The sequence below is a fragment of the Oryctolagus cuniculus genome, chromosome 17 (assembly GCF_051225735.1).
Source record: "Oryctolagus cuniculus isolate XC-2025 breed Fujian yellow rabbit chromosome 17, ASM5122573v1, whole genome shotgun sequence".
Classification (NCBI taxonomy): Eukaryota; Metazoa; Chordata; class Mammalia; order Lagomorpha; family Leporidae; genus Oryctolagus; species Oryctolagus cuniculus.
The window spans coordinates 19,385,775-19,454,727 of NC_142883.1; the positions used below are offsets into that span (position 1 = coordinate 19,385,775).

The 68,953-nt window shown below is 58.3% G+C and overlaps 1 protein-coding gene and 1 long non-coding RNA gene across 3 annotated transcripts; one reads left to right on the top strand and one right to left on the bottom strand.

Moving 5' to 3' along the window:
- Positions 1 to 16,280: 16,280 nt before the first annotated feature.
- On the top strand, positions 16,281 to 32,610 carry MEOX1 (mesenchyme homeobox 1). Of its 2 annotated transcripts, none has more exons than XM_002719424.6 (3): positions 16,281 to 17,172; positions 28,518 to 28,690; positions 30,652 to 32,610. In XM_002719424.6, the coding sequence occupies exons 1-3, from the start codon at positions 16,704 to 16,706 to the stop codon at positions 30,772 to 30,774; spliced, it is 765 nt and encodes a 254-aa protein (XP_002719470.3). In that variant the 5' UTR covers positions 16,281 to 16,703; the 3' UTR covers positions 30,775 to 32,610. The 2 variants fall into 2 exon arrangements, with proteins under 2 accessions (XP_002719470.3, XP_089174124.1); XM_089317998.1 differs by lacking the exon at positions 16,281 to 17,172 and adding an exon at positions 27,618 to 27,955.
- On the bottom strand, positions 23,923 to 27,611 carry LOC149121122 (uncharacterized). Its single transcript, XR_016224118.1, has 2 exons — positions 27,345 to 27,611; positions 23,923 to 24,512 (listed from the first exon to the last, which is right to left on the bottom strand). It is a non-coding gene; the product is annotated as an uncharacterized LOC149121122 (long non-coding RNA).
- Positions 32,611 to 68,953: the final 36,343 nt, after the last annotated feature.

Consider the following 68,953-nt stretch of genomic DNA (forward strand, 5'->3'; position numbering starts at 1 on the left):
GATTCAGGGGCTTTTTAACCCTTAGCTATAACACAGGTGTCACCTGCCTGCGGCCGAGGGGCGGGGCAGGGCAGGGAGGCATCCGGGCATTTCCGAGCCCGGACCGTGGAGAAATGAGCTCCAGTCCTTTGAAGTGTGGCCCCTCGTGGCCCCGGCCACACCCTCGGAGTAAATCACAGCCCGACACCCCCTGTTTTTTCCTGGAGAGACAGTTTGGGGGTTTTGGATTTTTTTCCCCCTCAAAGGATGCCGGGGAATGTGACACTGTTGCCCACCCACCCACGAGATCAAAAGAAAGAGGCCCGTTCTGGGGTCGAGGCGCGCAGCTTGGGCCGCCTCCCTCAGGCCTGGGATCTCGGGGAGGCGTTGAGGGACGCCTTGCGGCTCGGTCTCCCAGTCTGTGCAATGGGTCGAAGGTTCTCCTCTCCGGCAGTCTCACGGAGCTGCTGGGGGCTGCCCGCCGGCCCCACGTGTACCACACACAGGCTGTAGAAGCCCGCGAGACACCCGGAGCCCAGGAGACATCGCCTGGTCCCACGTGGGGCTGGGCGCTCCCGGGCCGTCAGCAAGAGCTGAGTCCTGCGGCCAAGGACAGGGCCTATGTGGCGCATGCGTGAGACAGCGAAGCCTCGCCCCGCACACCCCCCCACACCCCACCCCCAGGCGAGGAGGGCAGCCGGTGTGCGGGCGGGCAACACTGCCTTGCGCACGGGGCTCTTCATGCAGAGAGAAGGGCTCGGCCTGTCCGGGAGGGGGTCGCACACTGGCAAGGGGCCTCCGGAATGCAGCGACTCCCCGCCAGACCTGCAGGCACAGAGCAAATCGAAAAGGTAGGCCCCTCCCTCCATCCAAAACCAGCTGTTAAGAATTTGTTTTCATTGTTTTTGAAAGGCTGAACGAGGGGGAGATCTTCCGTCCACTGGTTCACTCCCCAAATGCCTGCAACAGCCAGGGCTGGGCCAGGCCAAAGCCAGGAGGAGCCCGGGACTCCAGCCTGGCGACCCTGAGGGTGGCAAGGACCCACGTGTTGAGTCATCAAGTGCAGCACCGGCCGGAAGCTGGATCAGAGGCGGAGGAGCTGGGACTTGAACCAGGCTCTCTGATACGGGACGTGGACGTCCCAGGTAGTAGCTTAGTGGCCGGCGCACACACCCACCCCCGCCTAATTTTCAACCAATCTCAGGGTGGGTTTTATTCCCCATAATGAGATGCCTGTGGCACGGCGCTGGGCCCCGCTGCAAGGACCCAGGCAGGGGTCTCTCCCGTCTGTCTCTCCAGCGGGCAGCCAGTGAAAATAAATTTTAAAAAATACATTTTTGGGGCCGGCGCTGTGGCTCACTTGGTTAATCCTCTGCCTGTGGCGCCGGCATCCCATATGGGCGCCGGGTTCTAGTCCCGGTTGCCCCACTTCCGATCCAGCTCTCCACTATGGCCTGGGAAAGCAGTAGAAGATGGCCCAAGTGCTTGGGCCCCTGCACCCACGTGGGAGACCTGGAAGAAGCTCTTGGCTCCTGGCTTTGGATAGGCCATGCTCCGACTGTTGCAACCATTTTGGGAATGAACCAGTGGATGGAAGACTTCTCTCTCTCTCTGCCTCTCTCTGTAACTCTGTATTTCAAATAAATAAAATAAATCTTAAAAAAAAAAAAAAAAAAAAAACCCTACACTGCTTTTTGTTTTATGGGCTTCCTCTCATCAGAACTGCCCCAGGGACCCCACAACCACCTGGTGGCCACCAGTGGAATTGCATGCCTGGTGTCCACCAGGAGGCCTCCCTCAGTAGGCCAGTCCAGGAGAGGATCTATGTCTTCAGCTCCAAAATTTTATCTCCCCTATTCCATATTCCTCCATCTGAAGCTGCCTTCTCCACCCCAGCTGCCTCCCCAAACACAGAGCAGAGGGCCTTCACACCTTGGGGGGATCTGTGGGACCCCCTGCAGAGGAGGCCCCTGGGGACAGGGAGGAATGGGCCAGAGAGGCGGTAGGGGAAGGGCACCCCCAACAGAGGGGACAGAGTTGAGCGAGGCCTTACAAGGAAGGAACACAGGAGGTACTGTGCCCCGATCGCCTCCTCCACTATCCCAGGGAACCCCGCTCGGGGCCCAGGACAGCAGACAGGTGCTCAGGGAATGGCTGGCCCGGCCAGAGCCATGGAGGGCAGAGCCCAGCGGGTCGGTGTGGACCACAGAGGATCTGAGCCGGGGGGCCGGGCAGACTTCTAGGTCACCCCAGAAGAGTGACGTGTGTTCAGCGGGTGTCCGTGAGCCCTGCAAGGAGCCTGCCTGGTCCCCAGGGGGCACGGCCAGCAGGGGCGGGGCCGTCCCACCGAGGTGGCTACTCCACGCTGGCGGGGACAGGGGAGCGGAGATTTACGATGGCCGTGGCCTTCCTGGCTTAATGGGCAGGAGTTGAGCTATTTCATCCCATCAGGCAGTTCTGTCTGGAAATAGCCACAGACCTTCACTCCCCGATGGCTCTCAGTCAGGAGGGGGCGACCTGTCCATCTCCTCAATCAAGTTAATGCCCAGGGCGCGGCAGCTGCTTCCCTCCCGCCCTCGCCCCCAGCTGCCCACTTCTCTGCAGCAACGGCTCAGCGCCAGGACAGGGAGAGGCGCAGGGCCTGGCCTGCTGTGACCCCGCCGGCCACGGCTGCGTAAACCGTCAGGGGGCCGCGGACTGGCCCAAGTCCCTCTCTGCCCCTCTCTCTCCTTCCCTCCCCCACCCCCGCCCCCACTTGGTGTGGGACCCTTGGCCAAGACCTCCCGAGGGCCCGTGCGTGAGCGGGACGTCCCTGGCCCGAGTCCCTGAGCTCTCTGCGTCCTCTCCACGGCTTCCCAGGTGTCCAGGGCTTGCTTCTCTGGGGCTCACGGGGAGGCAGTGGATGGAGCCAAAGTGGAAGTCCCCCCTGGGGACAGGCTGGGTGACCCAACGGCAGAACCCTGGCCACACACAGCGTGGGACCCTGGGCCCCGGTCATGGCCACTGGTTGGTGACAGCTCTGGCAAACACAGTTGTCACTGTACCTTCTCACTGTGCACTCGCCAGACCCTCCTGCCTGGGGGCCTGCCTGGCCCCTGGCCCACTCCTCGTCCTCCCTGGGGCTCCTATCACGCAGTTGCTGAACCTCCGCGAAGAAGCAGCATCCCATATGGGTGCTGGTTCGAGACCCAGCTGCTCCTCTTCTGATCCAGCTCTCTGCTATGGCCTGGGAAAGCAGTAGAAGATGGCCCACGTCCTGGGCCCCTGCACCTGCATGGGAGACCTAGAAGAAGCTCCTGGCTCCTGGTTTCGGATCGGTGCAGCTCCAGCCGTTGTGGCCATCTGGGGAGTAAACCAGCGGATGGAAGACCTCTCTCCCTGTCTCTACCTCTCTCTGTAACTTTGCCTTTCAAATAAATAAAAATAAATATATATATATATAAAAAAACGGAATACGGGCAACAGAGAGACAGCAGCCCTTCTCCGGGAGCCTGTGGCTGGTCCTGGAGCCCTCCCTGGAAGGCTATCACCTGCCCAACCCCAACCCCCAGAACGGGCAGAAGATCAAGCAAGACAACAAAAATGAACACGTTTCATTTCCATTACAAAGCTCAGGTCTCCCAGGGCCCCCCAGGTAACCCTCAGCTGCCCTCTGTGAGAGCTGGGGCTCATCTTACCTTTTAAAGGCGCCATCTCAGACCCCAGTGACATGGGTAGTTCAGCTATAGCTACCAACGCAGGTGTTGGACCTACAGGTTGAGACGCCCATGTCCCAAATGGGAGGGACTGAGTTCGAATCCCTGATCTGGCTCTTAACTCCTGCCTCTAATTTCCTGCTGCTAGGAAGGAGTCAGCAGTGATGGCCCAAACATTTGGGTCCCTGCCACCCTCGTGGGAGACCTACACTGGGAGCCGGCTCCTAGCTTCCTCCTGGCCCAGCCCCAGCCATCGCAGGCGTTTAAGGAATGAGCCAAGGGACGGGCGCAGGTACACACACTCTCTCTCCCTCTCTGTTGAAGACACCAGATATACGCCGGGTTTTTCCTGGGTAATCCTCACAAGGACCTTGCTCACAGGTAAGGCTCTGGGGCTCCTTGGCTTTCCCAAGATCATGCAGCTAAAAGAGGCACGGTCAAGCACGGTCAAGCTGGAGCCCAGGCGAGGCCTCGCCCTCTTGCGGAGCGAGCTTGGGGCTGGCTTCTGGGAGTCCACGCGCAGAGAGGTGCAGGGCACGGCGTCGTTCTGGGATCGGCCAGCAGAGGGCGCCTGCGCCCCGCCGAGGCCACGGACTGCGGCTCTGCGTCCCTGGGCCAGGGCGTCCCGGGCAGACGCGGGGGTGCGGCCCGCGGACCTGGACCGGGCGCTCTCGGCTTAGACGCTGCGGTGTGTGCGGCCCGCGGATCACCTCTCGAATGCTGCCCAGGAGCCTGTGGGCAGAGGCGGGGCCAGACACGGCCGGATCCGGAGACTGGGAACCCCCTTAGGAGGCGCCTGTTCGGGGCCCTGCTGCTGCGCTGGGCAACCGGCCACGGGAGGCTGCGGCTTTCTCGGGACCGGTTTCCCGCATGACCCCAAGAGCCAGGGCGGCCGCTCTGCAGGCACCGTGGTCTCTGGTTGGCCCCAAAGGAACGCGCTCTCCTGGCTGTTGCTGCGGGAGAGAAATCAGTGCAAATACTAGCGGTGAGCGAGGCCCCGGATCACCACGGCGGCGCAGGCGGGAGCCAGGGTTCCCGTTGGGGCTGGCGGTGGAGCTCGTGGGGCCTCTGTCCCCTTCCAGCTCCCCAAGCCCTGGGGTCTTTCCTCCCTGGCCCTCTTTTCTTTTCCCTCAGGAGGGAAAAGAAGGGAAAACAGGGCTTTGTCCCCAGTGGGGTGAACTGGGGGATCTGAGGTGAGGCGCCCCCGCCCCCACCTCGGGGGCAGAGCGGGGCCGTTGGAGGTCAACAGGGCCCCAGCCTCGCCTGGTCCAGGAGGCTTACCCGGTGCTGGCTCCTGCAGCACAGGGCACGTGGCCAGCTGGGGGCCCGACGGGACTGGGGAGCGGCTGCTCCAGTCCCTCCTTGGGCACAGGAAAGACCCCTGTGTCACCCCCGGGCTCCCTGTCAGACTCTGGGACAGCCCCTGTATGGACTGCCGAGGACCACCCCAACCGCCGATGGGAGGCGGGGCCTCTAGCCCACCCCAGACTAGCCCGCAACACGATTCCCACAGCCTTCCGCCATACGTGGCCCGCCCGCGGCATGGGGTGAGGGTCCCTGTCGCAGGAGCGGGGACATCGGGGAGCGCCGCCGAGTGCTCACAGCCCCCTCCCGCACTGGGAGGCACGGTCTGCAGGGCCAGCCCTAGAGCTGCTTTTCTGGCTCCTGAGTCAGGGGGAAAGGAGGAAGAAGGGCAGGGGACGCAACAGGAGAGGGAGCCCCTCAGCGCCAGCTGCGTCCCCGGGGAGGGCTGCCCTCAGCCCTTCCTCTGCCCTTGGCTTTGACTGCTCCGGAGCTCAGGGGCCTGCCGGGCTGCCCAGCCCCGGCACGGGGGCGCCCTCAGCCCTCGGATTTACCAGAGCCCGCCCCTAGAGGGCCTCACAGCTGTCCTTCGAGGCGAAGTCCTGGAGCCCCAGCTCGCGGCGCTGCTGCACAGCTCCTGGGGACAGCACGGATGCAGGTGCGCGCTGCTCCAGGCTCCCACAGGCTCCTGCAAGCCCCCAGCCTCCCGCCCCCACCCTGGCCTGCAGCGGGGCCTTGCTCTCCCTCCCCCACATCCCCCAACAGCCTCCTTGCCTGCCTCTGATCCCGCCCAGCCCTCTGCAGCTGCTGGGACACGCTCTATCCTTGTTTTCTTCCAGAATGTCCCCTGTGAGCCAGAAGGCTTGGTCCCTGTTCCCTGGGGCCCTGACTTTAGGATGCACCGGGCACATTCGTGCCTTGTTGTTTCCCATTCCCTGCGTGCACGCACATGCACACACACACGCACACACACACATGCACACATGCGCCCTGCCACCTGCTCACATTCTCCTCCCCTGGCTCCTGAGCCTCCTTCCCCCTGCCAGCGCCTATCAGGAGACCCCCCCCAGAACAGCAGTGCCCACACCCCGTCCACCCCACACCTCTCCCCTGGCCGTTTCCTGCAGAGCTCCTGGGCCAGACCTTTCCTGACCCCCCCTCCCCAGGTGGCTGCTCCGTCTGCGAGTGGGTGGACCCTGCCATTGCCGCCAGCCTTCCGGAAGTCCCCGACTCCCACAGTGCGTGGGGAATAAAGTTGGTTCCGAAAGGATTCGTGTACTTTGGAGAAACCAACTGCTTGGGAAATTCTGCTGCAAAGGAGGCGGCCAGCCGCTCCGCCTGCGTGCAGACTTCAGCCTGGGCTGGTGCATTCCACGCACGCCGCGTCCCCACGCGGTCTCAGCAGCGGCCGGGAGTCTGCCGGAGTCCGGTCCACTCCCTTCCCCTCTCTGGATGTTGCAGTCCTCCGGGTCTGGCTCCACGACCCACTGTCCCCGGGTGCTGGGCTGCGTCGCTGTGGTCGCCGTCTTTGCTGACAGATGCCCAGCCAGGCAAGGGTTCGGGGAGTGTTCAACCCCAGGCCTGCAAAATGCCAGCTCCCAGGTCCATCGAGACGCCCTACTGCATCTCGAATTGCACACAGTAGGTCTAAAAAAAAATCTACCTGGTGAAGCCGCTTGGAAACAGGGGTCCCGAGGTTAGGCTGGAAGTGCAGTGTCAGGGTGGCCGGGGCGGTGCACACGCAGGCCCCATGGCTCTGAGCCTTTGTGCTCCCCAGGGTGCCAGGCCACGCGCCCACGACGGCTGACTGGAGAGGCTGGGGTGCACTCCTGCCTGTGGCCCTGGTTGGGCGGTCTGGGGCCTGGCGAGGAGGCCGCTGGGTGCCAGTCCAGCCAGTTCCCCACCGGTCCCGTTTTCATCTCAGTGGCGGGCGTGGCGGCCCCAGGGCCTGGGCTGAGCACCCACAGCTGGGGGGGGGGGCTCTGCTCAGGCCCCTCAAGAAGCAGCAGCTTGGGAGCCCTGAGGATGCCCCCGCCCCAGGCGGAGACCCCTTCTTGGGGCCCCGGTCCAGCAGCAGGGGCGGCGCTAACAATGCGGTGTCTGACAGTTAGGGACTTGCGTGGGGACTTCAGGTACAGCTGGGGTGGCCCTGTGCCCAGGGCCTGTGAGATGGGAAGAGTTGCGGTTAGCATGACTCTGCCTGTCACCTGATGGGTAAATGAGCACATGTTAAAAAACAGAAGAATAAATCAATAGGCAGAATTTTAAAAAGTACTTCACTGGGGCCGGCGCTGTGGTGTAGTGGGTTAAAGCCCTGGCCTGCAGCACCGGCATCCCATATGGGTGCCAGTTCTGGTCCAGGCTGCTTCTCTTCTGATCCAGCTCTCTGCTATGGCCTGGGAAAGCAGTGGAAGATGGCCCAAGTGCTTGGGCCCCTGCACCCATGTGGGAGACCCGGAAGGAGCTCCTGGCTCCTGGCTTCAGATCAGCTCCGCTTTGGCCATTGCAGTCATCTGGGGAATGAACCAGCGGAATGGAAGACCTCTGTCTCTGTCTTTACCTCTCTCTGTAACTCTTTCAAAGAAATAAAAATAATTCATTAAATAAAAAAGCACTTAATTATTGCTTTACAGTGGATAGAGCCCTGACACTCATATTTAATTTGAGTTTCAGCTGTTGTCCCTACTTATAAACTGACCTTGGATAAGCTAAGGCACAGGCCCAAGGTCAGGTGGTTTGTCCTGGACAGCCTGGTGCTTGGCCGCCCACCACTGCCCTCGCAGACAGCGTTCACCTGGGCCCTGGGAAGGCTTCCCTGGGTCACCCAGGGCTGTGCAGGTGACAGTGTCCCTGCATTGCCAGCGTGGAGCCAGACACTACCTCAATGACGTATTTCCAGCGTGGAGATCTGATTAGGCCAACCGCGTCCTGGGACAAGGACACGGTAGTGCCACAGGATAAGCTGCCGCCTGCAACGCCAGCATCCTGGATCAGAATGCCAGCTCAGGTCCTGGCTGCTTTGCTTCCAACCCAGCTCCCTGCTAATGCACCTGGGAAAGTGGTGGAAGATGGTCCAACTACGTGGGCCTGTGCCACCCAATGGGGGAGTAAACCAGCAGATTCGAGATCTCTGTCTCTGTAGCTCTGTCTTTCAGAGAAAGATAAGGAAATCCCAAAGCAACAACAAGCCTATCCTGACAGCCCTTCGTTGCTGCCCTGCGCCCCGGGTCCCATCTGTGCCTCCAGACCATGCCACTGTTCCTCCACATCGCACCTGCACAGAGAAGCCTCCAGGACATGGCTGGCAGTGGAGGGGCAGGATGAGGCCTGGAGCCTCTGTCCCCTTGTCCAAGTCACCCCGTGCCCCGTGAAGACATCTGACTGGGGTTCCCCCAGCCCAAGCGTCTGCCCTGCAGCCGTCTCCAGGCAACGTGGGGGAGGATGTGGCTGCGCCTGGGCCCGACCCAAAAGTCAGCGCTCACGCCAGCTGCTTCTGGCACCATGCAGCATTTCACAATGGGAAAATACCCGATTAGCTTCATCCTCACACCCACCCTTGAGCTTTGTGGGTCGGGAATACTTTTCTCCTTATTAGGGGTGCCCACCTGTGCCACAAAAGCTTCCAGGTGCTTTCTTGGGACCCCATGGGGTAAACGAGGCAGACACATCCTTCCACCGTGATTCTAGGCTTAAGTGGGTCCCACAGGCCAGACAAGCAAGGGTCCGCTGCAGAATATGCTGCATTTCTAATAATCACCACCAGACGGCGCTCCCAGACCCACGGCCCTGTCCCTAATGCTGAAATGCCTCTGCCCAGACCCGGGACCCAGTTTTTTCTCACTCTTCTTCTTAGTGTAGGCAAAGCCCCTCCAGCAACGGCAAGGCAGGGCCCTCTGGCCATGGGGTGAGATGGTTCTCGGGCCCAGGGGCTGGGTATTAACTGTCTGGGTGCCAAAGTGGGAGTTGTGATGTACAGGAGCCCAGGGAGGTTTGAAATGTAATCGCTCATGCAGTTCTCAGAAACAACCCCCGGCTGGGGGCGGTGAGCTTGGACCGACAGGACTCCCAGCCTGGGGAGGTGGCGTCAGGGCTGGGAATACTGTCCTGGCCGTGTGTGTGTGTGCGTGCGCGTATGCGTGTGTGTTGGTATTGGGAGGGCCTGGACTGGGCGTCTGTGGCTGTGCACTCTATGCACCTGCCCCGCCCTGGAATTCCTGCCCGACCCAGATGGACATTGCCCCCCCCCCCGCATGGGTGAGCAGACACGCCGAGTAGCGTCTCTAAGAGCATCGTCACGGACACACGTGTGTGCCAGTACACGGAGTCCGTGTGCACTGGATGCTGTGTGGCCTGTGGCCCTGAGCAGGGGTTCTCAGAGTCCTGGGAGGAGAGGGGAACCTGCGGACGTGTGTGGACCCTGCGTGTCCCCGCTCTCCGGCCCCGGGCAGGGCCAGCTCGCTGCCTTTCCCTCCTCATGACACAGAGCTATCCTCTGAATGCTGCACACGCCTCCTCTCGGCCAGGCGTGCCTTGAGGGGAGATTGTTTATTTCTTCAATTAAAAGCAGAAAGACCCTTGGAGGCGGCACACTCAACACTACGTGCATGAAGCCTTAAACCTCAGGGAGGTGTCTCAGCTGCCCCCGGGGTCCCTCCTGCCCTGCGCTGAGGCATGTGCCAGGAGGAAGCAGACGGCCCCTGTGCCAGGGCTGGGAGGTCTGAGCCCTTGCCCTCCGTGTGTGTCTCTGTGGATGTCACTGTGAGATCCCCGCGGTCTCTGCCCCAGAGTGGCATTCAGGGACATCGAGGAAGCAGAAATCCCCCATTCCAGCATTCGCGTCTGGGCTGTGGCACCTCCTGCTGCGCCTGGCCTGGCCCTCCGTCAGCAGAGCCGGGCAGGGTGGCAGTCGATACTGTCAGAAGCAGCCGTAGCATCCCCCTCCCCCGCCATGGGCCTGAAATGGACGGAGGCCGTGCAGCAGCAGCCCAGGGTGCAGCCCTCCCCAAGGACACCCGAACGCCAGGGGGGTTCACACCGATGCGTGTGTTGTCCCGAGGTGTTGCACACCGTCCAGGACAGATCAAACCAGGCCTGGAGTAATTGCTCTTTGAAATACCTCCGTTTCATCCTCCTGCTTGGAAAATTGATAACCTATGGATTTTCAATTAACTTGAAGTTACAAGAATATTCAGTTCACCCAAGGATCCCAGCCGCGTACGGCTCTCTTACAAGGAGTTTACGAGCCAGGTCAGCCTGTATCCCCCAAGGAGCCGGGTCCTTTTGTGGGCTGGCAGAGTTTGGGGGTGCCTAAAGTCCCAGTTGGTCGTCCTAGACCAAGGCCAAGGCTGCCGGGCCCTCGGGTTCTCGCGGGTGGAAATGGGATTCCTGCGGCTCTGCTCCCTCAGGCCGGTGCCAGAATTCAGCAGGTCATGGGTGTCGTGAGTGTGTTTATCGATGTCACGCCTATGCAAATGAGCAGGGAAGCCCCTGGTCTCAGCCAGCAGAGGCGCTGGCTGGGATGTGAGCGCTGAGCCGGCTCTCCGAGCCCTGCTTTCCGGTGGCAGCCGGTGCAGCTCCCGGCGAGTCCTTGGGCCTCCCCAGCTTCGGCTTCCTCACCTGTAAAATGTGGAGCACGGGGCCTGGGACAAGATCAGAGGCTGCCAGCTGGCGATCCGGGAGCCGAGTCTTGCCCACGGGCCTCGTGCAGTTGGCCAACAGTATCTTTTTTTTTTTTTTTTTTTTTTTTGACAGGCAGAGTAGACAGTGAGAGAGAGAGACAGAGAGAAAGGTCTTCCTTTGCCGTTGGTTCACCCTCCAATGGCTGCCACGGCCAGCGCGCTGTGGCCGGCGCACCGCGCTGATCCGATGGCAGGAGCCAGGTACTTATCCTGGTCTCCCATGGGGTGCGGGCCCAAGGACTTGGGCCATCCTCCACTGCACTCCCGGGCCACAGCAGAGAGCTGGCCTGGGAGAGGGGCAACCGGGACAGAATCTGGCGCCCCAACCGGGACTAGAACATGGTGTGCCGGCGCCGCTAGGCGCAGGATTAGCCTAGTGAGCCACGGAGCCGGCCCCAACAGTATCTTAAACTCACAGCCAACATTTAAATATTGAGAGATGGCCTCTAAAACTAAAAAATCTAGAATGATGGCTTCTCTTTACAAATGGAAAGAGTGGAGAAAACAGGGCCCAGGTCCACGCCTGGTGGAATTGGGCCATGCCAGGTTGCCGTTGGGCCCCTTCCCTGCGCAGTGCCCACTGGCCTGGCCCCAGCGTTTTCCTGGGGACAGGGTGTGACCCCCTTCTCACCTAGACGCAGCTGGCCAGGGGCACATTTCTTCAGCTGTTCCCAGGCCTGTGACGGGAGCAACAGCGTGGAGGGACCTCCCCCCCCCACCGCCCCGCCACTGCCCAAGCCCGTAACTCACAGCTGCGGTTACCCACACGCTGATTTCTGTTTTAAAAAATACTGCTGGGTAAACAGTGAGGGAAGCCCAAGCTGTCCCACACCACATAAATCCCGGGCTGCTGTCCTATCTGGTTAGCTGTTTCCCCAAACAACGGTGCTCTGGCCTCCAGTGCAAGGGGCTGGGCAGCAAGGCCCTGGGAAGTGGGCTCAGGGCATCCCAGGCTGCTCCTGCCCTGCCCTGCCCTGCCCTGCACGCCCCAGCCTGCCCAGGGGCCAAGCCTTCGTCCTCACCCTCCCCGGCACTCCAGGGACGGCTTTCCCAGGGGATGCTGGGCTCCTCCAGCCACCAGAGAGCCCAGCCCGAGGCCAGCCTGCCCAACTGCCATCCCTCCCCAGGGAAGGGCCCTTTCAAAGTTTCCTTCCAGAACTTTCTGTCAAAGTGCTGCTTCCTGGCTCAAAAGGTGAGGCCAGACCTTCTCCACTCTGAAGAGCAGTGCAGCCTCAGATCAGGGGTGACAGATTTAGAAGAGCAAAAAGGACGCGGCGTTAAATGTGCCCTTGAGAGAAAGGCTGGCTTTCTGGCCTCAGCGTGGCCCCATATTCCGGGGGCCGTGCCTCGCTGCTCACTGGGTGCCCCGCCTTCTCTCTGGGGCTGCACCTGGCCCCTTTGCTTGGGAACAGGTTCTGCTAGGGAAGAAGTGCCAAGGGCTGTCGGGCCCCGATCTCCCAGCCTGCCTTGCAGCCGCACGTGGCCACGTGGACAGTGCATCTGATGGACGAGACTTCCGGAAAGCCTCCTCCAAATGGGGCAGAGATACGGGGGAGCCCGCTGGTTCTTCTGCCCACTCCCGGCAGCGTGGGTTGATTGTCACACCTGAAAGAGGAGGTCGAGAGGTGCTGGAGCGAGCAGGGCAGAAAGACAGCGCCCAGCCGTCTGCGATGCCAACATCCCACATCCGAGCATCGGAGTGCCAGTGTCAGTCCCGGCTGCTCCACTTCTGATCCAGCTCCTGCTAATGTGCCTGGGAAGGCAGCAGAGGACGGCCCCAGTACTGGCCCCTGCACCCACGTGGGACACCCGGATGGAGTTGCTGGGATCCTGGCTTCAGCCTGACCCAGCCCTGACCATTGCGGCCATTTGTGGAGTGAACCAGCAGATAGAAGACCTCCCACTCTCTCTGTCACTCTGCCTTTCAGCTAAATAAATCTCAAAGAGAGAGAGAGAGACAGAGAGAGAGACAGAGAGAGACAGAGAGAGCACTAGGGTCCCTGGTGGCTTGCAGGGGTTGCCCGGCCAGCTGCCTCTGGTGGGAACAAGCTCCGTGTCCCCTTTGTGGTGTGGGGTTTTCTGTGCCCACAGCTGCCCTACAGGTTCTCACTGACACAAGTCACCCCTCATCAGCCAGCGCTTCCCTCTCCCTCCCTCTGCACGAGAGCGGACCTGGTCTGACCCTGGGACACTGACGCCACGTGGCTGCCAAGAGCCAGGCCAGAGGCCGGGCCCTCTGTGCACTGCACTCTCCCGCCGTCCGCTTACACTCTGGGTGGCACCCAGGGAGAGACCGGCGCCCAGGGACTAAAAAATACACTCGTGAGAAAAGGCCTTCCCGCAGGCCCCACGAGCCCCAGGACTCAGGACAAGACCCTGGGCGGAATGCAGGGGCCCCGCCCTGCAGGCTTTTCGGGGGCATCCGGGACTCCACAGGGGCTGTGTCCCGTGGGGCAGGCTGACAGCAGTGACCAGGCTGCCTCCTGGCAAGCAAAGGGCACACATTCCCAGTAAATCCCAGGCTCACCACGCGTCTGTCTGTCGCCTGTCCCACCTCTCTAGGCCCTGCTGGGGACCTGCGGTGACCCAGATGTGAGCTGATGCTCATGGCTTTGTCCTGTCCTCGCCCAGGTGGCCCACCACCATTTCACAGGGACCTTCTAGAGTTTTCCTTAGTACAGAACTCTAAGGAAAAGCTCCGTCATCGTCTAGACAGAACCCCCGTGGGCCAGGCTGAGCCAAGCGCTCTCACAGGTCACCTCCCTGGACCCTCGCGGCAACCCCACGGAGAGGGAAGGTACGGGGCTCAGACGATGCAGTGCCTTGCTCGAGGCCATTCATGGACTGAAGGCAGGGCAGGGATTCGAACCCAGGCCCTCCTGACTCCTGTGCATGGAGCCCCGGAGGAAGGAACCCAGGGCCTGGATGGGCAATCCTTGCCCTCTGTCCCAGGGGCCTCAGCAAAGAAAAGGCAGGTAATTTCCCCGCCCCCCCCCCCCACCAGCCAGTCAGGCTTTCCTGGGCCATCAGCTCAGGCACCCTTGGCTGGCTGCTCCACTGGCCAGGGGGAAACTGAGGCTCAGAGCGGGGAAGGGGCCTGCGAGGTTGCCCCTGACACTGCTGCCTCTCGTGCCCCCTGGGCGGGTCCTTTCCGGGGTCACCCTGCAGCCCCAGGTCCCTGTTGGGTGCGGGGTGCTCGCCAGCTCAACGGTTCTTCCTGACGCCCGCGCCCCATGGCCTCTGTGTCTGGGCCGCCAGGCCGGGACACGCGAGGCTGAAGGTGCAGGGACCCAGCCTTTACCCAGCGAACTCGCGGCAGCCAGTGCAGGAGCCACCTTGTTTGCCGCCGGCCCCAGGAGGGGCTGACAGGAAGATGCAGGGGCCAGAGCCGGGCCCGCAGGGGGCTGACGGATGCGAGCAGCTGCGGTGCCGCCAGGGGGTGGGGGAGGCCGGCCCTGAGCTCAGAGCGCAGAGCCCCCGCGGCCCACACGCCCGCCCCCGGCGCCCCTGACCTCTCCGCCCACCCCACCATGACCCCGGGCCCACCCCTTCCAGGGGCAAAGGGCCAGGCGTCGGGGCCTCTCTGGGATGCGGTCCCGGGCCAGATGCGGAGGCCCGGGGCAAGAGTCGGGTTACAGCTGCCCGGCCAGGCCCGGGAATGGGGAGGCCCACAGGAGAGATCGTCCTCCAGGCCGCCCCTGGATCTTTTCCGGGCCCCCCACCCCCACCACGGGGCCTCAGTGAGCCGCCTCCTGGGACTTCCTAGCCCCCCCCCCCCCGCCTCCCCTCGTGGAGACCTGGACCCGCCGGGAGGGGGCCACATTCTCTCGCCCACCCTGCCCTCCACACAGCCGCTCCACACAGCCAGGCCGGCCGCTTTCCGCTGGGCGACCCTGTGCAGGTCGCACGGCCTCTCTGTGCTGGAGGATCCGCGGGGGTGATCCTGTGTAAAGTGCTGAGATCAGAGTGGGATCCAGCCTCACCCCTCATCCCCAGGAGGCAACACGGAAGTACAGAGGTGAGGTGATCTGTCCCAGGCACACAGCTGGGAAGTGGCAGACCCCAGGAGTGAGTGCGGGCGTTTAGCCTCCAATCCCGTGTCCCTTCCTCTGCACGTGGCCTCTGCAGACTGGACAGCCAGCGCCCAAGGAGGACCACCTGACGCTACAGGTGGGCTGCCTTGAGCAGCCCAGGCACCGGTCTGGGTCTCACCTGTGACATGTAAAGAGAATCTTATGTCGCCCCTAATAGGAGAGATGTGAGGTTAGGAAGAGACTTGTGGGTGCAACAGACAAGCCCCAGATGCAGCAGACAAGGGAGTGTGGTCTGTGGCTGTGGCCCCTAAGGCTATCTTCGCATGAAGAGTGCGTGTATACATGGGCACGTGCATACACACACACACACACACACACACACACCTTCCAGCATCTCCTGGAGTCCCCTGGGCTGCCCATCTCCCTGGAGTTTCTGGGGTGCAGGCAAGACCTGGCTTCTACTCCCCACCTGGGTCCCCTTTGCTCTTGCCCTGTGCCTGCTGCCTCCTGTCCCCTCCCTTCCCCCAGTGCCCCACCTGCAGCCCGCGGAGACCCTAGCCCACCCCCACTCAGGGAACCCGGTGCCCTAGGCACCCATCAGCAGAGGCCGTGCTGTCAAGGTCCCTGCTGGGAGAGGTGCTCTGCCCCTGTGGTTCCTGGTGTCATCTTCTAAGACATTCCATTGACACACACCCCTCCCCCCTCCCCCCTGCCATGGGAGCAAGGCACAGTCAGGAAGGTGGCCGGGACCCTTCGGGTGGCTCCTGGGCCGTCTGCCTGGGAGTGCTGCTTGAAGGGAGAACATCCTGGGGGAAAGGAGGAGCCCCGGGGCTGGTGTCCCAGGCAGGCTGCAGGCACCCCGGGGGACGGAGAGAGGAAGCAGGTGGGGGCGGGGGGGGGGCAGGGAGCAGGTGGTCGAGGCTGGCGGGAACTTCAGGGACCTTATCCCAAAGCCTTGCCCTTGCCATGGCCAACAGGGACGGACCTGGCAAGTCAGTGGGAGGCTGGGAGCAGAAGGGAGAGTCGGTTGTTGTCTGTCATAAGATACCGAGAGAGACTGTCACCGTGGGGAGGGGAGACGGCTTTTTCTCGGAGTGTGCCTTTCTTCATCCTGCAGACCCGCAGTGGGCCGCCGAGGCTTGCAAACCAGATCGCTCCTAATCCACCTTCCATTTCTGCAGGCAGCGGCCGAAGGGCCCTTAAATCACGGGCAATCACCAGCCTTGTCTCCTGCGCTTAGTCGCTGCTCCGCTCCCCGGAATCTGGCATACGATGGATTCTGGATCTGACTTAAGGCTTTTTCCAAATCCAGGACCTGGGGAATTTTGTTAACAGTGCAATAAAAATAACTTTATGGTGTTACAGGAGGCACACTAAAGACACTGTGTGTGTGTGTGTGTGTGTGTGTGCTGTGCTCTCTCCTTAAAATTAAAAAAAAAAAATTCAGACAATGTTTCTTTAAAAGTCTCCATCTGCAAATCCCATTAGATGTGCATATAAGGTTTCTGGTGATTAATAGTTGCCTGCTCGCGTTTTGGTTGGAGGGGACCTTGTGAGCACGGTTAACCCCTCCCTCTCCTCTCTCACATTTCACTTCAGAAATCTGTCACTCTCTCCCACCGCAGGATTTAAAAGTGGCTCTGGGCTGCGGCCCTCTGCAGGCATTTGCTCGGGGCTCCGGGTGGAGTTTGAGTTTCTTATCAGCTGAGGTGACTGGGCTGGGACAGTGAAAATGTGTAGTGTCCTGGGCGGCCAGTGCGCATGCGCGGGACCCCAGTGAGCAGGCTGCTGTGCCCACCCTGAGTGGTCACAGGTGTGTGTACCTGAAGCTAAAAACTTTAGTTTTGGTTTTTGCTTTGGATCCTGGGGTGAATTTTCTGTTGAACGTTTTCCCCTCCTATTTATTTTTATATATATATTTTTGGCACTTAAAGACATTTGAATATAAAACGTGTAAACAGTCCAACCTTTGGAAGCACGGCGGCGGGCAGCGGGCAGCAGGCAGCGGGCAGCAGATGGATCCCGTGGCCGGCAGCTGCATGAGCAGCGCTCACCCCCCAGCCTCTGTCTGGGGCTGCCTTCGGAACCCTCACTCCGAAGGCAACGGGGCTTCCGGGCTGCCCCACTACCCCCCGACCCCGTTCTCCTTCCACCAGAAGCCAGACTTCCCGGCGACAGCAACGGCCGCGTACCCCGACTTCTCGGCCTCCTGCCTGGCGGCCGCCCCGCACAGCCTACCCCGGGAAGAGCGTGTCTTCAGCGAGCAGCACCCCGCCTTCCCACAGCCCCCCGACTGGCACCTCCCAGTCTCGGAGGCCCGGCGACGGCTCAACCCGGGCCCTGTTGGGGGCTCCAGGGAGATGGGGGCCAGCAGCCCAAGCCTAGTGGACGCCACAGGAAGCCCAGGCGAGGACTACGGGGTGCTTGGGAGCACTGCCAATGAGACAGAGAAGAAATCGTCTCGACGGAAAAAGGAGAGTTCAGGTAGGTGGCCGGGGAGGAGCTCACCATTCCTTTACTGTGTGACCTTGGGGAAGTTACTCACCCTCTCTGAACCTAGGTGCCCTGATTACAAATGTCAAGCAGTACTAACCTGTCCAACCCTAAAAGATTTTGGGGTTTCTTCCACTCAGAGTCCCAGGATTCTTTGATGATGGGAGCCAGGGCTACATCCCCGGCGTTCCTTGTCCCAGGGAGGATGCGCCTGCAGGAGAATGAAACAGGATCAGCAGAGATCTGGGGGGTCAGGGATGGAACCTGGGGGTGCAGACGGACAAGAGCTGGGGAGGGCGCTCCCGCCCTCGGGCTGCCCCTGGGGCATTCTTCTCCTTCCCCTGCCCTGGCTGATTTCCCGAGGTCCCAGAGTGGTCCCAGAGCCTCCGGGAAGTCAGCCAGGACTGAGGCCGAGACCCTGGCCTCCAGAGCCCAGAGGCAGGGCTGGGCTGGGGGAGGCAAAGGGCGAGGAGGGGAGGAGGGCTGAGATTTGGGGCCATCGCCCCTAAGCTGTCACGCTGTAGGCCCAGGCACAGCTCAGCTTGTTGAGGTCTGGCTGCCCCCAGTGGGCTGCCCTGGGAGGCGCCCTCCTGGGTCAGGGGTGCAGGCCTGGGGAGACTCAGTTGCACTGAAGCCCCGGAAGCTGAGGGTGGGGTGAGGCCCCTCCCGGAGGCGGAGCCTGTTGTTCCCCCACCTTCCCAGGAGGCCCTCTGGGCTTCTCTCACTGCCACTCACCTTTCATCTGATTCCCTGTCCCGCCCCAGCCTCCTGTCCTCGCGGACGCCTCTGGGGGACCCTCCCACTGGAGGGCGCCAGTGAGCGCTGAGAATTCTTGGTACTCGATCCGCAGAGCTCTGCTCCCACCTTGTGCCTCTGGCCAAACACTGGGGGTGCGTGGGTGGATAAGCGGGGTCTCCCCAGGGGAGAGGCCTGCAGGGGCTGACAGCAGGCACTGAGCTGGCTCCGTGGAGACCCACGGGTGTTCGAGGGGGAGGCACCAGTGTCTTGATCCTATGCATGTCAAAGAGAGACAGTGTCCAGCTCATCTCGGTTTGCCTGGGATTTTTCCAGCATAGGGACGGAAAGTCCTGTGTCCTGGGAAACCTCTGGGTCCCGGGCCAGCCAGGCGGGGAGACCAGCAGAGAAGTGGGTGCGAGGGCCAGATCCTGTGGCGATTCCAGCATGGTCCTCAGTTAGCAATGACATTGGTCCCTCCAGGGCCCTTTAAATCCCTGCCTGGGGAGTCAGCTGCTTCTCCCTGCCTGGGGACTGGCCACGAATGGGGCGCTGCCTGCACCCCCTCCCCAGGAGCTCTCAGCCCCCCGGCCCTGTGCCTCGTGGAAGAGCCTGCCACTGCGGCTCTTCCCTCTCTGCCCACATCCCGAGCTTTCCAGGGAACGGAGAACCAAGGGCACTGGGAAGAGACAGAAAGCCAAGAGCCGGCTGGGCCCGGGCACAATCTTTCATCATTCTGAGTTGCTGCAAAATCCAGATATGCCATTTTTCCTTTTGGCCACTGGCCGATGGCACCGTGCGAGGGAGTCAGCGCACAGGCCTGGCGCTGACCGCCCCCAGAGCATGCGCTCTGTGTTGACGCCTGGCACTCCTCCTGGGCCTCTGGGCTGTCCTCTGGGGTCCCTTCAGGAGCAGGCTCAGCTCCCATCCGGTTCCAGGCCCGCTCCCTGTGCAGCATGCAAATCCTTGTTACCCGGTTGCTGGATTCTTCTTTTGGAATTTAATGGAAGGAAGGAGGAGGCAGGAAGGTGAGCTTTGCAGGAGCCCGAAGAGACAGGAAAGTGATGAGTAAGGCTCACAACCGACTCCGGGGACCTGGAATTCCGCTCCGGAGAGCCAGACCCACAAAGAACCCCCCCACCCCACCAGGCCTAAGTCACGGGTGGAATCCTCTCTCCATTTAAACTTTTGAGACTATGTCCACTGTGGATTTTTTGCATTGTTTGATTTTTTTAAAAAACAATGGTTGACATAATATTAATGGTGATTGCTGAGGTCTTGGGGCCCTTTCATAACTTCAGCGAAGTTCTTAAGGCCTCGCAGCCTCTGCTCGCCCGGCTGTGAAATGGGGACACCTTCTGCGGCGAGTCTCTGGGAGGGTTCGAGCAGGGATCCAGGCGATCAGCACAGGGCCTGGCCCAGCGTAAGGGTTCAGTCCGTAGCTGCTGCTCACGGTATTGGGCCCATATTTCCTGAATCAGCCTTCAGAACGCAGGGTCTGACAGGGATTTCCGTATTGAGGGGGCCAGTGGAATGGGACGTTCCAAAATTGCTGTCAGAAATCGTGTCTGGAGTAGGAGACGTGGGAAATTCTTGCCATCATCTTGGCCTGAAATTCCAGTTATCATGAGGCAGGAGCTTGGAGCTCAGCGGTCTGGTGGGGAGATTTTGAGGTGGGTTGTGCCTAACAAACACTTCCCATCCTGGCTGGCCCCCCTGACAAAGGAAGAGTGGAATGTCCTCCACTCTCCCCCCACCCCGCCAGCCCCTGCTGCTCCCCCGCGTCCCCACTGGAAGCTGGAGCTGATTGGATCCAGTACGCAACCAGGAGACCTGAGACCCTCCCCATTCGTTCACTGCGTGCGTAGAGCCGACTTGGAGACTGGGGGGGGGGGGGGGGGGGGGCATGTTATCTTACCCTCACCACTCCCTGACCCCGGCCATGGGTGTTAAAGACCCCTGCTGGCCCGACAGCTGCGAGGCCACTGCTGTTGTTGTTCCCCCTCGCTGTCTTGCTACCGTGGTCGTCTTTAATTTATGGGAACAAGGGATTTCGCGGCGATTTCCTGACGGGTTCAAGGGAAGGTTGCGTGTGATCCGCCAGGCTACAGGTGAATGGGCTCGGCCGCCCGGGCCAGCCGCCTGCTCGCTCTCGCGCTGGCGCTGCCCTCCCGCGCGGCCGCCCCCACCTTTCCTCAGCCTCCGTGTGTCCCACTCTCCTTCCACTTCCTGCTAATTCACACCCTGGGAGGCAGCAAGCAATGGCTCAAGTAGTTGGGTCCCTGCTACCCAGGTAGGAGACCTGGACGGGGTTCCAGGCTCTTGGTTTTGGCCTGGTGGAACCCTAGTTGCAGATGGAGGATCTCTCTCTCTCTCTCTCTCTCTCTCTCTCTCTCTCTCACTCTGCCTTTCAAATAAATCGTCCAGGTTGGAGCATACGATGAGGTTTCCTTCTCTATAAGCCTGAGCGCTATCCCACTGTATGTCTACACTGCATTTTCCTCCTTTATTTGTTCATGGACATTTAGGTTATTTCCACTTCTTGGCAGCTGTGGACGGCGTGGCCGTGATGTGGATGTGTAAATCTCTCTTGGAAATCACCTTTTTTATTCTCCTGGGCGGCCCATTGAGTTTATCCTTAAGCATTTTGGTTTTCAGAGGCTCCTGTGAATGGGACCGTCTTCTCGATTTCCCTCGGGTTGCTCGCGGGTAGCCCACAGAAACGCGGCTGACCTTGTGTGTCGTTTTGTAGGCTGCAACTTTGCTGACCTCAGCTATGAGGCTGTGCCTCCTCTGCAGGTGGAATCCGTAGAGATTTCCACAAACAAGCTCCTGTCATCTGCAAACGGAATCATTTCACTTCTTCCTTTCACATTCAGATGCCTTTTATTTCTTTCCTTTTTTAGAAAAAGATTTATTTATTTATTTGAAAGGCAGAATTACAGAGAGGCAGAGCCAGAGAGAGAGAGAGAGAGAGCGAGAGCGAGCGAGCTTCTTCATCCGCTGGTTCACTCCCCAGATGGCCACAACGGCCAGAGCTGTGCTGATCTGAAGCCAGGAGTCTCCCATGCAGGTGTAGGGGCTCAAGGACTTGGGCCATCCTCTACTGCTTTCCCAGGCCACAGCAGAGAGCTGGATCGGAAGTGGAGCAGCCGGGACTAGAACTGGCGCCCATACAGGATAGCAGCACAGCAGGTGGCGGCTTCACCCACTACACTGTAGCGACGGCCCCTCTTTCTTTTCTCTTACCTGATTGGCTAGTACTTCCAGTGCGCTCTTGAACGATGTGGCGAGAGTGGGCATCCTCGCCTTGTTCTGATCTAAGAGAAAAAGCTCCCCATTCGCCACCACTGAGCGTCACGTCGGCGGTGGGCGTTCACATGGAGACTTTACGATGTTGGGGCAATTTCTTCCTGGGTGTCCAGGAATCCTTTCTTGCCCTCCCTTCCCACACACATGGAGCTGCAAACCACAGCTGGCGTTGCCTCCAGAGTTAGAGGTGCATGCTGCTGCCTCTCCCCCCAAAATCGACATGCCTGGGGGCGGGAGTGGCACGTGGATCATCTGTTCAGACTCCCTACACCTAGCGAAACCTCCATAACCAGGCCTGGCAGTCGGCCGTTCAATCCCCCCACCCCCCGCCCCCGCCAGTGGGTGCGCTGCCTGGCCTGAGTGTCCAGGACTTTCACAGTTCCACTTATGAGAAGGGCTTTCAGAAAGCCAGGCTGCAGCCATAAAACCAGCCCTGGGTCAGAGTGAGTGCTGGGCTCAGAAGACACACGAACACCCACGTGCAGACTGGGCAGAGTCTGCAGGAGCCCTCCACGGGCTCACGTGTGGAGACAGATATGCAGCCTCCATCTTCCAAGTCTCCCCAGATGCTGGCAGCGTCCCAGCTTGCCCACGCTCAGAGCTTGGCCATGCAGAGTGACCCGAGCTCGGTCAGAGCCTTGGCCATGTGCTGCCAGCCAGGCCCGGGCCGCTGCAGACCTGGGCAGGGCGTGCTTTGAGGAGGCTGTCCCTCCTGTGCCCTGAGCCCTCCTGACCCAATCCCAGAACCCCCTGGGAAAGGAAGAATCCTTAAGGCTCAGAGGGACCAGTGTGGGAGAAAAGAGCGCACTTTCCCCCTTGGCCCGTGGCTCTCCCGGCGTCCCCTGCCTCCTGGCTCCAGGCCCTGCCCCTCCTCCTCTGTGAGAGATGGGAGCCCAGGCCGGGACCTCAGGCCTCACCAGCACCAATCCTGTGACCGGGCCTGCTCAGGCTCCTGACCAGGTGGTCAGAAAGTTCTGGGCGAAGTAACTTCTTGCCATGGTAGCTGGATCTTGACCAGCCTCCAAGTCCAAAGTGCCCCTGGGCCCTGAGAAGGTCAGCCAGGGGCTGCCTCAGCTCTGCCCACTGCCCTGTGCTGCCAGGGGCCCAGGGGCCCTGCCCGGCTCACCTGTTGCTCTGGCTTCAATGCAGCAGGGGCACCTGGGCCCAGAGAGGTGGGGTGAGTCAGAGGCAAAACAGCCCCTTCCTCTCAAGAGGCAGGACCCAGGGCCAGCCCCTGTCCAGTCCTCCTCTCCTCCCCGACCCAGCTCCGACCTCTGGCCAGGGCCCACCCCCACCCGTCACTTCACCTCATCTGACCCTGTCTCTGCACACGATGCAAGGTAGAGGGACGGAGTGAGTAGTAAGCCTGGGTCCGGGAGCCCACACTTCCACTGGTGACAGCTGAGGGCGACATCTGGACGCATAAACACAAAGGCCAGTGTCGTCCGGGCCTCCCCCAGCCCCTCTCAAAGGTTGCTGCTGCTCCCCTTTCCCTGCCGCTTCTCTGCCCCTCGCCTCCGACTCCCCTCCCACGTCCCCACACTCCATCTCATCGTGCAGCTTGGCCCAGGCTCCATCACCGCTGCCCATCCTCCCTGTCCCACCCCACCTGGGACTCTGGGCAAAATCCACTCCAACACCAGGCATCCCCATTCTAGAAGAGTTTAAGTATCTCCCAGAAAACACACCCTGCATTCCCCAGCCCCACTGCTGGCTTCTCAAAGAGGCTGAGAGGCGCCCACAGCAGAGGGAACGGGCCTGGACATGGGGTGGGGGGGACAGGATCGCCTCGGGAGACCAGGGAGAGTGGCCAGCTGGTCCCGGGGTGGCTCCATCCAAGTCTCTCCCCTCTGCATGAGCAGATTGTCCTGAAGCTGAAGGTAGCAGACCTGGTGAGAAGCTGACGTGGCCACGTAGCAAGAGCCCCGGGAGCCAGCCTCGCCTACTGACATCACCCCCCAAACATGCCTTCCCCTGCTCTCCCCGGGGAGTCCCAGGAACACAGAGCTGAAGTGGACACAGCCTCCCAGTGCAACGTGTGGCTGTAGCCCTGGTCTGGTTCTGGGAGCCTTGGGCAAGCCATTTCATCTCAGGGTCTTAATTTTCTCCTCTGTTCAATGGGCTGATGTGGCCCTTACCTCACAGAACAATTAAGACCAAACCATGGGAAGTAGCCCTGTAGTGTGGACACAGCTTCCCGTCAAGAAAATGCGGGTTCCATGGTCGGCTCCGCTGCTCACTAGGCTAATCCTCCACCTTGCAGCGCCGGCACACCGTGTTCTAGTCCCGGTCAGGGCACTGGATTCTGTCCCGGTTGCCCCTCTTCCAGCCCAGCTCTCTGCTGTGGCCAGGGCATGCAGTGGAGGATGGCCCAAGTGCTTGGGCCCTGTACCCCATGGGAGACCAGGAGAAGCACCTGGCTCCTGCCATCGGATCAGCGCGGTGCACCAGCCACAGCGCGCTGGCTGCGGCAGCCATTGGAGGGTGAACCAACGGCAAAGGAAGACCTTTCTCTCTGTCTCTCTCTCTCTCACTGTCCACTCTGCTTGTCAAAAAAAAAAGAAAGAAAAAAAAAGAAAATGCGGGTTCCAGCCCCAACCCTGGCGCTAGTCTGTTGCATGTCCTTAAGGGAGTCCTGAACCTTCTCCAGGCTCGCCCAGGAAATGAAAAGGCTGCAGCGGATCATCTCAAGCCTCCTGGAGCTTTATTACTCTATGAATCTGCTGCATACGTGCAAATCCAAAAGCAGCTGCTCCCGGGGCCGGGGGCCGGAAGTCAGTGGCAAATCACCGCTCTCCTCGGGGTTCATGGCTGTTCTTGTGGCTTCGGAGAGCAGTCTGTGGTGAGGGGCGGGCCATGTGCCATTGGGTCTGACTGAAGCCCCCCGTGGCCCCGATGAAGCTGTCTGCTCACTTTGGAAGCCCCGCCCCACGTGACAGCTCCTTCTGAAATGGTTTGCCTCGCAGGGTGTAAAAGCTCGCGGTGGAAACCGCAGTCACACACACATCCTGTTTGCATTTCTCTGGGCACAGTCAACTGCTCCCTCGTGGCCCTGCTTGATCCTGAGGCCGTGCAGGGGCTGGGGAGCGGGGGGGGGGGGGTCTCCTCCAGCTGAGACCTTGCATCCTGCCTCTGAGTGCGCCTGGAAGCGGCACCAGCCGCCCCGGAGAGAGAAACACCAGGAAGACTGAAGTGGATGGTCATCCGGGTCACATCTGGCCACGGCCCTGGAAGCACGGACTGCCGAAGGGCTGACGCAGTAGTGGCTGATGGTGGCCACAGAGCTACGAAGAGACACAGAAAAGTAGGAGAGTGGGGAAAAGAGCCGAGAGGCCAGCCGTGTGAGAGCCGGCCCCTTCGCACAGGTCTGGACACGGGCGCCTGACGACGCAGCTTACTGGAGCCCCGCCGGGAACCATCTCTGCACCATCGTCTCCCGGGGACCTTTTCCGAGGGCCCTTTCAGTGGCAAACGCATGCCAGGCACCCGAGCTGGGGGCCAACCCTCGGCACGGCTCTCCCGTTACCTCCTCCCCAGCCTGTGTCACAGTGGGCACAGCTGTTCCCGTGGTGTAGACAGGAAGCTGAGGCTCAGGAAACGCCTCTTTGGAGCCAGCACCTTTGGGTGTCAAGGCCCAGCTCTCAGCAGGGCCTCAGATGCCTCTGCAAGAGTGAGCGCCCTGCACTCGGCCAGGGTGAGGAGAGGGAGGGTCCCCGGCCTGGCCTCCATCTTTGGGCTGAGGACGTGGGAAGGATGGAGGGGCAGTGGCGCTTTGGAACGACGAACGCACATGGCCAGCCCTCGGCTCTGGCCACAGGGAGGAACCAGGAGCTGAAACGAGAACTCAGAGTTCAAGACCAGGCATTCTCAACAGAAGGGAGGGGCGGGGGGGAGAAGGAAGAGGATTTGTGTGTAGGGCACAAACTCTGCCACCAATTTCCCAGGGGTGAAAGAATGTAAACCAAACCCATTCTTCTGTACACGGGGAAACTGAGGCCCAGAGAGGGGAGAGAGGCGTCTGGGGAAGGAAGCAGCTCTCTATTGGGGCTGTGAGTTATTTCCATGCGTGTGGGGGGGGAGGTGCACGAACTGCACACCTGAGCTGGCAGACCCAACACCCCCAGCCAGAAATGGCAAGAAAGTACTCGTGGCTTTTCTGGGTGCTTCTGTTCAATGCTGGTGAATAGGGTGCCGTTTTTCTCCCATTGCAGAACAAGGGGACCTTAGCTTCCACTGCAGGGTTCAGAGTTCGGGTGCAACACTCCCAGTGTCTTCAGAGCTCCCAACAGCAAGGGAGGCTTATCCCGTTCTGGAAGCTGGGGACCGACGGGGTCTCTCGCCCACCACTAGTAGGTGTGAGTCGCTGAGGTCTTCCGTTCCTAACCCAGGCTGCTTCTCAGCATTCATTTCCTCTGGAAGTAGGCTCTGAAGCCGCAGGGTCTACACTGGACACGCAGAGTCAGGGCAGGAGAAGTGGGTAGGGGGCTTGGCTTGCCCACCCGGCCAATGCAAAAGCAGCCCTCCTGGGGCTTTCTAGGGAAGGGGGCTCAGGACGCCATGGGCTCCTAGCACACCCAGGCAGGCCACAGGGAGCCCCGGGAGCCCTGGTGGTAGAGATGGGGAGAAGCCGTGAGCTAACTTCAGGGAAGCCAGTGGGAAGACAGGGCATCTGACGCCAGGGCTGTGGGCCTCAGCTCCAGGCAGGTAGATCGGGGTTCAGTTTCTGGGCTTCTCTAAGGCCGCTTCTTCTCAGCACAGAGCAAGACCAACAAATGCTCAGCAGGGCCCTCGTGTGGGCCTGGGTCAGGAGCACCAAGGGTCAAATGCGGGGGTGGGGGTGGGGGGGGCGTAGTCTCCCCAGAGAGGGAGCTTGCAATGAGACTGTCCTCACACAGGGTGTGCAGTGCAGAAGGGGCAACCACCGGGCCCCCTCACAGGGCGCTGGAGGTTGTGGGTGAGAGCGGGGAACATCCAGCAGTGTCCAGCCCTTAGCTGGCGGCTCACGGAGTTGCAAGCACCCAGTATGTTTCGTGTTTACCGACATTTTCTACACATATTAGCTCTTCCTAGGAACCCTCGGAACTGGGTGCTCTATTTGCCCCAATTTCTTGATGAAACTGAGGCCCAGAGAGAGAAAGCAGCTGCCTCAAAACCTCCATCAAGGTCATCAGGATTCAGACCTCCGGGCTGCCGACTCGACGAGGCCGTGGCAGGCAGGCCTGGGGCACTATGAAGCAGGCTGGGGACAGCAGGAGGTCGTGAAACGACCCCCGCCCCAGCCACACCCGGAATTTAAGCCGCTGCCCGTGTTTCCTGGCCCGCGGGCCAGGACGTGCTCCGGGAAGGCCTTCCATCCGCTGCGTGACCCACACTCCCGGGCCCGCAGCCAGGACAGGGCGCGGTGCCGGCACCGGCCAAGGCCGGAGGACTCCTCCGGGACCCCGGCTCGGGGCTGCTCGTCCTTCCCCTCCGGCCCACGCTCCCGCTTCCGGAGGGGTCTGGGCCTGCCTTCTCTGCCGGGAGGGGCGGGGGGGGGGTGGACACAGGGACCGCCGGCCAGGCAGCCCGCGCCCGGAAACTCGCCCCCATTCCCTGCTCCCGTGGCTGCGGACGACCAACCCCGATCAGGCTTGGGTCCCTGGGCGTCGGGGCCACACCGAGCCCCTCCGCCCGCTCATGTTTGCGGGGCCGCGGCGGCGCGCCCACTCTCCTGCAGGCGCGGGGCGCGAACGCGCAGTTGCGGGGTGGGCCTCGCGGCGCGCCGCCAAGCCGCCCACCTGGGACTTCTCCCAGGCTTCCGTGCAGCGTGGCGCGGGGCGGAGGGCCAGGAAACCGAAATGCAAAGGGATTGAGTGGAAAGCAGAGGAAGCGGTGAGACGGGAAGCAGCCAGGCTCGGAGTCCCACACTGGGTGGCCGGGTTGCTGTGGGGTTTCCGCCTGCCCTCCCCCGCGCGGTTTGGCTGCTTCACCGAGGGCGCGGGCAGGCCCCTGACTTACGTCATCCTCGTCTGATTCCCTCCAGCTGCAGTCCAGGTGGGCCTGGACCCGGCCTCGGAGAACAAAGGCTGCCCCCCACCCCCGCCCCCACCCCAGCAAGGTGGAGGTAAAGCACCTGCCTGAGCCACGGCCTCACGGAATGAAAGAGCCGTGCGTGGGAGCCTGGCGTGAACGGCTCTGGTTGCGTTCACGCCACGCGGGCGCGAGTTGTGCGGGTGGATGGGGCTCCTCCCCACGCCCTCCACGGGCCACCACTGCTGAAGGGAAGGGGAGGCGCCTCGGCCCTGCAGCCCTTTCACCTGCGGGGCATTTCAGGGCTTCTAAACCCTCCCTGCCACGCCTTTGCACCCGTGTGTGGGGCAACCCTTCTGGGTTTGGTTCCTGCCACTTACTGGCTGGATGCGCTGGGACAAAACTTCTCCACATTAGTTTTCTGGTCTCCAAACTGGGATTAACCCTAGATCAGCTGGTTGGGTTATTGTGAGGATTCCGTGGTTGAGAGCCTGGCCCAGGGGCCTGTGCTGCAGCGCACGGGGGTTAAGCACCTGTTGGAGTCTCAGCTGCTCTGATACTAGCTCCCTGCTAATGGGCCTGGAAAAGCAGCAGCAGATGGCCCAAGTGCGTGGGCTCCTGCCACCTGCATGGGAGACCCTGGTGAAGGTCATGGCTCCTGATTGCATCTATTTGGGGAGTGAACCAGCAGATGGAAGATCTCTGTCCCTCTGGCTCTGTAACTCTTTCAAATAAATAAAATACATCTTAAAAAAAAAAAAAAAAAAGGAAAGAAAGCTAGCAAGCAAGCCCGGCACAGGGTGTGCCCGTGGCTCTGTTGGCAATGATGTGTCTAACCGAGAGCCTTTTCCCGGGAACCCCACGGCCTTGCAGACTTGGCCCTTGGGCCCAGTTGGAGCAGGCCCTGCGATTCCACGCCTCTACCAGCTGCTCGGCAATTCGGATGCTGCTGGCTGCCCCTGGAGATCTTGTCACATCTCCCCCCACAAGCCGCAGCCCCTGGTGATGCCACGTGGGGAGGAGTGCTGGGCGGCGGAGATCATTAAAGATGCTTTGGGAGTTGACAGGAGAGGTTAAAGTGGGGGACGCCTGAGGCTGGGACCCGAAACGCTTGCCGGCTGTCGCGGGGGTCAGACACTAGAGGAGATGAAGGGGAAGAGGAGCATCTTCCTCGGCCTCCCTCGGAGATCAGAGACTGGGGGAGGCTGCCGAGGACACACCTCAGGGCACGGGCGCCCCCGAGGCTCACGTCTTCCCATTTGGGGTCCTGTCTCCCCCAGACACCCAGGACAACCGTGGGAAGTCGGACGGCAGCAGCAAAGCCCGCAAGGAGAGGACGGCCTTCACCAAGGAGCAGCTGCGGGAGCTGGAGGCCGAGTTCGCGCACCACAACTACCTGACGCGGCTCCGGAGATACGAGATCGCCGTGAACCTGGACCTGTCCGAGCGGCAGGTGCGGCCCCTCCTCTTGGCTGCCCCCTCCCCTGCACCCGACTCCCACTCCAGACCTTCTTCACCTTCTCCCCCGACCCTGACCTGTGCGTCTCAGCTCTGGCTGTGCCCATGCATCACCTAGAGACGTGAACCCCACCTCGACCAGGCTCGGCCGCTGGGCACCGTCTCCATTGGTCTGGACCAAGCCCGGGTGTCCTCCTGGCTCAGTGATTGAAATGGCATCATGTGCAGTCAGGGGTGAAGCTTCTAATCCAGTGATTCCCCAGACTCGGTGGGCCTGGGAGTCACTGAGGTGCTTGTTCAGACACGGTCAGGAGCTTCCAGGTTTGCAGTTGCAATGAGTGGGCCCGGGAATCTGGACTTCTACTAAGTTTGCTGGGTGGGGTGACGGTGCAGCTGGCTCCTGGAGCACTCAGAAAAGCTTCTGTGATCCTGTGCTTGAGCTTTCCCTCGGTGCCTCCCAGCCCACCCACCCCCATGCTCTGGTGTGGAGCAATAATAATTAATAATAATAATAATAATAATAATTGATAGCAGCTTTCAGTTGACACAGCACTAGTGCTGGGTTTGGAATCAGAATATTTTTTTTTTTTTTTGACAGGCAGAGTGGACAGTGAGAGAGAGACAGAGAGAGAAAGGTCTTCCTTTTGCCGTTGGTTCACCCTCCAATGGCCGCCGCTGCAGCCGGCGCACCGCGCTGATCCGATGGCAGGAGCCAGGAGCCAGGTGCTTTTTCCTGGTCTCCCATGGGGTGCAGGGCCCAAGCACCTGGGCCATCCTCCACTGCACTCCCTGGCCATAGCAGAGAGCTGGCCTGGAAGAGGGGCAACCGGGACAGAATCCGGCGCCCCGACCGGGACTAGAACCCGGTGTGCCGGCGCCGCAAGGCGGAGGATTAGCCTATTGAGCCACGGCGCCGGCGGAATCAGAATATTTTGATCCAAATCCTGCTGCTACCCTTCCTGGCCCTGTGACCTCACGTAGGTCACAGGATTGTATCCCGGCCTGTGGGTGCCAATGAGGCTAAGATGAGCAGAGCTGTCTAAATTGCACCATGCAATTCTTTTTTGAAGATTTATTTATTTATTTGAAAGGCAGAGTGACAGAGAGAGGGAGAGAGCCACAGAGAAAAGGAGACAACACACACACACACACACACACACACACAGAATCTTTCATTCACTGGTTTATTTCCCAAATGGCCACAAGAGCTAGGAGCCTGGAACTCCATCCTGGTCTCCCACATGGGTGCCGAGGGCCCAAGCACTTGGGCCACCGTGACTGCCCTCCCAGGCAGCAAGCTGGGTGGGAAGCTCGGGCAGCCAGGACTCAAGCTGGCACTGCAGCCGTGGCTTAGCCTACCGTGCCACAACACCAGCCCCGCAGAGTGAATTCCAGGCAGACAAGAAGCCAGGCCTCTGGGCAGGCACTGCGGCCTCCCTATAGTCTCAGGTTCTGGGGCCTTTGTGGGAAGTGAGAGCAAGATCAGGTTTCCTGGGGCCAGCGCTGTGGTGTAGCAGGTTAAGCTTCCGCCTGTGGTGCCGGCATCCCATATGGGCGCTGGTTCAAGTCCCGGCTGCTCCATTTCTGATCCAGCTCTCTGCTGTAGCCTGGGAAAGCAGTAAAAGATGGCCCATGTCCTGGGGCCCCTGCACCCATGTGGGAGACCCGGAAGAAGCTCCTGGCTCCAGGCTTCGGATCAGCACAACTCCGGCCTTTGTGGCCATCTGGGGAGTGGATCAGCAGATGAAAGACCCCTCTCTCTCTCTCTCTCTCTCTCTCACTCCCTCTCTCTATCTGTAACTCTGCTTCTCAAATAAATAAATCTTTAAAAAGAAAAAACAGCCAGGTTTCCCACCGGGCTCCCTGGAGCTGCGCCCTGGCTGGCGTGGGCTTCGGCTTGGGAAGGGGTGCCCCCAGCCGCCCTGGGTGACTGGGCTCCTTTGCTTCCTCCCTCAGGTCAAGGTGTGGTTCCAGAACCGAAGGATGAAGTGGAAACGTGTGAAGGGAGGTCAGCCCATCTCCCCCCACGGGCAGGACCCCGAGGACGGTGACTCTGCAGCCTCACCCAGCTCGGAGTAAGGCTCCCCCCGGAGGAAAAAAGCTGAGAGCTGAGCCCCCTGCACACAGCCCGAGCCCAGTCCCACTTTCACCCTCTCCCTGGCCACCCCAGGGCGGCCTCTCCACATCTGGCATTGACTCTTGGATGCGAAGGCGCCCAGCATTCCTGGGAGCCTGAGGCTTCCCAGAACGCTCTGTCCAGCACTGCTCCACGTTAGCTGCGCCCTCGCCAGGGCCTGAGCTTCCCACACTCTGGTGGAATCATCCAGCATCTACTGGAGCGGCCGAATCTGGAAGCAGCCCCGGGGACACTGGTTCCCGGGGATCTCTTGGCCGCCACCCACACCTCCTCCTGCAGTCTTCCGTCTGCACCAGCCAGGCCTCCTCCGGGTCTGGACGCCACCTGGCCTGCAGGGAGAGGAGTCCGCCTACAGCTGGCGCCCCGTAAACAGCAAAGGTTCCCCAAGAAAGGAAGCGCTGGTGGCGCGTACCCTGGCCCAGCTTTCCTCCTGGCTCCATGTCTGAGGCTTTGGGGGTCCTTAGCTGTCCCCAAGCCCCAGGGGAAATCTGTCAGAGGATGAAGGATGGCAGCCTCTCGTCTGCAGCTCAGAAACCCGCCCCTGCTCCAGATCCAGTGGCCACGCGTCTTAACCGGGAAAAGACCGAGACATCGCCTGCTGTAGATCCCCCAGGCCCGGCCATGCTGGCATCACAGGTGGCTGGGAAGGAGCCAGGCCCACGTAGCCGAGACTGCCAGGCAGCGACCACCAGAAGTGGAGCAGAGACTCCTTTTCATGCACTGTCTCTGGATTGAGATGCTGCCAGGTGCTCCCCCTGTGAAAGGCCGGAAAGTGGCCGCTGTGTCATAAATAAGGGGACATCATGTGACAGCCGCCAGCTGAGGCCCAGGGCCAGGGAGCCCTGGAGTAGAAGGTTCTCCAGCCATAGTGTGCTGTGCTCTCCCAGGAATCTGACTGCGGGCGGCCCCGGACAGCAGCCCCTCTCCCCCACCCTGTGCAGTCAGCCCCTCCCGTCCCGTGTGCTCCTGTAACGCTGCCCCTGTGGGAGGCTCACGTGTTGCCAGGACTTCTGTGCACGCCTCTGGGGGACTGAAAGCCCAAGGGTGCCTGCAGCCTGGGACGGAGACGCCCCTGCCTGCCCCGGCGCCTTCTCCCAGCCGCAGCCGCTGCTGCAGACAGAGGTCAGCAAGAGTTTGGAGCTCTGGTGTGGGGATGTAATCACCCACGTGTAAAAATAACTGCGCCTCCCACCCCAGAAAGGACAAGAGCTGTGAGGGTGATTGCCAGACGAGATGGCTGGTTAGAGGGTGTGTGATTTTTTTTCTAAAGCATACTTCATATATTTTCTTAAGATTACATCAATCTAGCTATGCGAGGACAATTTGTAAGAAAACTCTTGGAGAAATAAAATCAATTAAAAAAAGCAAAGTTCCCAGGCCTTTTTCTCTGCAGAGCTGAGAGCCACAGTTCTGTGGGCAGCCTTCAGATTCTCAGCCAATACCCGGCCTGAGGTGTCTGGAGGAAAACGAGAAAAAAGGACAAACCACGCGAGGAACAATGTCCCCAATGCTGTGTCTTTGTTTTTATTTTTCAATTGGAAGGCAGAGAAACATGGATGGACACACAGATCTTCCATCCACAGGGACTTCCGGTTTTCCTTGTCTGTCCTGAGCGTTCCTGCTCTGTCCCACAACACTTTGCCCTCACAGCTGGTTCCCAAGGATTCCTTGTTCCCGACTCCTCGCTCTGCCCCGAGATGATCCCATCTGCCTAGTTTTTTTTTTTTTTTTTAATGTGGTAAGATATACAGAACATTAAAGCCACCATGTTAACCATTTTTCATTGCTCAGTGGCGGTAAGTACATTCACACACCGTCCCCACCAGCCACTCCAGGACTTCCTCATCTCATACGGCAGCTCTGTGCCCACTGAAAACACTCGCCCCCCATCTCCTCCCTCCATTCACCTACATTTAGTGTTGACTCCGGTCGGCCTCTGTTCTGAGTGCTTTACATGTATCAACTAAGGGAATTCTCTCTGCGCCCTAAGAGATGGCACTACTGTTCCCGATTCACAGATGAGGTGACCGAGGCAGAGAGACCCTAAGGAAGCTAAGGCTTCATAGTTGGGGGCTGCAGTGGGTCGGATCATTGGGCCCAATCATCTTCTTCCCTCTCTGGGGAAATAACCTCCTGGCCTGTTGCCCCGTGATGCACCTGCTGTGGGAGGGGTGTCCTGCCCCACCTCACTGACAACAGGCTGCCTCTGTGACCTGCTTTGGCCAACTCACTGTGAGTAGAGGTGAAGTTGCTCTGTCCACGTACGCAGAGTCATCGTGTGGCTCTCACATTCTCTGTGCCCCTGCACGAGGCTGAGATGGGGGTTCCCCCTTTAACCTGCCTCTGTAACGAGAAAGATGTAGAGCAAAGCTACAGCTGGCCCCAGGGCCTTTTTGTGTGCCAGTAAGGATGTATAAGTGTGCTGGGGTCATGGGTCACAGGTGCACAACCTCAGAAAGCTCCAGTGAAGAGCCAGCCACTCCAGGCCCAGGCCCATACTTCCCTGCCCCCAGTGTGGGAGCTGGGGTTTCCGATGTAGTGGCCTACTGCCCTTTGCTGCCTTGGAGGACCCCTCGGATGCAGCCTATCTACAGGGAAAGCCCCGTCCCCCCAGTGGGGCTACTACTCTGCTGCTTGGGTCAGCTGCGTCCCATAGGAGAGTGCCTGGTTCAATCCTGGCTCCTCCGCTTCCGATCCAGCTTCCTGCTACTGTGCACTCTGGGAAGAACCGATGATGGCTCAAGTTCTTGTGTACCTGCCACCCACGAGGGAAACTCAGATTGAGTTCCAGGCTCCTGGCTTCAGCCTGGCCCAGCCCTGACTGTTGCAGGCATCTGGAGAGTGAATCAGCAGATGGAAGACCCCTCTGCGAATCTGTCTCTCTGCTTTGCAAACACTCCCTGGTCCCCTTTCCCTCTTTGGCATTGGTACCTAATTGGCCAATACTGGGAGAACAGTAGCTGGGGCCAGCTGCTCTCCGAGTAGGTAAAAACCCTCTACTTCCTCTGGCAAGCAAGGCCACCCGCTGGTGACTCCCTGATGTGACAGTGACTGTGCCCAGAGATGGCGACGTGGGAGGAATCCGAACAGCTGAGAATTCCCAGACGGTAGCCTGGGTAATGAGTTTCTCCATCCTTGAGAGAGCATCAAGGACGAGCGAGTGCCTGGCTGCCCTTGTGGGAGAGGCAGAGAGGCGAGAGAGAGAGAGATGAAAGGGGCAGAGAATCCATTTCCGGATAATGCCCGGAGGGACTCAGGGCGGCCGAAATCTGTCACCTGCTTGGGCCAGGCCGCAGAGGGACGGACGGATGCATTTCTGACAGCTCTTCTGCCGTTCCAAGAAAACAACCAGCGTCGGCAGGGACCCCCCTTCCTGTCTGCACCCCCAAAGTGCACCAGTAACTGGGTGGGCCCAAGTGGGTGGCTTTTTTCCTTCCATTGGGTGGAAATGTTTCCCATTAACAGCTAAGAATTTCCCTGCCAGGCAGGAGAACCTGTGCCTTGCCAAAGAAACAATGGCCAGCCGTGTCCTGCTTGGCTACCACAGCAGGGGTGGCTCCTTCTCTCACTGGCCGCCCTTCCCAGCCCCAGGTGCTGCAAGCCCTGAACACCTTGGAAAATGTCTCACATCCACACTCCCCTCTGATGTTTCTATCACCCGTAGCCACTAGCATCCCTTTTTCTCTGTCTTCCCATCCTATGTGTGTTCCTGCGTGGACCCCAGCATGATGTAAAATCCTTCCATTGTTTGCTTGTTTATTCATTGGTGGTCTGCTTTCCACGCTGGAAGGAAGGAAGGGGATGGATTTCTCTGACCGCTGGAGTCCTAGCTACCAGCACGATGCCTGGCGCCTAATGAAGACTCCATGGAGAGTTAGTGGGTGGAAGGCTGGCTGCCTGGCTAACTTAGTGGCATCGCTTGGCTTTCTCAGCTCAGAAGTGCCCATTGCTGGACACATGGACCGTGTAGAAGCCCTGGCCAAAAGCTGGTCGGATGGCTGCACATAAACCAGGCCTTCAGACACCACAGGGTCTGGCTGGCCATGGTCTTGAAGAGGAGACACCAACGCTGTTTCTGCATCCCAGGGAAATGCTCTGATTCTGGTCATGGGACCAAGATCCTCTGTCAATTGCTCCCCCACCCCCTGAGCCCCTTCTAAAGTCTGCACAAGCCTCCTGCCTGTGACCCGCAGTTGGCAAAGAAACAGGTTCCAGGGCCCGACCCCTGACAACAGCATGGCTCCGAGGCCGGCCTGATAACGGCGTGTCTCTGAGGGTGATGCTTAATAGCTTGAAGGTGACATCAGGGTTGGGAGTAATATCCGATTGAACAGAAAGAGACATGACCTAACTCGTCTCTCGCCGTGGGCCTGGCTGCGAGAGCTTCTCTTTATTAATTTCCTAACCGGAGCCGCTGGCTCACGACTGCAGCCTGTCCCCAGAGCTGGGGCCCAGGGCTGGGCTGAACTCCAGCGTTACTGGGAAGGGAGCCGGCTCAGCCAGAGACAGAACCCCCACGAAGGGCGTCAACCCGCGCGTCTGTGCTCATCTTGGCGGGAGCCTGCACATTCATGCCTTGGGAAGAACCCAGCAGGGCAAATCCTGTCCCTTTGAGCTCCCTCCTGGTACAGAAGTCACTTTGCTGTGAGCTTCCAGGAAGACGCTCGCTTCCCCGGCGGCTCTAAAGGACGGTTGTATTTGTCTATTTTTTTTAAAGATTTATTGGCCGGCGCCGCGGCTCACTAGGCTAATCCTCCGCCTAGCGGCGCCGGCACACCGGGTTCTAGTCCCGGTTGGGGCGCCGGATTCTGTCCCGGTTGCCCCTCTCCAGGCCAGCCCTCTGCTGTGGCCAGGGAGTGCAGTGGAGGATGGCCCAGGTGCTTGGGCCCTGCACCCCATGGGAGACCAGGAAAAGCACCTGGCTCCTGGCTCCTGCCATCGGATCAGCGCGGTGTGCCGGCCGCAGTGCGCTGGCCACGGCGGCCATTGGAGGGTGAACCAACGGCAAGGGAAGACCTTTCTCTCTCTGTCTCTCTCTCACTGTCCACTCTGCCTGTCAAAAAATAAAAAAAAATAAAAAAATAAAGATTTATTTTTATTTATTTGAAAGACAGAATTACAGAGAGAGGTAGAGACAGAGAGAGAGGTCTTCCATATGCTGGTTCACTCCCCAAATGGCCGCAACGGCCGGAGTTGCGCTGATCCGAAGCCAGGAGCCAGGAGCTTCTTCCGGGTCTCCCACACAGGTGCAGGGGCCCAAGCACTTGGGACATCTCCCACTGCTTTCCCAGGCCACAGCAGAGAGCTGGATTGGAAGAGGAGCAGCTGGGACTAGAACCAGCGCCCATAGGGCTGCCGGCACTTCAGGCCAGGGCATTAACCTGCTGAGCCACAGCGCCGGCCCATATTTGTTTTTAAAATCCTATTTGCAACCAGTTTTCCAGGAACACGAGTCCTGCCTGAAGCAGCCAGCACCCCTGGACAAGAGCTGCAGCCTGGGTCCAAGCTGCAGACCCCCGGTGCAACCAGGCCTCCTCCCTCAATATCCTCTCCCTTCCTCCCCTCCCCGACACACGGACACACACACAGGCCTGGGGGAGAGAGCGGATTTAGGGGACTGGCGGATTCGGGATTCAAACCCTTGGGTGAATGAGAGACAGACAGACAGGAGCTCATTCCCACTGAGAGCCCCGAGGAGCAGGCACTGTCCTAGGGTCTCTGTGTGTGACTCACCCCATGGTTCCAGGAACAGGCTGGCTCTAACTCTGCCCCCTGTACCCGGGGCTGACCATGGAGATGACACTCAAGGAATATTCTGTGAAATGAATGAATGAGTGGGACCTCCCTGGCGGCCTGTGAGCGAATCCGGGGTCTATCTGTAGGAACATTTTGCAGCCATCGGTCTCCAGCACCAGGGCTCTGCAGGCCGCTGGGATAAGGCCCAGGGGGCAGAGTCCCAGCTCCACTCCTCTGCTAATGTGCACCCTGGGAGGCAGCAGGTGATGGCTCAGGGACTTGCCCCCCACCCCCAACACGAACTGAGTTCTTGCCTGCTAGTGTCTGCCTAGCCCAGCCCCAGGTGTTACAGGTATTTGAGGATTGAACCTGTGGATGGACGCTATCTCTCTACTTCAGTCTCTGTCTCTGCCTCTCTGACTTTGAAATGAAAATTAAAAAGAAAAGAGGGACCAACCTGTGAATGACCCAGAGATAGGCAGTCAGGGGCAGCTGACTTCCCAGCGGCCAGGGCCCTGCAGGAGCCAGGGGCAGCCCTGGCCCCCTGAAAATGCTTTCCGTGCTCAGCCACTTCCCCGTGGTGGAGAAGCTGTCGCCAGAGCCTTGGGGGCCTGGGAGGACTGTTGGACAGTGTGGGGCAGTTGGTGGTCAAGGCCTCTGAGGCTGCGTGACCTCGGCCAGGACCAGGTTCTCTCAACTCAAGAATGAGTGGCCCTTCCGGGGGCTGGGGTGCGGGAGGCAGCAACTTCATCCCCCAGGGCCCCCACGAGGGCCCCCACCCGATCTCTGCAGAGCAGACACGGGGTGGGGAGGACGACACAATGGCCCTCTTTGTCGGGGGATCTGCGCCGTAGTCAGGGCAGGAAATTGGCCGGCAGTCCTGACAGCGGGTTCTGTCTGGGGTGTCCATGAAATATGGGCTGGGGGGGGCTCTGTCCCGGGACCACTTCACAGCTGCCGGCTGCCCCACGCCGGCTTGGGGTAGAAAGGATGACGCTGCCTGTTGGAGAGGAGTGATAGATGACACACAGCTTCCTGCCCTTCTCTGGGCTGGTCCCACGGGGCTCCGGGAGCCAGAGGGAACCCCCGGCTGTCCTGGGAGGCATGGGGCTTGTGTGAGTGGGTGCACATGTAGCTGTGTGTGCACAATGGACGGGCGCATGGGCGTGGGCCTCGTGTGGGTGTTTTCGGTGTTTGTGTGCCTGTGCATCTGCTCACGGCAGGGCCACACGAAGCTGGCGCTTTCTTCCCGCATCTCTGCCTGCGCACAGGCCAGCAAGCAGGTGGGCTCAAAGCTACTGAGAGAGTGCGGCCGGGAGCCTTCTGAGTCCATCCTCCAGAGTCCACCCTCCGAGCAGCCTCGTCCAGGCAGGAGTCGATTTCACGGGGAGCACGTCTCCCACCTCACCCAGGCTTCTGAGCCGGCCACAGCCTGCGGAGCCTCCAGTGGCCCCTGAACCATTTGTCTTCCAGGGAGGAAGCGGGAGGATGTTCCCACCCACCCACCTCCTCTGCGGCCAGCCAGGTCTCCACATCTGGGCTGCAGCTGGCCGTTGAGCTGACCTCACAGGCCTGCTCTGTCCAACTGACAAGAAGACGGGGAGCCCAACTCCTCGACAAGCTGGGAGCCATCAGGGTTCAGCCTCAGTTTCCACACTTGTGAACCTGCCTTTGGAAAGCTCTGCTGGGAGAATGAAAGGCCGCCGGGTGTGGAGGTCGAGGCTGGGGGCTGGTGTGCATCCACCAGACGGCTGCCAGAGGCTGTCGGCCACGGCCACGCCTGCAATGCACGCTGTGAGAGCAAGGGGAATGGCCCTGTTCACGTCAGAGCCAGTGGCATCCTCGTCTGTTTGCTGTTGCTATGGTACCGTGGGCTGGGTGATCTATAAAGACCAGAGGCTGGTTCAGTTCTCGGTTCCAGGGCTTGGGCAACCTAAGAGCACAGTGGCCGCAGCTGGCGGGGGCTCCTCGCTGAATTGTAGTGGCGGAAGATGGAGCGGGCACACCAGCTTGGGTCTCCCTCTCAGAAAGCCACTAATGCCCTGCTGGGAGCCCCACCCTCTTGATCTCGTCGGATCCTAACCACCTCGCAAGTCCATTAGCATATAACTTTGGGGTTCAGTTTCCAGCACACCAACTTTTAGGGGACACATTCAGACCATAGCAGAGGTCTTCTCGCCGCTACTGCCCCCCTTCACCTGCCAAGGTGAGGAGGTTTATCTCATGCCCATTGTGCAGATGAGAAAAGCAAGGTTCTCACAATGGGAGGGATTTGCCTAGGGTCCCACAGCTACTCTGTGTTAAAAATGATGGCTCCAGGGCCGGCACTGTGGCTTTGTGGGTAAAGCCGCTGCCTGCAGTGCTGGCATCCCAAATACGTGTTGGCTCGAGTCCCAGTTGCTCCACTTCCGTCCAGCTCTCTGCTATGGCTGGGGTACAGGTAGAAGATGGTCCAAGTCCCTGTGCCGCTGCACCTGTGTGGGAGACCCAGAAGAAGCTCCTGGCCCCTAGCTTTGGATCGGCTTAGCTCTGGCCATTGTGGCCATTTAGGGAGTGAACTAGCAGATGGAAGACCTCTCTCTCTCTCTCTCTCTCTCTCTCTGCCTTTGCCTCTCTGTAACTGCCTTTCAAATAAATGAATCTTTAAAAATATATATATATGGGACACATTTAAAAAAAAAAAAAAACGATGGCTCCTTGTTCCAAGCCACTTGGGCTGTGTGGGACCCATCACACAAAACGATGCTCTCTGGGCATCGGCTGCGATGGGAACGGCCCGGGTGTGATGTCACAGGCACGGCACCTGGGGCTCCGGGTAGCTGTGGCCACGCCCTGACCGTTTTCTGGGACTCGAGTTCTTGGAGGAAGAGCCCGCGCTGTGCCTGCTCTGCCACGGGCCTCAAGGGGTCTTACCCAGGAACAAATCTCAGCCAGAAGAATGTGCAGCACACCTCCCACAGAGCCCGCGTGGGGCCGGGAACAGGCCTGATGGGACAGATAACCTGGTCCTACCAGTGGGAGGTCAGAAAAGAGGCAGCAGCCAAAGGCTGGGCTCCCACCCTCCGTCCAGCGCTTGATGTCCCCACGACGGGTCCAGCCTGCCAGCGGAAGCTGGCCGGCCTGCCCTGGAGGTCCCTATCTGTCTAGACTGGCCTATCCTGCAGAGCACCCCGACTCAAAGGGGGGCCGGGGCAGGCAGGATGGCCTCAGGGTCCCCGACAGCTCCGGAAGTCTGCACACAGAGTCCCAGGAAGACTGAGAGGCGATGTCTCTGCAGAAAAGCTGCCGGACGCTTCTGTGTGACGGTGACACAAACCATGCCTTCCTCCGTAATCAGCCCTCGTGCAGCGCCGGCTCGGGGCAGACAGCCTGCCGCGCATGGACTTTATTTTAAAATCCCTCTTGCTTTTTTTTTCATATCCCCGTGACTGCCTGAACTCCCAGGCAGAGGAAAGCAGTGAAGGCCGTCCTGAGTGTGCTGGTGGTGATGTGATGTCCCAGACGGGGCCCTCGGAGCCCTGCAGCAGGAACAAGCCCCCTGCTGATGTAATTTAAAAGAATAACCTCCCAATTTTCTCATCTCCCTGTGCTGGATACACCTTATCGAATGACAGGAGAAGCCAATGTTTGGTTAAATGGTTCACAGGTTAATATTCAACAGATGCGAGAAGTTTTTCCTTTTTTTTTTTTTTTTTCTTCTTCCCCTCCCCTTTCAGGAGATGTGGTCTGCTCCTCTTGCTGGATATGTGAGGCTGGGGGCCAGGGGAAGCCCAGGGGCATTTTCCCATCATGCCCTTTGAGGGAGTCCATTCCCTGACAGGCGTCATTGGCCCCTCAGGGGGTCAGGCAGGGTCTTCAGCCTCCTTAGGACCATACTGTGGTCAGGGCTGGACAGGGCTGGCCAGGACTGACTGTATTAGGGGAGGCGGAACTTGTCCACCCTACGAGGCACCCAGGTGCACGGGGCTGTCTGCTGGCTTTGGGCGGTGTGCAAAAGGGCAGAACAAAGGAAGGAAAGCAATGCAAGTGGGCTAGGCATTTGGGGCTGCGGGTGAGGCTGAGCTGGGGGTGCCTGCGTCCTACATTAGGTGCCTGGTTCAAGTCCCAGTGCCTCTGCTTCCCATTCCAAGACAGCAGCTGATGGCCCAAGGGCTTGGGCCCCTGCCACCCATGTGGGAGACCAGGATGGAGCTCCTGGCTCCTGAATCCTGCCTGGACCAGCCCGGGCTGTTGCAGGCATTAGGGGAGCAAACCGGCAGATAGGAGATATCGCTGCCTCCCTCTCTGCCTTTCAAATACATAATTTTTTAAAGAAAGAAGAGAGCAATACAAGTGAATCTCTCCAGGCTTTGGGTAAAGTATTGCATCTCCCTGAAGCCCAGCTTCTTTATTTATGAAGTGGGTTCTAATGATGTCCACAGCAGGGGTGTTGGGGAGATGGAAAGAGTACTCTTGTGGGAACCTGGAGAGTCGCATCCTGCCCATTTTACCCCTAACAGCCAGTTAACAGCAGGGAGCGGGGAGCACTGGCCGTGGAGAGACCAGGCTGCCCCAGGGGTCCACTCAGCAGCACACAGGTAGGACAGCCACGAGCCGCACCTCCTGGTGACCCGCGACACACAGCGTCCCCAGAGCCAGGGAGTGCTCTGTCGATGGGGTCTGACTCAAATCTTTGAGCCTACTTCCCAGTTCGCCAGAAGGGCAGAGATGGGGAAGCTAGTTAAACGAAAAGGAACGGAACCATTGCTGCAGGGCAACCGGCCAAGCCTCTTGATAAAGTCAAGGAAATAAAGGAGGGGAGGAGGAGGAGGGGGCTGCTTTAGCAGTTAAGAGAGTTAGAGACATGCCAATCAAATGTGATGGGGAGGGGTCTTGACAGAAATCTGGGCTTTTTTTTTTAGATTATTTATTTGAAATGCGTAGTTACAGAAAGAGGGGGAGAGAGAGAGAAAAAAAAAATCTTCCCTCGGCTGGTTCACTACCCTAATGGCCACAGCAGCCAGGGCTGGGCCAAGCCAAAGCCAGGAGGAGCCTGGAACTCCATCTGGATCTCCCACGGAATGTCACATGGGCCATCCTCTGCTGCTTTCCCAGGCACACTAGCAGGGAGCTGCATCAGAAGTGGAGCAGCCGGGATTCAAACCGGCACCCATGTGGGATGCCCACATCACAGGCAGGGGCTTAACCCTCTGGGCCACAATAGCTGCCAAGGCAGCTTTTCTTTTCTTGAGCTAAAAATCCGTGTAGCACACACCACCCAGGCTAACGTGGCCGATTCAGGGGGGCATTTGGTGCACTCACAGCGTTGCAGCTGCCACCTCTCTCTAGTTTCAGAGTTCTGCTTCCAGAACATCCCACACCCTTGCAGTAATCCCACACTCTCTGGAAATCACTAATCTGTTTTCTATCTGTATGGATTTGCCAATTCCAGATATTTCACGTAAAAGGAATGATAAAACACTCATACGTGACCTTTCGTGTCTGGCTTCTTGCACTTAGCGTGTCTTTGAGGCCCGTCCATGGGGTAGCAAGTATCAGAGCCTCCTTCTATTTCACAGTAAAATCATCTCCTGCGCTCGTAGACCTCAGCTGGTTCTCCCCTCCCTTCATGTTGATGGGCGTTTGGATTGTTTCCACCTTTTGTCTGTTATGAATAACGCTGCTCTAAGCACCCGTGTACGCGTCTCTGGTTGACATGTGTTTTCATTTTTCGTGGCTGTATACGTACAAGTGGAATTTTTGCGTCATTTCTCGCGAATGGACACCTAGAAGTGGCACTGTTGAGTCACAGGCAGGATCCCAGGCTTGGCTTCTTGAGGAAATGCCAAACCGCCTTCCAGGCCAGCCGCTCATCTTACCCCCACCAGCAGTGCCCGAGGGTCCCACCCTCCGGCTGCCGGCACTCGCCGTCTTCGCTTGTTTCATTCCAGACGTCCCAGTGGGTGAAGTGTCTCTCCTCGTGTTTTTTTTTTTTTGTTTGTTTAAGATTTTATTTATTTATTTGAAAGGTAGATTACAGGCAGTAAGAGGGAAAGACAGAGAGAAAGGTCTTCCTTCCATTGGTTCACTCCCCAGATGACTGCAATGGCCAGAACTGAGCCGATACAAAGCCAGGAGCCAGGTGCTTCTTCTGGGTTTCCCATGTGGGTGCAGGGACCCAAGGACTTGGGCCATCTTCTACTGCTTTCCCAGGCCACAGCAGAGAGCTGGATCAGAAGAGGAGCAACTCGGACTAGAACCCGGCGCCCATATGGGATGCCGGCACCGCAGGTGGAGGATTAACCTACTCCCCGTGTTTGATGCACAGCTCCTTAATGCCCAGTGAACGCCTCTTTGTGTTCTTATCGTCCAGATGAGGACTTCCATTGGCAAAATGTCTCTTCAATTTCACTACCCAAGGGCCAGCATCGTGATGTAGTGGGTAAAGCCACTGCCTGCAGCACTGGCATCCCACATGGGTGGTTCATATCCCAGCTGCTCCACTTCTGATCCAACTCCCTGCTAATGTCCTGGAAAAGCAGCAGAGGATGGCCCAGATGCTTGGGTCCCTGCACCCACATGGGAGACCTGGATAGAGCTCCTGGGTCCTGGCTTGGATGGCTCAAGCCCTGGCCATTGCAGCGACTTGGGGAGTGAACCAGCAGGTGGAAGACCCTTCTCTCTCTCTCTCTCTCTCTCTCTCTCTCTCTCTCTCTAATCTGGCTTTCAAATAAATAAATAAAATTTTTAAAAAAAAGAGAGGTCACTACCCCTTTTCAGTTGGGCAGCCTTCTGTTGCTGCACTGTGAGAGATCCTCACGTATCCTAGCTCCTGAAACCTTGTCCAATACAAGATTCACACGCGCTTTCTCCCATTCTGCAAACGTCTTTTCACACTCTTGATAATCTCCTTGGGTACAAAAAGTTTTTAATCTTTGTGATGCCACATTTATCTGATTTTTGTTGTTGCTTGATGTGCCTTTGTGTCAAATCTCTAGTTTGTTGCCTGTGTGGGCATTGTGGCACAGCTGCTCGGGACACCTGCATCGGATATCAGGTGCAAGTTCAAGGGAATCCTGCATCCTCCCCTGATCCAGCTCCCTGCTAATGCACCCTGGGAGGCAGCAGGTGATGGCCCAAGGACATGGGTCCCTGCCACCCACATGGGTGCCCCGATGGAATTCCAGGCTCTTGGCTTCAACCTGATCAGCCGTGGCTGTTGCAAGCATTTAGGGAGTGAACCAGTAGGTGTAAGATCTCTCTCTCCCTCCCTCCCTCTCTCTCTCTCTCAAGTAAATAAAAATAAATAGCATTTTTAATCTGTCACTGAATCTAATACAAAAATACTTTCCCCTATATTTTCTGCTATGTTTTAGCTCTTATCTTTAAGTGGTTGATCCATTTTGAGTTAATCTCTGTATCTAGAGTGAGGTAAGGGTCCGGCTTCATTCTTTGGCGCGTGGTTACCCAGTTGTCCCAGCATCGTGGTGGAAGGACTGTTCTTTCCACTGCTGAGTGGCTTTGGCACCCTTGTTGAAAATCACCGGCTATATGTGCATAGGCTTATTCCTGGGCTCTCAGTTCTGTTCCATGGGTCTGTATACCCAGCCTCACTCAAGTACCACACTGGTTGGATTATTGTCACTTTGTAGTAAGTTTTGAAATCTGGAAATGTGAGTCTTGCAACTTTGTGTTTCTTTTTCAATATTTTTTGATTATCGAAGGCTTGCTGCAATTCCATATCAGATTGAGGATTGGATTTTCTGTTTGTAAAAAAATAAAAAAAATTTGGAATTTTGATTAAGGCTGCATTAAATCCTGTATTTATCAGTGTTCTCCAAAGAGAAAAAAGAAAAAGAAAAATATGAAGAGAGAGGCAAAAAGGGATTTATTAGGCAAATTGACTCACTCAGGAGAGCTTAGAAGACCTACAAAATGTGCCCTCTGCAAAAGAACCAAGGAAGCCAGTAGCATGGCTCAGTCCAAGTCCACAGACCTTAGACGTGAGGGAACAAGGTGTAACCTCAGTCCAAGGCCAAGGCCTTGGCCAGAGAACCAGAGAGGGCAGCAGGCGAGGGCTGGTGAGTGTCCAGGTCTGTGCCACAGATTGAATGTGTCCCCGAGACTCACGCATAGGAAAGCTAATCCCCAACTACTATGCTGATGACATTTGCAGGCAGGCCTTTGGGAGGTAACCAGGGCGAGGTGAGGTCACGAAGGTAGGACTGGTGGCTCTATAGGAAGAGGGAGAGAGGGCACTGTTGTGTGTAGCAGATCAAGTCGCCACTTGGTGATGCTGGCAGGAGTGTTGGTTCAAATCCCAGCTGCTCTGCTTCTAATCCAGCTCTCTGCTAATGCACTGGGAAGGCAACAGAAGATGGCTCAAGGACCTGGGCCCCTGCCACCCGTGTGGGAGACGAGGATGGATTGCCTGGCTCCTGCCTTCAGCCTGGCCCAACCCTGCGGTTGCATCCCTCTGGGGAGTGAACCACCAGTTGAAAAGTTTTTCTCTCTTCCTCCCTCCATCTGTAACTCTGACTTTCAAGTTAATAAATAAATATTTTCTAGAAAGTTAAAAAAAAAACACTTTGGGGTGAATGTTTGGTCCAGCAGTGAAGACACGATACTCACATCCGACACCCGAGAGCCAGGGTTCAAGGCCCAGCTCCGCTCCAGCCCCAGCTTCCTGCTGTGTGCACTTTGCGAGGCAGCAGATGATGGCTCAAGTAGATGGGTCCCTGCTCCCCAGCTCGAGACTTGAACTGGGTTTCAGGCTCTCGGGCATTTGGCGAGTGAACCAGCAGATGGGCGGTCTCTCCGTCTATGTCTCTCTCTGTCTCACAAATAAAAATAAGCACACAAATGATCACATAATACCCCTGATTTTGCTCTTGGAGCACAAAGCCTACAACAGTTACTGCTTGGCCCTCACAGTGAAAGCCTGCGGACCCTGGGGTAGCAATGGATGACAGTCAGCTTCTGCAGTGGCTCCCGCCCAGAACCCCACGTGGCCCCAAGCACACACCAGCCTTGGTCAGCGAGCTCTGGGAGGAGCCGCAGCCAGCTCCAGGAGGCCCCGGACAGAGCTGGGTGAGCAGGGGTGGAGCCAGAGAAGGTGCGTGGAGAACCCAGGAACCCCCAAGGCCACTTTCCCTGGGTGGTGCAGGGGTAGCTCTGGAGAGCGCAGGGGACAGGCCAGCTCCTTCTGTTACCGGGGAGGGACAGCCCAGGGCTCCCGCAGCAGGAGGCCGGCCCCCTGGGGGTGGGAAGTTGTCTTGTTGATCTTTGCTTGTACAGCATGCCAAGCGTGGTGCACAGTGAGTCTTTTACCAAAGAACTGCAGAAAATGAGGGGGTGAGAGACCGGATGTGTGTTCCCACCGTCTCTCCCAGCCAGCAGTCAGTTTTACTGGTCTTGCCCAAGCTGTGTTCCTCAAGCTGTTAAATGGTAGGAAAACAAGTTTCAAGGGCCTCACATTTTGGAAGCGCTGCCCGCTGACCCCCTTCCTGGGGACTCCGAATGGGTGTGTGCTCCGCTCAGCTTAGCGAAGGCCCGGGAGGTCGCGTACACGAGGGATCCAGGCTCCTGTTTCTCAGATCCCAGCCAGCCTGCCTTAGCTGAGCCCCCACGCGTCTCCCCAGAAGGTCCAGGGAGTCCCAAGGCCGCCGGTCCCAGGATTTCCCGGATGCTCGTGGCTCCCTGGCTGACGTAAGCTTGAGTTGTCTCCATTCTGTTCAGTCTGTCTTCTCCCAAGCTTCCCAGCTTCTGTCACTGTAGACTCCAGTTTCCCTCTTCCTGTGACTTTATGCCTTTTTGAAAAAAAATTCTGTTTTATTAGTGAGAGTCTGGCTTGGAAGTGACAAAAGCAGATGTGTGTGTGTGTGTGTTCATCAGCTGTCTTTATTATAAATTTTTAAATGTTTCTTTTGAATTGAAAGTCAGAGACAGAGAGAGAGGCCTTCCATCCGCTGGTTCACCCCCACATGCCCACAGCAGCCAGGGCTGGGCCAGGCTGAGCTTAGAACCCCAGAACTCCATTCAGGCTACCCCCATGCGTGACAGAGACCCCTGTGTGTGACCATCACCCGCTGCCCCTCAGGGTACACATTGGCAGGGAACTGTTTCCGGAGCAGAGGAGCTGGGGGTGAACCAGGCACGCGAGTGTGGGGAGCGGGCCTCCCAGGCAGGGTCTTCACTGCTGGGCCAGACACCCGCCCCGTCGGTCATCCGAAACGGGAGGGAAGAAGGGCTGTGCATGGGGTCAGGCTGGGCGGCGGGAAAGCTGGAGCCTGGAGGTGAGAAAGGGAGGTGAGAGCGGCAGCTGCTCGGCTTCCCAGTGGGACCAGGGAGGAAGACTGGTTGGCCCGATCTTCGCTAGGGCCAGGGAAGCACACATGGAGAAGTGCGGAGAGGATCCGCGCTGCAGGAGCTCAGTGGGCGAGAGGCGAGTGGATGCCTGGGTGGACAAATCATGGTTAAGTGAACGCAACAACGCGACAGAAAGCAGCCACACTGGCAGGTGACTAGCAAGGAGAGAGCAGAAGTCACCGCCCAGCCCCGCCCCTGCCTGCTCCACCCATCTCCCCCCTTCCGTGCTGCAGAAACCGCCCAGAGCTGGTGCCAGCTGAAAACCTACTGGCACGGCTGCTGGCCAAGCCCCCATGACGACCTAGCGCTAATGAGCACAGCCTTATAACAAAATCACCATGGCTGACACCCCTACTCCTGTCATGCACCTGATGCCGCGACATTTCAGAGATGCCCAAACAGGGCAGGAAAATGGGCAGTACTCAAAGCCCGCCCAACACCACCCCTGCAAATAGCCAGTCCCTCCAGGTCGTACACAGGGATAACCCCAAACCGCAGGGGTGCAATTCTCTCTCCAGTGTGTACTTTTGTTTTGCTAACTATAAATCTTATTTCTCTGATAACTTTTTCTTAACAAGTTTTATTTGTTTGTTGCTCTATTTGTTTGAAAGGCAGAGAGAGAGAGAGAGATCTTGCATCTGCTGTTTCATTCCCCAAATGCCTGCAACAGCCAGGGCTGGACCACGTAGAAGCCGGGAGCCAGGAGCCAGGAACTCCAACCAGGTCTCCCACATGGGTGGCAGGGACTTGAGTACTTGGGCCATCTGCTGCTGCTTCCCAGGTGCATTAGCAGGGAGCTGGATCGGAAGGGAAGTAGTAGTCACAGGGGATCAGGTATCCCAAGGGGCAGCTTAATCCACTGAGCCACACCCCTACCCCCCATCTCAGCTAACCTTTGCCTGCATCTCACCCTTGAATTCTTTTTTTTTTTTTTTTGACAGGCAGAGTGGACAGTGAGAGAGAGAGAGACAGAGAGAAAGGTCTTCCTTTTCTGTTGGTTCACCCTCCAATGACCGCTGTGGCTGGTGCAGATCCGAAGCCAGGAGCCAGGTGCTTCTCCTGGTCTCCCATGTGGGTGCAAGGCCCAAGGACTTGGGCCATCCTCCACTGCACCCCCAGGCCACAGCAGAGAGCTGGACAGGAAGAGGAGCAACCAGGACAGAATCCGGCACCCCGACGGGGACTAGAACCCGGTATGCCAGCGCCACAGGCAGAGGATTAGCCTACTGAGCTGTGGCGCTGGCCTTCCTCAAATTCTTTTTTTCATCAGAGACTAGAACCTGGACCCAGCCATCTGACAACACTGGCACAGGGGACTACAGGACCCCAGAGAGAAGGGGTCATCCATCAGAGAGTGTGTGTGCGCATGTGTGTGTGCGTATATGTGTGTGTGCGCATGTGTGTGTACATATGTGTGTGTGCATGTGTGTGTGTGTGCGCGTGTCTGAAGCACAGAGGCCACACTGCAGAGGCCAGCACAACACCACAAGAAGTCAGGGCTGCTGCAGCACACACCACGAGCACATGGCAGAGACTGTTGGAGAGAAAGCAGGGAGCAGGCGGAGGACGAGGAGGGCCTTGGGCACCGCACTGGAGCCCGGCTTCCATCCCGCAGGTGCTATGGAGCCCTGAGGGCGACCTGGTGGCTCACTTGGGTAGCTGAATTGAGGACCCAAGACAGGCAGCCCTGGGGTCCGGGAGGCCGCTTGGGCAGCTGGCTGCACACTCCAGTGAGAAATGATGCGGCCACACTGGGGCGGCACCAAGTGTAGGCGATGGGTCACTGGGGACAGAGGTGACAGCAGTGGCGTGGGGGCCAGAGAGGGGGACGGGAGGCCTCCTGGAATTTCCCAGCTTTCCAGCTCTGTTGGCTGCTGGAGAGGGGGATGGCCTGTCCCATCCATCTGCTCCCACTCCCGCCCAAAGCCCGGATGACCCTCCAGCCCACAGAAGGCCGGCCTCAGCTCCCCTCCCTGTGCCGGCTTCCCTCCTCCAACTGCTGCCTGCAGTCCCCCGGGAAGAGCGAGGAGGAGATGAAATCATGGAACGGAGGGGATTAGAGCCGCATTTCTTCCCCACTCTACAATGGAAAACTCTGTGTCTTGGGCGAGGGGAGCCCTGGGAGGGGGGCCCTGAGGAGGTCAGGGTTTTGAAACCCGAATCGTCAGGAACCTCCTCTCCAGCGAGCAACACGGCTCTCGCTTTTCCTTCTTCTAAGGGGCAGAGCCCCCTCCGCTGACATGCTCCGACCCAGCCTGAGTGTGTCCCCGTCTGCCTGGCTGCCCACTCCTCCCTGGCACCCACTGAGAGGGAAGAGGAAGGGGCCCCAGGGCAGGAAGGGGGCCAGGAGGCCAGCAAGGGCCAGCTGGGGGGCTGGAGGGTTCCGCTCCACATCCGGGTGCTGCCACTGCCCAGCTGTGCACACTCGGGCCAGCGTCTTCACTGCCCTGAGCCTCAGGCTTCGGCTTGCAGTGAGGACCGTTCTACCCTGCTCAGGGGTCACAGTGGCCACCCACCGAGATTGTGTCTGGGGGACAAGAGAAAGGGGTCCGAAAACCTGGCCACACCCCATAGCTGCAGGCTCAGGACGAGGGTGCAGAGGGCAGCCCAGCCCCTGAGGTCTGAATCCTTCCAAGTAGACAATCGGCTTCCACTCACTCTGACAAGTGTTCTCACAACAGCCTGGAGGGGGAGGGTTTTTTTTTTTTTTAATAAAAGATTTATTTATTTATTTGAAAGTCAGAATTATATATAGAGAGGTGGGGGGACAGATAGAGATCTTCCATCTGCTGGTTCACTCCCCAAATGACTGAAGTGGCTGGAGCTGCGCCGATCCAAAACCAGGAGCCAGGAGCTTCTTCCAGATCTCCCATGTGGTGCAGGGGCCCAATAACTTGGGCCCTCTTCCACTGCTTTCCTAGGCCGTAGCAGAGAGCTGGATCAGAAGAGGAGCAGCCAGGACTCAAACCAGCGCCCAGGTGGGATGCTGGTGCCGCAGGCAGAGGCTCAGCCTACTTAGCCAGGTCTGAGTCTGGAGTTCCTCGAATCCTCGGAGTTAGTCATGGACACCACGGCATTCGGAGAAGCCAGACCCTGGCCTTGGCCCCACCCCTTTTCCTTTCCTCCCACCAGCTCCATCCTATCTAGTCAGAGCTTCCTACAGGTGCGTGAGGGTCCCCAACCCTCACGTCTCACACACACATGAAAACGCGCAGCTGGGCCCACAGGTCACACAGCGGGGTGCACCTGGGTAGGCTGGATTCTGGCAGAAGCCCATGCTGACCCAGGAGGAGGACACAGGGCTATGGAGCAGAAGATGGCCACACAATGCAGAAGGGCTGCTGGCGCAGGGCAGGGGCACCCCCACACCAGCGGGAGGAGCGGGTCCAGGGCCCGGGAGGCACCCCCTGCCCGGCGGGCTCAGCTCTCCCCTAGGAAGTGACGGGGAGCGGGAGGCATTGCTGGACCTGTCCTCCTGGCTCTCCTTCTCTCTCATCGTCTGCTCCTCTGGCTTCTGTTTTCCGTAGGCAGTGCGCCGGGTAACGTACACAGCACCGGGTCCGAGAAGCAGGAGAGGGGCCGTCTGTGGGGGTGGATGAGACAGGCTGCCAGAACCCTCGGGCAGCGTCCAAGTCCTCTTCCGTCCAGGGAGCAGCCGACTGTCTCCCTTCCCGCATCTCTGGAAGGCTTAGGGACCTGCTCTTTATTATCTGAACACAGACTCCTTAGAGCCCAAGACAAAGGCTCGGTCAAAATCCTGGGGAAGATGTCCCAAGCCCTCACCACACCCTGGGAAAACTGCAGTTCTGCACAAGACACCAGTGCCGTCCCCTGGACACGAGCTCCAGGCCCACGGCTGAGCTCAAAGCCACCCCGTCCTGTGCCCCCTTCCCCGGGTGACTGCGCCCCCCAGACCCTGGCGAGGGCATGGGGAGCCATGCAAAAAGGACTGGTGCCTGGGCCTGGCCAAAGGCATGGTGAGCATTCGGAGGGGGAAGAACGCGGTCGACCCCCAGCTACCAACGGCCGAGCCCTCCCTGAGGCTCAGTGCCCTCCGCTATACAATAGGGTGGGGTGTTTTCCTGTCAGAGTAGTGGCAAGGATTTAACTACAGAAGCCACAAGCTGTGCTTGGCGCCATGCGTGGAGCAGAGAGCAGGGATCAGCAGGGGCTGACCATGACCACCGCACCTGGCTCGAATGCACCTTGAACTTGAGTGACTTTCAGCCAGCCATGTGCTATCTACGAGCCTCAGCTTCCTCACCTGAGAACTTTGTTTATTCTCTGGGAATCTTTGGCTGTCGGCGCCCCGAGTTCCAGCACCAGCAGGGGCACAGTGCCCCTCACTCGGACTGGAAAGAAGCAGGGTAGGAAAGGCCATTTTTGAACTACAAGGGGCACATGTCCGTTCCCGAGATCACTGACCTGCTAACCCAGGCCTCCGAGCCCCTGGTCTCCCAGAGCACTTGCTGGGGCCTGGTGCCCTCCAAAGCCCCTCCGAGCCCCCTGGGAGGGCCTGCCCGCATCCCCCATGTGGCAGCCAAGGAGTCTGTGAGGTAGAAGGCCCAGGAATCCCACCCTGTGTCCGACAGCAAGACCCAGGCCCACTGGCTGCAGCACCCACGCCTCCCCACCCGCCGGCAGCTGTGGGTGATGGCACTGCAGGAGCCGCTGGTGGCCGTTCTGCCCGCCCCACCGGTCGGCCCTCCAGCCCACTGGTTTGGCTGATGCCCCCCGCTGCAAACTGCCGGGGAGGGGGTGAGGCTAGTCATCCTGCCTTGCCGTGTTCACACTTCCAGATGTGGACACAGTCCCTCCACTCTGGATTTGAAAGAATCGGTGGTAGGAAATGCTGATTTTGAACTGAAGTGGGAAAGCGGCCTGTCCCGAGAGCTGTCAGCTTACCCCATGGCATGGACCCACTCGTCTCCTGGAGGCCTGGGACAGTGTGGTGACACACTCATGTCTGGGATTGTCACCCTGTCTCACAGGTGGGCAAGTCCAGCAGGAGCTGGAGGCTGGAGTCAGTTGCCTGGGATTGCACAGACTGTCGGGAGTTGCATCAGAAGCAGAATTTGAACCCAGGCCTCTCTTGCAACCTCCTGTGGACATGCTGCTGTCTGGACCCATTCTGTTGGTAGCAGCCCCTGAGCGGCCCCCGACCACGGGCCCTGCAGCTGGGCATCTCCCATTGGCTCTGCCTTTTGGCCCGGATCTGCAGGCCTACATTAAGTGTTCTTTTCCGAATTGTTTGTGGGCAGGAGAAGCCCTCCAAATTGCCATGAACGGAGGCACCTGGCTCCCGGGGGACGCTGTCTGAGTCCATCTCCCCACCTTGTTTATTTGTAAAATGGGAGCACAGACACAACTGGTGCATGTTTTACATTAAACCAAATAGGAGCTTGCGGCATTCCTGTCTGCACTTGAGACGTGTTTATACTGCCGGGGCCGCTACGAATCTGTTTAATATCCTCCGAATTCTCTGAGCCCTTCCATCCCTGAGCCAGGAACAGGAAATGTGCACACAGGGAAGAGGCTCCAGGCACTCAGACCTTTAGGTAAATGAGGACTCTTTTTTTTTTCTTTTCTTAAAAAAAGGGGAAAGCCTGTTTCCAAAAAAAAAATGGATTAATTAAATTCTTCCTGTTCAAGATGGCTTTTCCAGTGATCTTTTCCTTGTGGGAGATTGCTCGTGTCCTGGAGAGAGTCTACAGGAGCTGCAGGCCAGGGGGCTTGGGGCTGGGTGAGGACAGTGTCCCTTTGCCCCAGAGAGCCTGGGATGGGGACATGGAGGTGAACGACCTTCCAGGGCTGAGAAGGGCATCAGGGGATCTGCAGCCAGGAGCCCAAGGTCACCTGTGGGCTGCGCTGGCCGCTGGGGGCTCCAGGAAGCCAGTGTCAGACCAGTGCTACTGGGCTGGGAACAGGCTTCCCAGAGGGCTGCGGGCGGGAGCAGCCGCCCGCTAGCTGGCAGAACAGAGAGGTATTATTTTAAAGAGAAAAATGAGATTCCTGTTATTGCTTTATCCCTGCTGCAGAGATGCTGTGTGTCCCAGTCCAGGCCAAGACGAGAGGCGGTCAGTGCCAACTCGTGGTGAGCTCATAGCAGGGGGGATGGGAGGTGCTTCCAGCAGGACTCAGGATGGAAGAAAGCGCCTGCCTGCACCCCAAAGCCCTTGTGAAGGCAGACCCCTGGGACCCTCCTCCTCCACCTCGGTCCTCTCCCATCTGAGCCCACTCCCATTTGACCTTCTGTCGTCTTGCATCTCTGAACAAATGTGCCTCCGCCGGGCCTCAGAGCATCTGTGTGTGCTCTTGTCTGGAGGCTGCAGGAGGAAAAGACCCCAGGCTGGGAGTCTGTCAGACCTGGGTTCAAATCCCAGCCCCATCAGTTGTTGGCTGTCTCACTTCTTACCATCTGATCTTGCAGCTAGATGGGGATGCAAACGGGAAAAGCTGGCACATAGTAGATGCTCATTTAGTGTGTCCTTCCTTCCTTCCTTGGAAGCAAAAGATACTGTGTAATTAAGAATTTGTGAGACTTCGGGGTTTACAAGTGTCAAATGCCTACAGAACTCTGGGAAACATGGGGTCAGGGGTTACTGGTTGGGTTCATTACCGAGTTCCTGGCAGTGGCCTCGGAGATGGCACCAGGGACTCTGAACCAATCCCACGATGATGAAGAAGGGTTCCAGGAGCTTGGGGGACTTTTCTGGTTGAGGGCAAGAAAGCAGCAGCAAGACCAGGAGTCCAGGTCCGAGGAGCTGGGCAATAAGACACCACGGGTTGGAGAGAAGCAGCCTGGGGGCTGGGGAGCGAGGCGCTCCAGGAAGCAGCCACGTGTTGTACCAGCTGGAAATTCTCTCTGGGGAGGGGGAAAGGTGCAGAGTCCGCAGAGTGAGTCACCCAAGGGAGGACACGGAGCTCTAAGTGGCATCTTGGCTGCCAAGGTCCCGAAACACACCCTCAGACCAGCTTTGATTTTCCACCTATGAATCACGAGGGGCGTGTTGGTAACAGCAGGCCTTCTGGAAACTTCCTAGGGAAGAGCCAACCCTCCCCCCCCTTTTAAAGATCTATTCATTTATTTGAAATGCAGAGTTACGGGGAGTGGGGGGAGAGAGAGAGAGGTCTTCCATCCTCTGGTTCACTCCCCAAATGGCTGCAACAGCCAGGGCTGGACCAGGCCAAAGCCAGGAGCCAGGAGCTTCTTCCAGGTCTCCCATGTGAATGCCAGGGGCCCAAGCACTTGGGCCATCTTCTACTGTTTTCCCAGGCACATTAGCAGGGAACTGGATTGGAAGTGGAGCACTGGGGACTTGAACTGGTACTCATATGGGATGCTGGTATTGCACTCTGTGGCTTAACCCACTGTGCCACAGCCAAGCCAAACCCCTTCATCTCTGTGTCAATGCAGGGGTTCATGTGCTACTAGCATATAAGTCACACATGTTTCATTCTGCCACTTGTTGCAATTATTGCTTTAAATTTCATGTTCTCTAAAATTTCTGGCCCCCTCAAGCAAAAATCGTAATCAGACTGCCCTGCTCACGCCCTGTGGGGTGAGGGAGGCAGACGTGGTAAGTTTAGACTTCATCTCGCATTTTACTTCTCTTTTGATGGCTCTTTTAGCTCATGTGTTTTTTCACCCATTCTATTTCACTTATGCTTTAAAAAAAAAAGAAAATGGAGAAAAGGGATTTAGGTTCTCGGTTTGGGAAGTAAGGGATACAGGGTGGACAGAGCCCTTCGGGGGCCAGTGTGCAGATTAAGTGGGCGTAGCAGGAGTGGCCTCCCACAGGTGCACCATGGCTGAGGCGCCAGGAGATTTAGCTCAGGAAAGGGTTCTGCTCTCCTCCTCTCACAGACCAGAGTGAAGCAGGCGCCCCGTGCAAACCCCGAGGCCTGTGTGGCACAGCCTCCCTCCATCCTGCAGCTCTGCAGCCACTACAGCACTGTCCTTGTCTTCAAGGTCAAGGCCACCTCACACCCACTGCACCCACATCCAGCCCAAGGCAAGGAGGACACACAGCAGTCGTCAGGAGGTGCCTACATCGTCTCCTTGGGCAAGTGTAGTCGCCTGACATCACGTGAACCAGCACCCGGAGCCACCGTGTGAACGGCAGGTGCTTAGTTCTTGGGCTGCCACAGAAGAGGAAAACCAACCTGGTCTCTTCATATGCAGCTGGAAAGAAGGCTCCGAAGGACTGGCATTGTGGTGCAGTGGGTTAAGTCACCGCTTGGAACACCGGCACCCCAAATCAGAGTCAGGTTCGAGTCTCGGCTGCTCCGCTTCAGATCCAGCTCCCTGTTCGTGTGCCTGGGGAGGCAGCGGAGGACGGTCCAAGTGCTTGAATCTTCCGATCAGCCGTGTGGGAGACCCAGATGGAGTTCCAGGCTGCTGGCTCCCGCCTGGCCCAGCCCTGGCTGTTGTGGCCACTTGGGGAGTAAACCAACAGATGGAAAATCTCTCTATTTCTCTCTCTCTCTCTCTCTCTCTCTCTCTGCTCTGCCTTTCAAACAAACGCATCTTTAAAGCCTTTCAAACAAACGCATCTTTAAAAACAGAAAAAAAAGAAGATTGAGAAATGTGTCTCCAAGTTGGCATCGTGTGCCCGACTAAGAGCTGGGTGTTCTATATTGGAAAAGAAGGAAAGGGGAAGGGGATGGGGGTGATCGTCCCTTTCGGCCACAAACCCTGGAGAAAAGTGCTATCAAGACCACAAGCAGCACCTGGGGCCATTCCGTGGGATGCTCCTTGGAGGAGTAAACGCAGCCCTGGGCTCTGTCTTGACTTTTGCTCTCACCTGTGACCTTTTGGCAGCAGAGTGAGTGGCAAACACTTCCCCACCACGGTAACCTTGGGCATGGTCATGTGACCGATTTGGCCAATGGGATGTAAGCAGAAGTGACAGCTGCCGGCTCTGTGCCTCAGCCTGCAGGGACACCATATGTTTCTGCTCCTGCCATTCAATCTGCCCCAATAGCACCTTGCCCAAGAAACTGAAGAAATGTGTGGGCACCCGAGCCCCAGCAGAGCCTGGGACCCACAGACAGATGAGCGGGGGAATGCACAAATGCTGTGCTGGGAGACAGGGTTCCCAGGTGGCCGTGGGGCACCACAGTGGAGGCAGTGGGGCTCTGCTGGCCCCTGGCGCTGCCCCCAGCCTTCCTTCAAGCCTTCTCCAGTTTAACTCACGCGGTCAACAGCCATTTACGAGACCCCGTCACATGCGCGGCACTGACCCAGGTGCTAGGGCTGTGGAAACCTCAAGGTTGGGTGTGCAGTCAACGCAGCAGTTACGGCATTGCTTGGGATGATTGCATCACCAATCAGAGTCCTGGTTCAAGTCCTGGCTCCTCCACTTCCAATCCGGCTTCCTAGTGCGCCTGGGAGGAAGCAGATGGTGGCCCAAACACTTGGGCCCCTGCCATCCAGGTGGCAGACCCGAATGGAGCTCCTGGCTCCTGGCTTCTTCCTGACCCAGACCTGGGTGTTCTGGCTATTTGGGGAGTGGACAGTGGACCAGTGAACCAGCTTCAGCCAGGCCAAAGTCAGGAGCCAGGAGCTTCTTCTGGTTCTTCCACTTGGGTGGCTGGGGCCCAAGTACTTGGGCCATCTCCTGCTGCTTTTCTCAGGCCACTAGCAGGGAGCTGGATATGAAGTGGAGCAGCCGGGACACGAACTGACACCTGTACGGGATGCCGGCCTCACGGCAGCAGCTTCACCCGCTATGCCACAATGCCTGCCCCCAAATAAATAAATCTTTAAAATAAATAAAAACTGTGTGGAGGGACTATTGTCACGGGTGTAGTTTGGCGTTCAGGATGGCCAAGAGCCGACGGCGTGCTGGCACAGAACGTTAAGCTACCTGTTGTGGTGCTGGAATCTCATATCAGAGCGTTAGCTTGAGTCTTAGCTGCCTTGCTTCTGATCCAGCTCCTTGTTAACGCACCTGGGAAGGCAGCAGAGGCAGCCCAGTGTCGGAGCCCCTGCCACTCACGTGGGAGACCCAGATGGAGTTCCCGGCTCCTGGCTTCATCTTGACCCAGCTCCAGTGATTGTGGACATTTGGGAGTAAACCAAAAGATAAACAATCTCTCAATCTCTCTCTCCCTCTCTCTCCCTCTCTCTCTCTCTCTCCCCCTCTCTCTCCCTCTCTCCCTCTCTCCCTCTCTCTCTGTCTCCCTCTCTCTAACACACTCAGGTGGGGCTGGCATTGGGGATAGCAGTTACAATGCCACCTGGAAGATCTGCATCCCACACTGGAGCACTGGGTTCGAGTCCTGGCTGCACTTCCAATTCCAGCGCCCTGCTAGTGTAAGTCCTGGGAGGCAGCAGGTGACAGCCAATGTACTTGGGACCCTGCCACCCAGGTAGGAGCCCAGGTTGAGTTCTGGGCTCCTGGTTTGCGTGTGGCCCAGCCCTGGCTTGGAAAGGATAGAAGATCTCTCTCTTTCTTTCCATCACTGCCTTTCTAATAAAATGAAAAGACAAATAAATAAAATAAAAGCAGTTGTCTTTTTTAAAATAAATAAGTGAATAAATAAATAGCTCCAGCTGGAAGCCTAGCCCTGCCTCTCATGTATATGAACTCCAGGTGAGTGTCTACCCAGCACGTGGGCTCGTGGAGAGGGGCAGGTGGCATCATGGGAAATGCAGGGCAAATGTTGGTTGCTCTCTTGGACTTCGAGATGCTTGCTGAGCAGGGCCCTTTCCCTGCCACCAGACACCCGCCTGCCTGCAGTGCTTTTTCTCCTGTTGAATTATTTCCTTGGGAAAAATTCAAACTCCTTTCTCCCACCCTCTCTGCAGTTGCCAGACCCAAGAAAAGCAGGTAGCGGTCAATCCCACAGCAGCCAATACGCGACAGTGCTGCTGCTGGGAGCAGCCTGCAGTCGGTGACCCACAGCTGCTCGTGCTAACCAGCCAGCATGCCAGAGATGACATCACCAGCATGGACAGGTCCTAGGCTGTGGCGGGGGAGGGGGCCAGCGGGAATTTTTATTCTCTTGGGGCTGCTGCTGCCTCATCCCAAGAGAGAGGAGCAGTGGTCCAGGACTGCCGAAACTTCCCAGGGGTGTACACCTCACATCTCGGAGCGGAGCACCTGCTATGTGCGAGGAAGTACATGAAGGAGAGACAGAGTGGAAAGGAAAGTGAACCAGAGAAGCACGCGGGACCCTGTGTGGGGGTTCCCACTGAGTCCCCAGACTTCCAGCTAAGATACTGCTCCTTTGGGTTTGAATGAAACCAGCCCTACCCCATCCCATACGCACCCCTCCTTCCCGGGGATTCTGGGCCCTGGCTAATGACTCTTGGTTTTTACTGACAATGCAGCTTGTGGGTCATTTCATCATCCTGCAGGCACTAACCGTGGTCTGCTCTAAGCTGACCCAGATAGAAATCAGTTCCTCTCCGTGACGTCGACACAAATGACAGGGGGCCTGGCAACGCCAATCTCCTGTATTACAGCGCTGGTTCGAGTCCCAGTTGCTCCACTTCTGATCCAGTTCCCTGTTAATATGCCTGGAAAGGCAGAAGAAGACGTCCCAGGTGCTTGAGCGCCTGCCTCCCATGTGGGAGACCCAGACGGAGCTCTGGACACCTGGCTTCAGTGTGGCCCAGCCCCAGTCATTGTGGAGTCATCTGGGGAGTAACTAGTGGATGGACGATCTCTCTCCTCACTCCTCTCTCTCTCCCCTCTCCGTTGCTCTCCCTGTCAAATAAGTAAATAAATGAGTCTTAAAAAAAAGTATTCCTCCTTCACCAGCACATTGCTGACTTGCCTAAATGCTCAAGGACCAGCAAGACAGAGCTGACATTCACCGTGTTAGTGGTGTGTGTGCATGCATGTGTGTGTGCATGCGTGTGTGTGTGTTGCTATCTGCCCAGTGTCCCTTTCACCACCTACAAGAGTACTGCCTTCCTTCAACTTCACATTTCCGGAAGCATCGCTATATGCCACACCCCGCAGTATCCAGCCACAGAGTGAGCGCCTGACCCAGGCCAGCCCAGTACAAATGTGGTCCCACATTCCCTGGAGAAGGGCGTTACTGAGCTGATGTGAGGGGGGCCTGGGGCTGCTGAGGCCGTCTGCAGGGCGAGAGGATGAAGCCAAGACAGAAAGAAGCTGAGCCGTGCAAGACGGGGGCAGGGGGTGGGACAGGGGGTGGGACCGCCCAATCCAAAGTGGAGTCCCGACTCTGCTCTCCGGGCCACCTTCCTGCTAACACGCACCCTGGGAGGCCCAAGCTCATGACTCCAGCGCTTGGGTCCCTGCTACCCACACAGGAGGCCCGGATGGAGCTTCTGCACTCCAGGCTGTTGCAGGCATTTGGGGAGTGAACCAGCCGATGGAAGACCTCTCTGCACTGTCTCTGACTCTCTGCCTTTCGAATAGCTAAAAATAAATAAAGGCTTTTGAAAATTTTTTAACAGAGAGGTGTTCTTTGAGGCCTGGGGCCCATGTGAGCCACGGTGAAGGCTGCCATGTGCCCCACTGCATTGTGGGACACAGTTGGCCACGCCCGCTCCACTGGCAGCTCCTGTTAGGTGAGCCAGACACACCCAGCTTTCCTGCTTTCTTTCTCCAGCAATTTCAATTAAGAGTCCATCAAATGGGGGGCGGGGTCCATCTACTCTGTCTTCTTGGCCCTCAGACCTTCTGCCGAGTCTGCACCCTTTGTTGGTGTGGGGGAGCCTGGGGGAGCCTGGAGCAGAGCAAGGGCCATCCCCACAGGGAAGCGCACGGTCCACAAAGGGGGCCCCATTTGTGTGCACAGCCATGTGCTCGGGCCTCGGTTCCCCCTTCATCTCTGTCCTGGCCCCAGGGCCCACAGCCCCACCACGGCAGCTTCTTGCCAGGGGAGATCCAAGGCTGAAATAGCGAGCTCTCCCAGAGCGTAGGGTTCTTTCCTCTCTGCATTTTTCCAGGGACAGGACTTGTAACTTCCATCAGATTCTCAAAGACTTCCAGGACTCAGAAAACAAGACAGAATAAAAGAAAGGGGAGGGTGTGCCTGGTTCGAGTCCCAGTTATTCTGCTTCTGATCCAACTTCCTGCTAATGCGCACCCTGCTAGGCGGCAGATGCTGGCTCAAGTGTTTGGCTGCCCATCACTCACCTGGGAGACCCAGTTGGAGTTCTGGGCTCCTGGCTCTCACAGGCATTGGGGGCATGAGCCAGCATATGGAAGATTCTCCCTGCCCTCTTTCAAATGAAATGAAAATAAAATTTAAAAAGTTTTTAAAAGAATACAAGAGATGGGAGTAGGGAGAGGACAAGGCCCTGGGGCACTAGAGCAAGAGGCCAGCGGCTGGCGCGAAGCCACAGCCAGACACGGAAGGACGGGTTGCAGGCTGTTCCAGCCAGAGGGGCCTCAGAGGTTTTCCAGCATTTTTATCCTCAGTGTACTTTGTTCAAGTGCAATCTTAAAGGAAAACCCCATCTGTGAGGCAGGAAGTGGGGAAGACAGCAGGAGGAGGGCAGCCTTGATCTTCTAAGGCAGCAGGCCAGGAGGGGCACAGTGGTGAAGCCGCTACCTGCAGCGTTGGCATCCCATATGGGCGCCGGTTCAAGTTCCGGCTGCTCCACTTCTGATCCAGCTCTCTGCTATGGCCTAGGAAAGCAGCAGAAGATGGCCCAAGTCCTTGGGGCCCTGCACCTGCATAGGAGACCTCGAAGAAGCTCCTGGCTCCTGGCTTTGGCTTGGCCCAGCCCCAGCCCCAGCCATTGTGGCCATTTGGGGAGTGAACCAGCGGGTGGAAGACTCTCTCTCTGTGTCTCTCCATCTCTCTAACTCTGCCTTTCAAATAAAGAAATCTTTAAAAATATTTAAAAAAAAAGAGCCCCCCCCGCCCCGCCCTGCGACAGGGGTGGGTGAAGGAAACACTGTGAGTGAAGGCTCTTCCTCACACACTTTGGAAAACCCGTGATCCAGCTGAATCGGCTCATTTTACAGACGGGGAAACTGAGGCCCTCGGGAAGCGAGTTGCTTGTGTTACCCAGCTTTGTAACCAGAATGAAAGACTGGGGGCCTCAGTGGCCAGGTCTGTGCCCTTGCCTCGCCCTGTAAAAAGGCACCCAAAAACCCAGGGTGCTCAGCCCCTGCCGCCCCCGACCCTGTGACCCTCCCGGCCCTTCTGGGCAGGCCTCGGAGAGCTCCTTGACCCCGGTGAGAGTTCCCAGGAGGAGCTGGCAAATGCCTCCGGCTCAGCTGGCGGTGTGGGCTGAGGCCATGTCTTCTCCATCTGGACCCGGGGGGGGGGGGGGGGGGGGCGCAGTGTGAACCCGGGGGGGGGGGGCGCAGTGTGAACCCAGAGGGGGTGCGCAGTGTGAACCCAGGGCCCCCGGGGAGGACTCTGCTCAGGGCAGAGTCCCAAGATGTCTCGTTTTACAAGGATGGAATTTCACAACTTGTGTATTTTCATTAAATTTTTATTTTTATGGAACCTTAACAAAAGTTCCGCCATTCCTGCAGCTCGCTCATTGTTATTAAAAACCATGACAAGAGGAGGAAAGAGCGGCTGTCCGAGGGGCCCAAATGAGCGCTTATTTTAGCAAAGATCTAACCACATGCACGCTGGCAACCTGCTCCCTGCCTTCCAGGCCGATTCAGCCCCGAGACTTCCACAGATCAGATTTTAGGGCTGTGGCTTATTGCTTTCTGAGCCTCCTGGGGCTTATAGGATTATTCTGGATTTAATCCTTTAATAATTTTTCCTCTCTCCTGTCTGAGGTCTGGTTTTCCAGCTGAAATCAGCCTGGGTGAAAGAGCTTCCTTCCAGACCTGACCGACCCCTCCTCCCCCATCCCCCGCCCGGGTTACTGGAGGGAAAACCAAGAGGGAGCACCAGGTGTGACCACTTCCAGGCCTCAAGGACACAAAGCTCCAAGTCCCTCTTCTGCAGCTGGTGGCGGAGGGAGGCAGCCCCGAGCAAGCCCCGCCCTGAAGCCTGGGACCCGTGGCCCTTTTCATTCCTCGCCACAGCCTCAGTAGGGAAGGCTATTGTACCCACTTTACAGAAGAAAGCAAGGCACAGTGATAACAAACAAATTGCCACGGGTGGCAAGAAGCAGACCAGCCCCTCTCACGGACTGTGGAGTCTCAGCCTGTTGTCCCTTTGTGCAGAGAACGCGGCTGACTAGGGACACCCCAGGATTGCAGGGGGAGACCCCTTGCTGAGCCAGCAGCTCTGGCAGTTAAAGGCTGAGCGATGCCCCAACCCATTCCCTCAGCAGTGTAGTCCCCGAGAGAGGAGCAGGTGCACGCCAACGAGCCCCGCCCTAAGGGAGCACCCACAGAGCCAGGCTCCACGGAGCTCTGCACCAGGCCCAGCGCTGCGGGCCGGAGAACAGAGGTGAGGGAATGAATGAGAAGCCCCGTGGGGCATCTGGGGTGAGAATCAAAGCCTGAGAGCCCAGAGGAGAAGAGGAGCATCCGCACCGCTCAGAGGTGGCCGCGGACAGCTGGATGCCCACCAGCAAAGAAGGCCTGAGGGGAGCGCTGGGCAGGGAGACGGCAAGTTTGAAGGAAATGAACCGTCGATGGGAGCTGGTGCTGTGGCATAGCGGGTAAAGCCACCACATGCAGTGCCAACATCCCATATGGCACCGGTTCGAGTCCCAGCTGCTCCACTTCCTATCTAGCTCTCTGCTATGGCCTAGGAAAGCAGTAGAAGATGGCCCAAGTGCTTGGGCCCCTGTGCCCACGTGGGATACCAGAAAAAGCTCCTGTCTCCTGGCTTTGGACTGGCGTAGCTCCAGCTGTTGTGGCCGGCCATCCGGGGAGGGAACCAGCAGACGGAGAACCTCTCTCCTCTCTGCCTCTCCTTCTCTCTGTGTGTAATTCTGACTTTCAAATAAATAAATAATCTGAAAAAAAAAATAAACGGTCAAGGAAACCATAGGAAAGGCATTTGCACGTGTGGAAGGGGAAGTAGGATATGGACCAGTTCTGTGGCTGTCCAGGTCCAGTCCCAGCTGCTCCACTTCCCATCTAGCTCCCTGCTGATGGCCTGGGAAAGCAGCGGAGGATGAACCAAGTGCTTGTGTTACCGGAGAAGCAAGGGTTCTTGTCTTCATGCAAGAAAGAATTCAGGGCTGGCGCCGTGGCTCAATAGGCTAATCCTCCACCTTGCGGCGCCAGCACACCGGGTTCTAGTCCCGGTCAGGGTGCCGGATTCTGTCCAGGTTGCCCCTCTTCCAGGCCAGCTCTCTGCTGTGGCCCGGGAGTGCAGTGGAGGATGGCCCGAGTCCTTGGGCCCTGCACCCCATGGGAGACCAGGAGGAAGCACCTGGCTCCTGGCTTTGGATTGGCGCAGTGCACCGGCTGTAGCAGCCATTTGGGGAGTGAACCAACGGAAGGAAGACCTTTCTCTCTGTCTCTCTCACTGTCTAACTCTGCCTGTCAAAAAAAAAAAAAAAATGGGCATCTCTCCAGACAGAACCTGAGAGAGAGCGCCTAGTCGCTCAGACTGGGGGAGAGTGAGGATACTTGGTTGAGTAGAGAGATTACACCTGGGCAGGTCAGGCGGGCGGCTCAGCAGAGAGGCTGGAGTGGAGCCACTGCCTGCAGTGCTGGCATCCCATATGGGCACCAGTTTGAGACCTGGCTGCTCCGCTTCTGATCCAGCTCTCTGCTATGGCCTGGGAAAGCAGTAGAAGATGGCCCAAGTCCTTGGGCCCCTGCACCCACATGGGAGACCTGGAAGAAGCTCCTGGCTCCTGGCTTCGGCATTGGAGCTCCGGTCGTTGTGGCCAATTGAGAAGTGAACCAGTTGATGGTTCTCTCTCTCTCTCTCTCTCTCTCTCTCTCTTTCTTTCTGCCTCTGCTTTTCTCTGTGTGTAACTCTGACTTTCAAATAAATGAATAAATCTTGGGGGAAAAAAAAAAACAGGGATGCAGGTGTTCAGGTGGCACCCTAACCACGGCCCCAAATGCCCCCCTCCTGGAACAGCGAGTTTGTGAGGTGGGAAAAAGGAAACAGAACAAGGAAGAAAGCGGATTGGTTAACACCAGGCCACTTTTTGTAAGGGTTAAAACGGGGGCTGATTCCTTATTAAGCCAAAGGGCAGGCTGGAATCTGCTGTTTGCAGTGGGGAGGTCTGTCTGACGGTGGCATCCTGCCTGAGCCACCCTGCTCAGCATCTATAGCCTTTCCTCCTTCAGCCCTCACAGGTCCCAGAGGGAGAAAATCAGTCGAAACCCTGACTCCCTGTTCTTCCCTCTGGCATCCCTGGCTGGCAGCTGGGCCGGCAGCCGTCCTGTTTCCGGCTGGCTGAGACCCGCGTGGAGGCGTGGTAGGGGTGTACACTCGTTCACTCGTTCACCTTAACTGGGGTGACCCCACTCACGACCCTGCAAGCTCCCTGCCCAGCACCCCCTGTGCAACACAGCAGCTGCCCTCTACTCTGCTGAGCTCTGCAACCAGCAAGTGGGCTCTGGGCCACAGCTCATTCCATCAACAGACCCCAGTGGGCAACTGACACCCTGCCCTTCCAGTAAATAAATACATCTTTCTAAAAATAAGTAAATAGGGGCCAGTGCTGTGGCACAGCAGGTAAAGCATCTGCCTGCAATGCCAACACCCCGTATGAGCCTGGGTTCGAGTCCCGGCTGCTCCACTTCTGATCCTGCTCCCTGCTAATGCTCCTGGGAAAGCAGCAGAAGATGACCCAAGTGCTTGGGGCCCCTGCACCCACGTGGGAGACCTGGGTGGAGTTCCAGGTTCCTGGCCCCAGCTTTTGCAGCCATTTAGAGAGTGAACCAGCAGATGGAAGACCTCTCCGTCTGTCTATTCCTCTCTCTGCCTATACCTCTGCCTGTCAAATAAATAAATAAATCTGTAAATAAAAAATAAATGAAAGATGACTGGGTGGATGGAGCTGCATCTGCACACAGGGTGAGGGGCTTTCAGGGAGCTGTGGGAGTGGGGGTCAGCAGGCGAGCGGCTGGCGAGGGGACGTGGGCTGGGAAAAGAAGGAGACAGAAGGAATCGAACGTTCGGATCGTCTGAGAGAAGGAAGGTAAGAAAGAAAGCGCGAGTGTGCAGGGACCCCACTGTAATAAACAGCCTGGCTGAGCCAGGCAGGACAGACACCCCAGCCTCCCAGGGGCCCAGGGCCCCCACCTCACCCCGGGTTAACAAAGCAACGTGACCTCATGTGTTATGGCTGCAAATCCGGTGTTTGTATGGAAATTCATTGGGGGCTCCGCGGATGATGGAGGCGCTGAGGAATGCGAACAATGGTGTAGCTTACGACCACCCTGCCCCCAGCTGGCCCCCAGCCCCTCTCCATAAAGTAATCCTCATGGACAGTAGGGATATTCAGAACACAAAGCAGGTACCTCCAGGACTCCGGCTGGGGAGGACCCGCGAGCACCCCAGAGCTATTTTTAGCCCAGGAACCAGAGCCCCATTTACCAGGGCAGCGGCTTGTCAATCAGGAAAATCCCAGCGCTCACCCCCAGCCCTGATTTATGGTGAGTCAGAGGGGAGATGCTGCCAGGAGCAGGCCGGGGCCAGGAAAATTTCATCTGTCTGGAATCCGACAGGAAAAAAGAGGCCTGGAAATTTCAGAGGAAGCTGGGCTCTGCGCCGGTTGCAGCGCCCCTGCGCGCGCGCTCAGCTGGCTCCCGTTAGCAGGCTCGGGGTCCGCGGAGGAAAAGCGTGGGGCCAGGTTTCTCCATCTCTCTGGCCCTAGAGCTTGACCCCGCGCTGCTCCCTCCTGCGACCTCCGACCCCAAACAACAGGCGCCTTCACGAGTCCCCCAGCCCCCCAGCCCCAGGCTGCATCTTAAATCAACATCTTTGGCGACTTTTTTTTCCCTTCTGTTGAAAAAAAAAAAAAAGGCAGAAGTGATTCTATCGCTCTTGTTGTTTGTTTAAACAGACATTCGGCACCCCGGAGAAGCAGAGTTCTGAAGGAAGACTAATTAATCCAATTTCGTTTTCATTTCCTCCCCTGGAAGAGCCCAGCGCACGGCAGTGGCCTCCTCACCCCTGCTCTCTGGTCCTGGGGCCCCTGGAGCCCCTGGGAAGGCGCGTGAGGCCAGGGATCAAGGCACTGCTCAGACCCCAAGGGCGGCAAATGCTCCAGGGGCAAACAAGCAGGTGACACATCTGCCCACCCCCCAGTCCAAGGACACAGTGGAAGCGGGAGGGCCTCGCTGACTCCCCAAACACCTGCCATCCCTGTTCTGCCCTGCAGGGGGCGAAATTGACACTACCTCCTCTCCAACGGGTCAGATGGGGTGGGGCACTCTCTACACCCAGTGGGGCAGATTTGCACCACACAGACCTTGCTAAACTCCACACCCCTCCCCCCCAACACCCTGTTAACACCAGGGGATCCTTCCCCTGCCCTGTGGAAGCCTCCTCCTACAGACCATCCATTCTTCAACCCTCGGTGCCAACACACAGTTTTCCTTGTTTCTTTAGGTCTGCGTTTTATTCATGAATATTTATTTCCCACGTCATGGAAAACGTAGACATTGGCATGCTTTTCTGTTGCTCATCTTTTTCACGGGCGTCTCCACCACCAACCTTGCGAAAGGCAGCGAGAGGTGAGCTTTCCCCCCTACAACGGTATCCTACCATTCATTCATTCATTCATTCAATGCCCAGCCCGGGCCAGGCCCTGTACGGGGAGTGGGGGTGGGGCAGGGGGACAGCTGGCCCCACTGCTCTGCAGGAGCTCACAGGTCGGAGGAGGCCCCTGGCCTGTAGAGAAAGGGGAACCAAGGGAAAGAATTGCATGTGCAAAGCCAGAGGGAAGGGGGCGCGCATCCCCCCAGCACAAGGAGCGCAGGGTGACTAGGGCACGGGAGCCGAAGCTGGGCCAACTCAGAAAAGCAACTTGTTCTGTTAAAGGAAAACTTACTCGTGTCACTTGCTGAAGGTGATGAGGAAGATGTTATTCAAGGCGCCGGATACACTGGGGTTTTGCAGTAGGGGAGTGGATGAGGTTCAGGTCTGAAGTGAGGGAGATTTACAGCCCAGGAGCAGGGTGGGGGAAGGAGCAGAAAACGAGCAGCGCCGTCGCGGCCGGAGTCTCGCTGCAGGCAAGCCAGGGTGGCGGCCAGAGTCCGGGAGGAGGGATTTTTTTTTTTTTTTTGACAGGTAGAGTGAGAGAGAGAGAGAGAGAGAGAGAGAGAGAGAGAAAGGTCTTCCTTCCTTTGGTTCACTCCCCAAATGGCCACTATGGCCAGCACTGTGCTGATCTGAAGCCAGGAGCCAGGTGCTTCCTCCTGGTCTCCCATGCAGGTGCAGGGCCCAAGCACCTGGCCCATCCTCCACTGCCTTCCCAGGCCACAGCAGAGAGCTGGACTGGAAGAGGAGCAACCAGGACTAGAACCAGGTGCCCATATGGGTTGCCAGCGCCACAGGTGGAGGATTAACCAAGTGAGCCACAGCGCCGACCCCAGGGGAGGAGGGATTTGATCAGACATCCAGGGTGGGGGGATTTTGCTGAACTGACCCAGAAGGACTCTCGCTACAACAGGGCTAAATGGCCAAAGGACAGAGCCCAGGTTGAGGCCTAGCCAAAAAGAGACCCGGGGGCTGGTGTGCAGCGGTTAAAGCCCCCACTGTGACACCTGCAGCTCATATTGGAGTGCTGAGTCGAGTCCAGGCTCCTGGCTGCCCCACTTCTGATGCAGCTCCCTGCTGATGTACCTGAGAAGGCGGTGGAGGATGGCCCCTACCACCCGCATGGGAGACCCAGACAGAGTTCCTGGCTCCTGGCTTCAGCCGGGGCCAGCCCTGGCTTTGGCAGCCATTTGGGGAGCAAACCAGCAGATGGAAGATTCTCTCTCCCCCGACACTTTGTGTGTGTGTGTGTGTGTGTGTCTGCCTTTCAAAAGTGTTCAAGGAGGACCCAGAGAGGCGTGACTCAAGGTTAGTCAAGGAGAGGGTCTGTCCGTGCAGGGCACTGAGATGAGACAAGTGCAGTGGTGAACAACGGGCGGGAGAGGCTGGCAGCAGGGAGTCCATCAGAAGAGCGAGCAGGGCAGTGGGTGGCGAAGGGGCAGCGCTGGCAGACACTTAGGGCCCTGTGTCCCCCTGAGGCCTGGAGGACAGAATGTGGCCAGGCCTGCAGCTGCTTCGTCCGGGCTGTGTTCAGCCGGGGACCCAGGAGAATTAAGTCTCTGCTGCCCATGTGGGGACCTTGCGTTTCAGGTCCACTGGGGGAGGCCCTGAGAGACCCATGGGACGTGTGTCTCCGGCACGCAATTTTAGGGGGCGCCCCAAAACTCAGAAAGCAAGGTAGATGACATATTCTTTTTAGCTTTTTTTTTTTTAATATTCATTTATTTATTTGAAAGGCAGGGAGATAGAAAGCCAACTGTCGCATCCACTGATTCACTCCCCAAACGCCTGCCACCGCTGGGGGCTGGACCAGGCCGAAGCCAGGATCCCAGAACTCAATCTAGGCCCCCACACCCGCCATGTGTGTGGCAGGGACCCAACCACTGGAGCCATCACCACAGCCTTGCAGGGTGTGTTAGTGGAGAGCCGGAATGGGGAGGGGAGCTGGGATTCCAACACAGGCCGCTGAGAAGGGCAGCAGCGTGAGGGCCCCGCCTCCCTCGCTCCGCTCCCTCGTTCCCGGCTTCCTCCACGCTGGGTTTGCAGCTCCCTCGTGACTCCCATGGAACATTCTTCAGCTACGACCCCCGTGGCCAGCAGATCCAGCTTCTGCTTCCCAGGCGAGATTCAAGGCAGGGATCTGACCCAGGTCCTGGCTCAGGGCAGGGCTGTCTTTGCGTCAGGGGCACCCCTGCTCCTCCACCGGGGGCAGAGACTCAGAACACCACCGCTGTTCAGTCCAGCACTTCCCACGGAGGCCAGAATTTGGGGCAGGCAGACACCCCAAAGAGGGTCCAGCACCATAGACCCTGCATCTCTCTGAGCCAGCTCCCTGCTGACGTAGCCTGGACTGGGGGAGCAACTCAAGGCCTTGACCCCCTGCTCTGGGCCTTTGAGATGGCTGTGTAAAGGCCAGGAAGTGGCTCTGTGGCCGAGGAGACA

Coding starts and splice junctions, on each gene's coding strand:
- MEOX1 (XM_002719424.6), top strand. CDS start 16,704: ATGGATCCCGTGGCCGGCAGCTGCATGAGCAGCGCTCACCCCCCAGCC. Junction 17,173..28,517: donor ACGGAAAAAGGAGAGTTCAG/GTAGGTGGCCGG, acceptor TGTCTCCCCCAG/ACACCCAGGACAACCGTGGG. Junction 28,691..30,651: donor TGGACCTGTCCGAGCGGCAG/GTGCGGCCCCTC, acceptor TTCCTCCCTCAG/GTCAAGGTGTGGTTCCAGAA.